Source organism: Acinonyx jubatus, chromosome E4 (assembly GCF_027475565.1).
Source record: "Acinonyx jubatus isolate Ajub_Pintada_27869175 chromosome E4, VMU_Ajub_asm_v1.0, whole genome shotgun sequence".
Lineage (NCBI taxonomy): Eukaryota > Metazoa > Chordata > Mammalia > Carnivora > Felidae > Acinonyx > Acinonyx jubatus.
Genome location: NC_069395.1, coordinates 17,689,287 through 17,761,375, shown reverse-complemented (window position 1 = coordinate 17,761,375; position 72,089 = coordinate 17,689,287).

Here is a 72,089-nt window from a genome sequence, read left to right as displayed (position 1 = left end):
AATCTAATAATGTGATAACTCTGAAAAACATATCCTCCTCTTTCTTGAGGGCTTACTGTTTGGGGTGTTTTATTTTGTTTTGTTTGTTTGTTTTAATGTTTATGTTATTTTTGAGAGAGAGAGAGAGAGAGAGAGAGCATGAGTGGGGTAGGAGCAGAGAGAGAGAGGGAGACAGAGATCAAAGCAGGCTGTAGGCTCTGAGCTGTCAGCACAGAGCCTGACGCTCAAACCCATGAACTGTGAGATCGTGACCTGAGCCCAAGTCAGACACTTAACTGACTGAGCCATCCCAGGTGCCCCTATTTTTGTTTTGTTTTGTTTTCTTTTGTTTTGATTGTTGTAGACTGTTTCTGTACCAAGAATCAGATTGAGATGTAACCTTAAAGTTTTCTTTGGTCTTTTCTGAGCCTATGCCTTTCCCCAGGTGTGTGTGGTGACTTCCTAATTTCCCTATACATACAGTTCTTTTTTAATGTCTGGCTTCCAAAAGGGTGGAGGGGTGGGAAGAAGAAAAAACGAAGGGGGAGAAATAGGACACTGGCTCCTTAAATCCCTCAGAAGGTACTTCAATCTGAAGAAAGAGGGGCTTGCAACAAAGGCAGGAAGTGTAATAGTAATGGCCATTTGTATTCTGTGTGAATCTCTGGAATCAAAATCATTAATCAGTAATCAGAGCACAGATCTCTGAAATCTGGAGACAGGATCTTTTTGCCTACCCTGGTTCTCATAAGTTTCTCCTGAAAAACATGAATGGCTGCCTCCTATAAGGCTGGGGGATGAGGGATGTGTAGCTGCTACTGTACTAATAGCTGAAATTGACAAAAATGTACTAATATACTGTCCAAGTTGTGGAGAGTTTAACTAAGCCACTCATGGTATTGCTGTTTACATACATTTCTTTGACCAAGTCCACTGCAGTGGCCTTAAACTGCAGTAACCCTTCATGCAAGTACATGCATTAGATATTAGAAGAGTCAAGATTAAATGTAAATTCCTCATATGACTTCCCCAACAGTCTGCAATCAACACTCTGCCCTGCTTCCCAATGCCTTCCCTTTATTCACCCCTTAGATGAGACCCTGCTTTTTTGGCTTGAACTGACCAATCTGATCTTAACCTAGGAACCTCAAAGCACTCTATTCATGGATCCTAACTATTAGGCATGAGCCCCAGGTTCTATCTTTCTGTGTCTGCTCTCTGTTTTGCATTTCCTTGATTAATAGTAATGTTAAGAACCTGTTTATACTCATATTGTCTAGTAGTATTTTCTTTTCTACTTATGTCATATCCTGTTCATGCCATTTGCACATATATTGATTGTATTTTCTTTTTTAATTAGTCAAAATTACTATATATTCCGGATAATAAACATTTGCCTTTGTTATGTCTTTCAAATATTGTGTCTCACCTGCATATCATTGTGGGCTTTTATTGTCATATAAAAAATTTTAAAGGTTAGGAAAATTTTCAGTATTTCCTATATGGTTTTTATCTTTTAAGTGTTATTAAAAGGACCTTCCATACTCCATATCTTAACACATTTTAAGCTATATTTTCCTTTAGTATTTGCATAATTTTTGTTTTCTGTCTTTTTAATGGATTGTTTATATGTTCTGGTTTTAACATCAGCTGGCATATGTATTTAACGTGTGAAGAAAATGTGAAGAGAAAACAGTTCTATCCATTGTTTGAATATTTCTCCTTTTCCCCACTGATTTTGGATGACACCACTAGTACATATCAAAATACATAAAACATAAGATTGTTTCTTAAATCGCTTTTAGTTCCTGTATTAATATAGTCAATTATAATTAATTAAATGACATTAACTATAGCCTTATTTTTACGTCATTAACATAATGATATATTCTATATTTAATTATATATTGTGTCTAAAACCTTTCTAAATGTTAACCATCGCATACACAGGATAAATTATCTTAGGTAAAGTATAATTCAGTTCACATTCAAATTTGACTCTATTATTTTATTTAGAATTTTTGAATTATTCTTGTATGTAAAAACTCTACAATTGACCTTTCTAGAACTTTACTTTTTTTTGTCAAATGGTAATCTTTCCTTCTTAATATTAGCTGTGCCTTCCCTCGTCTGTAATATACTAAATGATTTATTTAAAATTGGAATTATCTCTTCCTAGGAAACATTTCACTTATGTAGAGGTGATCTTCACTGTTTTGCTGTCACAAAACATCAGAAGAATAGAGTATATCAGCAATATTCCAATGAGTGTAAGATGAAGTTGAGATCTTTCACTGTTTCTTTAGCTTACCTGTATTACTATACTGAAGTCACAGTAAATATACTGAATGTTTTGAAAAATGTTTGCTTCATGATAAAAATAATTTTAATTTGTGATACCATGAGCAAATATGGGTATCTCTATGACATTAAAATAAATAACCACAGAGTCTATTTTAAATAAATAAATGACATTTTAAATAAATAACATTTCTGAAAATATGTGAACAGGATTCATATGGCTTAAAGATGTAAAAAAAATACCACAGCTTCTAATTTCAACTTCAATTTCTTCGCTTCTTATTTATTTCATAAATATTATGAAGTTAGCATGAATAATAGCTGTACTATTAGGAAAAGCGTGTATCATTTCTGACTCTATTTATGTTCCGAATTTTAAAAGTTTCTTATCATAAACTTGAGTAGATAAAAAAAACCTGGCAGAAATTGTCAAGCATTGCTGACAGGAGCAAAAAGGTCAGAATGAATCAAGGTGAATGCTCCTTCTCATAGTCTGTAGTTCTAAGTAGAGGATCCTGTCTGTCTTACTTTATGTTATTCCTGGTACAAAGCATATAAATTCCTGTAGTATGTTAAAGTTTTCATCACTTATAGCATCTTATAAATGAGTTTCACTGAAGTCATTTATTGAAATGTTAATTAAAAATTCACTTATGGACAACAACTTTGGTTAAAGATAATTCTCTAGCATTTGTTTACAAATCTATTAAAATAGATAGGTTTTTAATGAACGAATTAGCACATACATTTAACACGAAGAAAGCTAAGAAGTGTGACAGGTACAGTCTTCATCAGTTAAATTTTATAGGAAAACAGTAAGAAAATTGTATAATATTTAACTTATTCATGAATACTAGCATGGTTTATACATTTTAGGACTGAAATAATATATTTTCAGGACAACGTAAATTTTACTTTCAACCTAAAGCTGAAATACTGTAATTCTTTGAATTAATTATTCTTGATACTGGAAGACAATGATTTTTCTAATTTTTCATGTAAACAAGAAAAGTTTGGAGAAAATTGTTAAGCTGAAAGGAAATTTTATTCTTTAATGATTCTTGAAAATTCAGTGACTATTTTACCAAAAAATAGAGCTGCAACACCAAGAGCATTTATTAATGACTGAACTTACTGACATTGAGAGTGAGAAAGTAGCAGAGATATTAATGCCTGAACAATTCATTCAAAATATGAGAAAAATAACATCCATAAGGGTGAGTCGGTGACAAACACAGGTCTGGAATTTAGAATTTTCTTATCTCCTAACCAAGTTTTCTGTCCTCATAAGCAGTACCTAAAAGTAAAGACACCAATAAAAAAGCAGAACAGATAGGTACTTGTTCTCCAAACAATATAAAGCATATATGTAAGCCCTCATTTTTTAATAAAATAAATAAAATAAGAATAAAATGAAAATAATACTGCTACTGCTCAAAACATCCTTCAATTCAGGATTTTTGTGTAATTAGTAATAGATTAAAAAATAAAATAAAATCAGCTTATTTAGCTTCAATGCTTCCTCACATTATAATATTGAATGATCCGACAAATGAATAAGCTGGATACCACAATACCATTTATAACACCTGTGAATTTCCTTTTAAGATTACCTGTTTTGTTTTTCTTATTTTAGCTGTAAGTTATTTTTTCACTTCTTTGTCTAATTTCGAGCTCACTCAGTGATTATAGATTTTCAAATCTGATATAATTCATTTACTAAAATTTCCAGAAGGGTTTTGTGTGATGATATGAATGTGTATGTTGAGGTGAAGAAGATGTGCTTAACTCATAAAATATCAGCTTCTCACGGCATTGTAAAATCAGTAAACCTACTTTTGCCTGGTGATATGCATCTGTTTCTGTGGTTCACAGAGTGAGTTTCCTGCTGAAATAAAGATGTGAATGTTCACAAATTGAATATTAGTAGAAGGCAGATTTCTTCCCACTGTTTTTGGATAAGATACTGACAATAAACAGTAGGAGGTAAATCTATCTCAATTTCAATTATAAATAACATACAAGCATTCTTTTCCATCTATTGTTTGGAAAACAGGAAGCTACATGATTTACAGCAGAATAAAAACAATTATAAAATTGAGTCCCAATGCATTTTTATGGTTTTAGTATTTCTTGTTCTTAAAACTTGAGGTTGTGTTCCAATGGAAACTCAAAAAGATGTTTTCAAATAACATTCTTAAATTCATAGAAGAAAATAATGTATCATGTCTTCTAGATTTTTTTATTTAAAACTTGTTATTAGTTTAAGAGATCCAATTTAATCACATCAAGTTTATTTAAAATATTTAATTTGTGTACTTTATGCCACCTTCAATCTAATATGTTTGAAATAATTTGTTTTTAAAAGGTAGAAATGGAATTATTTTGAAAAGGCATACAGACCAAGCTTCATGATAACATAAAAATAAAAGCCAAACATAATCTCTGAACTCAAACATAAAACATAAATATATAAAGACATGATGTGTGTCCTAGGGTAAATTGTAGTTTAACTTTATGGCATGTTTGATTGTACACATCTCTATGGATTACTGTAGTTGATCAATAGTAAGTATATAATGGACAATGTACTTTAAATAATTTGTTATAAGAGAAAAATGGGAAATACATGGTTGGTAAACATGTTAAATTTACTTCTGAAAAGTATACCTGCTTCAAATTTCTTAGAAAAAGAAATTATAGATGCTATACTAATGGCAAATTAGGCAACAAATTGAGGCAAATTGGGGAAACACATAGGTTCTCCTTTCTGGAGTCCTAAATTGCAACTGGACCCTACTCTAAGTCTGAACACAATCACAAGCTGTGTGATGAGAGAAAATTCTGCATTTATAAGCAGAAGAACTTCATGCGGGGCTTTATATTACAATGATTTGGGCCCCTACGATCACTGCTGTATTTTAGAAAGATTATTCTTCTTACAGTGGAAGAATGGATTTCAGAAGACCAACAAGTGAGTGTATCTCTTAGAAAATAATTCTATATTTAAAAGGGAAATGATGAAACCTAGCCAATTTAGGGTGATGATGGCAAAGAAGGGGATGGAAAACAAGGAAATTAAAGAGATAGAATCAATGTTGATAATAGTAAACATTTGTGAACTATTTTAAGATGTGGAGATTGAAACAAAGAAAGTTTAAGTGACTTTCTCAAGGCTACTGGCAGAATTGTGATTTGAATCTAGCTGCAGAATCTATGTTCTTACCTTATTTCTCATGAATAATATTAACTGCACATGGTAACTAAACAGGGAGGTAAAGGACAAGTTCTGTACTTCTGGTTTAGATAAATGAGTATATATAGTGGTGATATTCAATACAATAAGGACCATATGTAGAAGAACAGAATGGTTTGTCATGAGTAAACAGATAACTACAGCACACTTACTACACGACGGTTCTGATTTTAGAGTCTCAGGTTCATGTTGCTTCACTCTAGGACTCAGGATGAAAAAGGAGTTTTCAACTGAGACAAATGATTCTTGAGTTCATGGAAAAAATAAATAAAAAGGAAACAGTCACATACTACTTATAGAATCTGCTCAGATTTGTTTTATGTATTTAATTTGTAAAAGAAAATAATATCATCTAGATTAATACAAATAAGTTGGGAAGAATTGTCCTCCCATATTGAGAGGTACTAAGATAAAATCCTATACAGATAAGCCTGATAAAGAGGAAAAGGGGATGTTTTGGACAGAAACACAATCTACAATACAGAGGTAAGAGAATTCCACCAGGTGAAAGAGCAAGGATGAAGTTGAAATGTCTTGAGACAGGAATGAGCTGAGTATTCCCAAAGGACCTGGTGTAAGCAGAAAACATGTTTAGTCAATACATATTGAGTTTGAGATGGCTTTGTGGGCAGCTCGAATTTGCATTAGACAGATATAAGTTTCTGATAATTCAAAATAATATTTAAGGATTGGGGAAAAGAGTTTCTGAAAGAAATACTTTGAGAGAAAGGTCATGGATGAAAGAAAACTAAATAAAGTTATTGTCTACAACATGAAAAAAAGACAATGGTTTCAAGGACGGTGAGGGATAATTGATGATCACATCTTTAATCGCGTACTAATTTCAGAAATGATTGTTTCTCCTAAAGTTGATCACACGTTTATTAATTTTTATTATAACTGGACATAATTTATCTTTTTATACTAATAAAAATAATCACTTACAGCATATTAAGTGTGCAATAATATTATGTCCTAAAAATGTACATGCCTTAATTTTAAAAAAATATTGCTAAAAAATGCTCACCATCATCTGAGCTTTCTAGTCCTAATCACTCATCACAGATCACCATAACAAATAAAATAATAATGAAAAAGTTTGAAATATTGTAGAATTACCAAAATGTGACATAGAGTCATAGAGGGAGCAGATACTGTTGGAAAAATGGCACCGGTAGACTTGCTTGATGCTGGGTTACCACAAATCTTCAATTTGTAAAAATCATGCAGTATCTGTGAAGCGCAATAATGCAAAGGCACGGCAAAACAAGGTATGATTGTGTATGTAAAATAAAGAGAGATCTTAAATAAAGGTAGGTACTTAAAACTTCCATCAGATTTAGCAGCAAATGAATCACCTGTGTTGTTGGTTTAAGCGTTTTAAGGGAGTAAAAAGGCTGAATGTGGCAGACATAGTGCATGAGAATGAAAGCAAATAATGGCGTGCAAGTGGTGTGTTAAGGAAGAGGTTAGATGTAAGTGATAACTGATAGAGTCTTGAGGGAGGTTTCTGGTATTGTTAATTAAAAAAGATATATAATGTATTTATATAATTGATCAAATTTAAAATATCCTTAAGTACCATCCCCTCATCCACCCACCACTCTCCAGAAAAAAAAGTAGCAGGGATATAATGAAACAGTTTCCTAGAGACTAATGAATATGGGGTGTAAAGCACAAATGGAGAGGTCAGCCAGAGAGAATCACTTGTAGTTTTCCATTAAAAAAAAAGTCTGGATGCAGGTAACGTACACAAAAAGGAAGAGAATTCATAGAGTCACCTTATAATGCATTCTATTTCCTCATTGAGGTATTAGAAATGTTCAACTGAAGGAGTAAATGCAGAAATAATGGAGTAAATCACATTTGAAGAGTGGGGAAGTTTCTGAATAGCCACGGTGGGAAATAATAGAGAAATATCTAATATGTACTGAGTCTTAAAAACAACCTCCATTATATTATTTAAACTCATGCAAATATTATTTTATGTTTTCATTCCCAGATCAAGACTTAGGTCGACAGATACACCTCTAGTGTTACTAAGTACATACATAGCGGTATACTGAGTAAAGGAGAGGAGTTTCTATTGCGTGCCATTCTGACTCTAAATCTCATGCTATTACTTTGTACCCTATATCAGGATATCAAACCATTCTGCTCTATGGTATTAGTAAAGCATAAAAAAGGATAGAGAGTTCATTTTGAGTTGAAGAGAATAAATTTGTGGTAGCACTGTTTGTGTACTTCGGGTAAATTCTCAGAAATATTCTGTATTCTTCCCTGAAATTGAGAGAAGACACAAATGATCCAAGGATGATGAGCGACAAGTCATCTGAAGTCACTGACCAGACAGTGATTAGATTATAAATCTTTAGGGCCCTGTTGGGTGGGATTAAAGTGAAAGTTGATTGGTAAAAAGTAAAGAGTTTCCGTTTTTCTAAATGAGGTTAAAACACAAGTGTAATAAGAATAAAGGAGTAAGAAAGAGATGAAAAGATTAGATTAAGCTTAGACTAAACTCAAGATGATGAGACGTATTGAGAATTGCTTGAAATCACTTGTTTAATGAAGTAGGAAATAGAAATATATGTCACTAATTATTTATAATTTTAGAACCTCTGAAGACAAAAGTATTTTAAGATATTTAGATAATATTCATATTTAAGAAAGAGGTAGAAAGGAAAATTAAGTGTTGCATGGATGTGTGAAATGTAGGCTAAGCTATTTTTATTCAAACTATTACGACAGACTCTCCTACACCTGCAGCTTTTCAAGTCATATTTGTGATTCACATTTTTAATAGTATCATAATGGCATCTAATTTGCAGAGATTAATTGGAGCTAATACGTAAAGAATATGAGATTATAAAGAAACTAAAGAACTTTACTTTCTAACAACACAAAACAGACTGAATGTCCCCAAATAAAATTGTTATTTCTCTCTGCCATAATTGGATTTTCTCCAGTTTCTGTTTTGTGAATTCCTACTCAACTTTCAAAAACAAATTCCTGTTTTTCCCCTATAAAGAAATCACCAAACATTCCCAAATACTTCATTTACTGCATCTCAAAGATGGCTTTAACCCTTGCTGTCTACTACCTTTGTAGACACCCTGCCATTTAAATTGTTATACTATATTTTTAGATATTTTTTCATGTGTGTTTCACTTTACTATATGTGTCTTACCAGGAATTGGTAAATTCTTTGACTTCAATGATGGTAGCTTATTTCTTTTTGCAGCTTATCACTATCTTAAGCATTGAATAAACATTTGTTTAAAGGTTCAGAATGTAAGACACCAAATCAAAAGAAGAGAAACAAGAGGGAGTATATGTGTAAATGCCATGTACCAGAGTGTAGTTGCAGACAAAAACCCTTGAAATCTCAGTCCTCCTCTATAAGGCCCTACATATGTCCCACTCAATGCTCTTTGTTATCTCAAATAACTAAACAACAAAAGTAAAATTTAGAAAAGAAAAACAGTTACTTAATGGAGTCACAAAAACTGACTCAGACCCAGCACTGCCAAGTGGATGTGCCAGGTCAACCAAACAAAGAGGGAGCTTCTATTTAGCACTATTTTATTAGCTTGTATCTTATGTAAAGGAAACTTTAATTTTAAAAAAAGGAATGATTATGGGACACCTGGGTGATTCAGTCAGATAAACCTCTGACTCTAGATTTTGGCCCAGGTCATGATCTCACTGTTGTAAGATCGAGCCCTGGGTTGGGCTCCACCTTGGGTGTGGAGCCTGCTTAAGATTCTCTCTCCCTCTCTCTCTATTTGTCCGCCACTCGCACATGCACTCCCTCCCTCCCCAAAAAAAGAGAGAAAAAAGAAAAGTAGAATAACAACCCATAGATAAACCAACACCTGATAGGAGACATGAAGTCATCGTTACATTATTTCCCTTTTCTCCACAAACCGTCTTTCCTGAGATACAGTCAATTGGCTTCTCACAACCAACCTGTGAGTTACATCAATCAGTCACACTTAGTTTGGGCTGGCTTGAAAGCATTATCTGTTATCTTTTAATGTTTAAAACAACTTCATTGCTGTTTCCATTCCCTAGTGTCTTACGGTCTCTGAGAGTTTACTCACTAATAAAATAGGATATAACCTTTACTGAGACAATGGTACCTAATTGATCTAAATGAACAGTTGAAGAGAAAATATTCTATTCTACATATGGTAACTCTTTCTGTCATAGAAGTAGTTACCAATAGGAAGTGCACATTTTCTCTGTTGTTCCAATCTGTAAGAGGGGTTTCTCAACCCCTATCCCATGTGTGGAAGAATGTAATGATAGAATGAGGCCAGTGGTCAATAGGTATGTTTTTTAGTTGTAAAGTTAGGGTTAAGCAAATCCACTTGCTAACCTGGATTTTCCAACATTATAATAATCAGCAAATAAGGTAATATTTTGGACTTTTGTTTATTCCTTGCCATATATTTTAGTGGCTCAGAAGCCACAAGATGAAGAGATTTATTTTCATTGTTTCTGGAATCCCAACACTAATTGACATGAATGAATGAATCCTATCAGTCTTTACTCACTGTTTAATTGGTTATCAGTTTTAGTGAGTAGGCTGAAAAAAACAAACATACATTTCTTTGAAATATTTTTCTATATTCTTTTGACCTTGAGAATTATATGGAGGAAGAAACTATTTTCTGGGTGATACTTTTTATGATATACCAATACATAATGGAACAGAATCTTCCCTTGTAAAACTGAATAAGGAATTTTTTGAAAACTCAATTCACATTTCACTTTTGTTAAGCTATGTGGTAGCCAACCTCCAGGATGCCAATTACCATGCCCCCTTGCTGAAATTCACACCACTTTGGGGTCTCCTTGTGTGGTTCCTTGGGGGCACACTCATTTGTGTACTCTCTCTGTGTCTCTTTTTATTAGTGCTCTGGAGGAAGTCATGTTGTCAGCAGACCCATGGAGAGACCCACCTGGTGAGAAACTGAAGGGTTTTGCCCAATTATGAGTAAACCTGGAAACAGATCCTTCCGTCCAAATATAAACTTCACAGACTACAGGGTCAGCCAATATTTTGACTTCAACGTCCTGAGAGACTCTGAGCCAGGGCCTCTGAGAGTCATACCTAGATTTCAGTCTCAAACAGTGTCTTAAGCAGCACAAAAGTAAGTGGTGCAGGAGGCCTGGGGCTGGTCAGCAAAGATATGGAGGAGAAGAGAAGGAAAGGAGGAGGAGGGGGGGGAAGGGGAGGAGGAGGAAGAGAAGAAGAAGAAGAAGAAGAAGAAGAAGAAGAAGAAGAAGGGGAAGAGGAAGGGGAAGGGGAAGGGCAAGCGCAAGGAGAAGGAGAAGGAGAAGGAGAAGGAGAAGAAGGATCCAGAGTCCCAATCTGGAAATGATCATGTCCATGATCAGAGACAGTTCCTGGAGAGAAAGCCAAACAGAAGAGGGAGAAGGAATAGAGATTTGGAGCTGATAATGACAGAGATGAACATCTCAATGAGGAGCAGCATGAGGAATGCACAGGTAATGTGGTGGAGACTCTTAATGCTCCAACTGACTTGTGCTTTCTCAGACCTATCCACTGAACTACCTTCCTTCAATAAAGATTTGCCATTTTTGCAGTTTAAAATACTACTACAACTACTAATAATAAATGTTTCTTGATAAGTTGTGGAACAATTGCTATGCAAAAATAGATAACTAATGCAAGCATTTAATATTTTATTATACAAATAGAAAACCTGATTCTCGGTGGAATAATAAAGGGAATTGTGTCATGAATTAAATGTCACATATGTGCATTGTTTTCAATTTCAGTTAGAAACTGTACTTTGGGAGAGTCCTGGTAACTGTTAACTGTTTTCTCTCACATATACATTTTAGAATCAACTCATCAACTTTGACAAAAAAAGCTAAGAGTTATTACATTAGAATTACATTTAATTTGTAGCTTTAAATTTTTTTTAATGTTTATTTATTTTTGAAGGAGAGAGAGACAGAACATGAGTGGGGGAAGAGCAGAGAGAAAGGGAGACACAGAATCCAAAGCAGTCTCCAGGTTCTGAGTTGTCAGCACAGAGTCAGACATAGGACTCAAACTCACCATCCACGAGATCATGACCTGAGCCAAAGTCGGACGCTTAATCGACTGAGCCACCCAGGTGCTCCAGTTAGTAGCTTAATTTAGTACGAATTATATACATTTACAATATTAGGTTTTCCTATCTATAAAAATAGTACTTCTCCTCACTTTACATGAATTCTGAGCAATTCATAAAGAAATATCCATATCAAACAGTTGCATGAGTTGTAGCTTCCCTCATAAAAGTCTTGCATCTTTTTGTAGGATTGTTTCTAAAGTACTTAATATTGATGTAGAGAAATGCCATTTATGTTTTAAAAAAATTTTTTTTAATGTTTATTTTTGAGAGAGACAGAGACAGAATGTGAGTGGGTTAGGGGCAGAGAGAGAGGGAGACAGAATCTGAAGAAGGCCCCAGGCTCCAAGCCGCCAGCACAGAGCCCGACACAGGGCTGGAACCCATGAGCTATGAGATCATGACCTGAGCCGAAGTCAGGTGCTCAACAGACTGAGACACCCAGGCGCCCAAAGAAATGCCATTTATGTTTTTACGTGTACTTAGCACGCAACAAATTACTTAACTATGTTTTTGATTATAATAAAATGTTGGCATCCTTTCAGGGAGTTTTCTACACTAACAACTATAAATCTTTGAAATACAGTAGATTATTTTATCTTCATTTCTGATTTTGTATATTTCCATATCTATCTACCTATCATTCATTCATCATAATCATCTACTTTTCTATGTGTTACTGCATTTGCTAATAATTGAGTCTTCTCTAGTATAAAGTTGAATAAAGATGACGAAAGTAAGCATTATTTCCTGTCTCTCATTTTAAAAGAAATACTTAAGTCAGTTTTTTAAAAGTATAGATTTGTTTTTATTTTGTAAATGACAGTATTTTTCCTAGTTTGATAGAGATTTTTTCCTTCAACATTCCTTTTTTAAATTGTCTTTTATTTTAATTCTAATTGTCTTCACTCTTTTTTTTTTTCTTTTTGAGAATGGCGGAGGGGCAGAGGGAGAGGGAGAGAGAGAATCTTAAGCAGGTTCCATGCCCAGTGAGGACGCTGACACATGGCTCAATCTCACAACCTTGAGATCATGACCTGAGCTGAAATCAAGAATCGGATGCCTAACTGACTGAGCCACCCAGGCATTCTTATTTTCATGCTAATATAGTTAATACACAGTGTTATGTTAGTTTCAGATGGACAATATACTGATTCAATAATTCTATATATTACGCAGTGCACATTATGATAAATGTACTTTTTAACCCCATCATCTATTTAGAGATTTTTAAAAATAATAATTTATGTATTCCACTACCAAATAAATATATCCATATATGCAATGATGCTTTTTACTATTATAAATAATGCTGCAATAAATATCCCAGGATGTTTAAATATCCATTTATGAATGTATTTCTGGGAATGACAACTGAATTAGTAAATATACTTTCAAAAATATGTTTTGTTTTTCTCATTTTTCAGATGGCAGACCCAAGATCTACAGAAGTTAAATATCTCACTCTAAGCCACTCATAGAGAGTGGCAGATGCATAGCATTAAAAGACATATATTTAATTTAAAATCCAAATTTTAACCAGTTTGGATTCCAACATAAACCTAATGCTGCTTCTTCTGTGAAGGCTTCTCAACTTTCTCCCCTGCACTCTCACAGCAATTGTATGTGATGATGATTATTGTATTTTCTGATACAGTTTTAAGTGATAATTTTTATAAGTGATCAATAGTATAGAAAAATTACCAACGTGGTAAATTAATTACCATTTCAATAGTTCATTAAATGCAGAGAAAAATTCCTTTTGTAAAAACTGACTTTACATACTTGAAGTGAATGGTAGCTTTTAATAATTTCTGAGCAATGGAATAACTATTTGACTTTGAATAAGTCGTAATTCCTATGATCATAACGTTGCTCATCTGCAAAGTGTGATGGTCCTCTCTGCCTTACGGTAGCAGGAGTCTGAGGAGTATTTAGTGCACACTTCGTATAAGGCCCAGTTCTCAGCCCCATCCATTTTGCTCTCAACAGTATTCTTATTAGATAAATACACTTATTTTCTATTTTAGTTTCTCTTTTCTATTTTCCTTCCTTCCTTCCTTCCTTCCTTCCTTCCTTCCTTCCTTCCTTCCTTCCTTCTTTCCTTCCTTCTTTTTCTTCTTCCTTCTTTTTCATTTATTTTTGTAAAGACTGTGAGAATCTGTGGCATGGGAAAATAAATGTATTGAAAGCTTCACAGATAGCAATTGGCAGTGGAAGAACTTCAACATAGGCAATCTGCTTCAGAGTCTGTCCCTTTAACCAAACAACAAACGCCTTGTACCCTGGCTTAAGTAGAAGAAAAATTTAATGTACCTGGCAATGTCTTTCCAACCAACATAAAAATAGAAAGTTTCTTTTCTGTATTTCTCAAGGAAAAATCTTATTCATATTTGTACCTGTGCATTTGCTGATCTTATCAAGATCAGAACTTAATAAAGTTTGAGTAAGTGAGCATTGATAAAGCAGTTTCTAATGTTTCTTTATAGTTTAAAATATTTAGACCAGGAGAATGGCAATATAATTGCCTTGCAAAAAATGTACATTAGGAAATGAGAAATAATCATGAGCTATGAAGGCATCAATGTGATAAAAAACGTATTTAGAAGAGCATGCTATGATTTTATTGTGCTTAATTTAAGCATGTAATTGAGCATGACCACCTGCATACCACAAAAAAAGTTATAATACTATAATTTGAAAAACATATCAAAATATATAAAAATATACATTGTCAGGATAAAATCTTGTAAGTTTACTGCTCTAATCTTCAAAATCTTTATGTATTATGGAGTGTTTTAAATTATATACGAACTAACAGATGATCATTATGTCAAGATTTTACTGCAGAGCTGAAATTAAGCTCCTTTCAAAGTTTTATTGCAAACAATGGAGCACCTTTACAAGCCCCTGGCATATTGGAAAAAAAAAAAAAAAACAACTTCAGAAGTAGATTAGAGTCTCTATTATATTTGCAATGATTATGGTGATAACTATGTTGCTATCCTTGTGATCATTACCATTATCTTTACTCTTGGAAAACATACGCAGAATGTATTGTGTTGTCTTGAATCTCAAAGAACAGCATTAGAGCCAAGTGAATATAGGGTCAAAAATATTTAGCAGTGCAGTAGAGATGTTCATCATTTCACAAAGCACAGTGCAGGTTTATTCGGAGATAGCGAATCTGTTGCCCTGTCCTACTGACAAAGATTCTAAAAACCACTTGCAGATGCCATCCATGGGGGCTCTTTCAGATCTCATTTATATCCTGCCTACCCCAAACTCTCTTTAAAGGAGAAAGGCAATAATGCATTAAATTGCGCTATGGGAAACAAATTTATATGAAATAAGAGTTATGAATGTTTTTCTTTCCTGCCTGAGTGAATGAAGATAAATGGTCTAGAAAGACTCTGTGTTTATTGCCATAGTTACTGTACTTTTGCTCATGAGGCTGTTTTGTTTTCATTTTTATCTTTTCTAATAAAGTTTTTTTTCATAAACAATTCAATGAATGTGCATTCAATTATTTGCAAGAGAGTTGAGTTAAAAATTTTTTTGACTGTAGGGGCGCCTGGGTGGCTCAGTCGATTGAGCATCCAACTTCGGCTCAAGTCATGATCTCGCAGTTTGTGAGTTCGAGCCCCGCGTCGGGCTCTGTGCTGACAGCTCAGAGCCTGGAGTCTGCTTCAGATTCTGTGTCCCCTTCTCCCTCTGCCCCACCCCTGCTTGTGCTCTGTCTCTCTCTGTCTTTCAAAAATGAATAAACATAAATTTTTTTTTAAATTTTTTGACTTTTATAGTGGAAATGATTTTTTACACATCATTTTTCAGACAGATAAGTTTTAAACTCCTTCCCACTATAGTAGTGAACTTTCTGCTAAAGATAGATTTCTTTTTTTATGTTTATTCATTTTTGAAACAGAGAGAGGAAGAGGAGAGGGACGGCGGGGGGGGGGGGGGGACAGAGGATCCCAAGCGGGCTCTGAGCTGATAGCAGCAAGCCAGATGTGGGGCTCGAACCCACGAACTGTGAGATCATGACCTGAGCTGAAGTATGACACTCAACCGACTGAGACACCCAGGCGCCCCTAAAGATAGATTTTTTGCAGATATGTCACTTCAATTTTCTAGGTTCAACTCTACACAATTGTGTGGGAGTAAAGGGGTAGTAAACAAAGATCACCACTTTAAAAATATTCACAAAATCCCACCAACCTGGATTCAACCTAAGCAGCAAATACAACAAAAACAAAAAGCTGGAAAATGCCTTCTTAAAATATATTACATTGTGAAATGCAATTAGAATTATAAATGTTCAAATAATTTAAAATTCCTTGTTTATTTCCATTACCTTAAATAAAAATCAATGTGACTGCTTTTATTCCCATGGACTAGTCGTCTGAATTTATGCAAACACAAGACTATTCAATGTAATTTTTATGTGGATTTACATAACGTACTTGAAAGAATAAATTGTCAGCAGGTTTTATTCACTTATTATAAATATTTTTATTTTTGACCAAATCATATTATGAAATGGCAAATTTCAAAAGAATTGTATATTTTAGTTTTGAAGCACTTCTGTATATGAATATTTCATGATACCAACTGTGAAATACCCAATTGCAATGATTACAATGATTATACCTTTCTACTTTATTTGAATGAAATTGTCATTTAAGCATGGATTTCTTTTTTAATGATATGCTAATTAAATGGACAAACATCCTTACCACAAGTGAGGAATGGAAATGGAAAACATAAATGGAAAAAAGTATAGACAAGAGTATATACACGATTTTTACCAATCAAAAAAGTTGAAAAAAATCACTAAGGTATTCCAATTTTACATCTCAAATACTCTATAAGTCATTAAAATCATATAAGAAAACTTGAACCATAAACTATGCATATAAAGGGTAGAAAATGTAAGAATTAGCATGCTCATTATAATAATGAAAAATGGAGAATAAAAAATTACAAATGGTGTATTCAAATAATGTTTAATTTATAAAATTTAACATACTATCATAAGGTAGGGCATTTTAAGATTATTTAGTGCCAAAAACATTTATTTCTCCAGTTTTTACTTATATCCAACATATCTCTAATTTGTCTACTCAGTGTATTTGAACCTCTCAATCCCTTTGATTCAAAATGGTATCATCTCTCAGATTCATTTTTGCTATTTCTACTTTGTATCTTTTAATCAACTCATTTTTCTCCAACCTAAGTTTCTATATCAAAACGTGAGTAATTTTTCAAATTCAAAACTGATCATGTCATTCCTTTCTGTAAAAATTCCATTTAAATATTTTGAAATTTCTTCATTTCTCTTAAGATTTTGTCCAGATTTCTGAACATAGTTTAAAGGCCTTGGACTACATGTCTGGGCTCAACCACCAGCCACTTTTTCCACAATAAGAGTGTACCAGGATTTTGCATTACCCTGCTTTCTCTTGAATCCTAGATAATGCTCAGGTTTTGCCTTAGATGTAGCCAATTCTTATTGCCACCACCTTCCTCAACCATAAATATGTGTCTTTGTGTCCTTAATGCCATAATTTCCCCTGGGAAACCTTCCACATCTCTTCATTGGCTGTTGATAGGCACATTTCTTTACGGTACATGCCACTTCTTTAAATTTTTTTTTATTGTTTATTTATTTTTGAGAGAAGTGAGAGTTTGTGCCAGCAGAGTGGGGGGAGACAGAGAGGGGGAGAATGAGGATCCAAAGTTGACTCTGCACTGTCAGTAGAGAGCTCAATGAGAGGCTTGAACTCAGGAACCGCAAGATCATGACCTAAGCTGAAGTCAGACACTTAACTGACTGAGCCACACAAACGCCCCACATGCCACTTCTTTTCAATCGATTCTAACATCTACTCCAGTATTATCTGGTTGGCTTTGAGTTGGGAAAAATCCAGGTGTTTTAATTTTCTTTAACTTTCTTTTTTTTTCTTTGTAATCATCTATACTTTAGACTATATCCATTATTTAATGGATTATGTATGTAAGTGAATTTAAAAAAAAGTATAACCTGTATAATAATGCAGATGGAAGTCATAAAGTTGATTAGCAAGTATACGTGATAGTGGCAGAGCAAATAATAATAGGAAATGATTTGGAGTCTGATAGGCTTGAGTTTTAAATGTACATCTACTGTTTAAATGCTCTTGATGATATTTTGTGTATGAGTTTCAGTTTATTCTTCTGTAGAGATAATGATGTCTACCTTTCTGAGTTATTGGGACATTAAATTATATAATATAGAAAGCAGAAACACAGCTTGGTGAATGTATTCATTCATTTAAAAAGTATTTATTGATTCTCAACTAATCGTTAGGCAGTATGTAACTACATTACAAAACTCTCAAGGAACTCACAGACAAGTGTAGATAAAAAATCATTTTGTCTCTGCTCCTTTCTGTACTTTCACATCCAGCTTAATCCTTAGAAGGAGAATTTGCTGATATAATTGTTTAGAGCCCAGACCATTATCCGGACTAAAAATTACCTACTTTTCATGTTGCCGAATCTGTAAACTGATTTCTCTCTCTCTCTCTCTCTCTCTCTCTCTCTGTCTCCTCTCTTTCTCACTGTTTTTTTCATCTTTTCACCTGCTTTCACCTTTCATTATTTCTTCTATTCCTTCCAATTCGATCTTAGTGCTTGTCTTAACATGCGCATCCAGATATCCTATACATTGCTTCAAGTTTGTATAATACACAGTAGAGGTAAAGGAATAAAATCAAAGTTTAGGTTCAGGCTTAAAAGGAAATACTGACTCTTCTTTAGCTCTATTAATTACATAAAAATTATCTATTCCAACTTTTTTCAGAATTTGTGCTATCTCTCTTTCAGTGGAATTAATCAAGTGGAACGTTTATCCTCATTGTCTGTTGGCCATGTAAGTTACCACACAAAAGGCAGGTCTTTGCAACCCCACAAAAGGCAGCTGTGGTGGTAAAGTGGGAATTGAGATATTTTTTCCTAGCCAAATGTCAATTAATATCACCTCACCTAGGGACGACTGGTGACTCAGTCAGTTAAGTGTCTGACTCTTGGTTTCAGCTCAGATCATGATATCATGGTCATAAGATCAAGCCCTGCTTCAGGCTGTACTCTGACAGCACAGAGCCTGCTTGGGATTCTCTCTCTCCCTCTCTCTCTCCGCCCCTCCCTGGCTCGTGCCCTCTCTCTCTCTCTCAAAGGAAATAAATAAACTTAAATATATATATGTGTGTGTGTATATATATATAAACGTGTGTGTGCGTGTGTGTGCGTGTGTGTGTGTGTGTCGTGTGTGTGTATCGCCTCATCTCACCTCACCTCTAATCTATGGCTCAAACTGAAGCTTACCTATGTCAGCTGTACATCATTTGGTTGCTGCTACCCTAATATCACAGTTATGAAAGCAAACTTGATAGGCTGAAATAAAATAATAGAAATTAGCCCAAGAATTATTCTAACTTGAGATGAATTCAATTCTCAATAAATCTGTCCACATAGATGATGTTTTGCAAAAGGTGTTTTAAGAAGTTCATAGCTATATATTCAGAGAACAGATTTTCACTAGTGGCCTTGAGCTCACCTGCATCAAACTTTTTATTATTTTATTTTTCATTTTTTCTTATTATGTTATTGTTATTATTATGCATCAAATTGTGTGATTTCAAATAAGAAGACTATTCTGGACAACAAAGTTTGCCATAAATTACATTGTTTATTATCATTTTTATAAAATCATTGGCCCAATAATTGTTACCAGGAAGGTACTGCCCTCCATCCTCTATATTGTTTAAAAAAATGTTTGAAAGGTGTGCGAATAAGGCATGTAGGCATCTGGAATTTTGTGAGGCTAAGTAAGTTGAATAGTAAGTTAAATGGACTTTAAATATGTTTTTTGAGGAAGAAAGCCAATCTTTAAGACTGACTGGATAATCACAAAGTGATGTAAAAACACAAATGCACTGCCATGTTATTTTAATTCTATTATTACTAAAAAATATAGCTTCTAGGTTTGGTTCTTTGTAATCTAGTAAATTATCAAAAATATATTTCCCTTGCACTACGAAGATAATGGTTAATATTGTGTTTATTTAGCACTAAAACTTTACATTACAGCTTTCAGAGGGAACTCACTGAAATTTAGCAATTAATGGAATCTTAATTACAGTGAGCATGGGGAGGCTGGAAGAACTGATGGGCTCCTGAGAATGGAAAAATTTCTCTGTATGACTTGCACACAGACTGATTTCCATATGCTGCTAACCTATTTGTCCATTTGTGTATGAAAATAGGAATTTCCTCTTCTTTCTGTCTGTATAAAAAGTAAATTCAAGTGGGAACAATATTAACCAACTTTTTCTCTTAAAATATCTCGCTCATTTGCTCACTCCCTCTCTCTCGCTGTCTCCACACACACACACACACACACACACACACACGCACACACACACACGCACACACTTTAAATTAATTCCATACAATTATGTAGCACATTACCCTTGTAGCAATCATTTACAGGATTTCCTTCAAGACTTTAGGACTACCTCACTATTATTCGTGACACCACAACTGTTCTAATAGTAATAAATAACATAATAATGTTCTTTAACAATAAAATACTTAGTGTTCTCTATGTTCCTTCAAATTAGTCCAGAGGAGGTAACTATTCATGGGTCCTGGGCTATGAGCAGAAAGGACATTCTGGAAGTTGCACAGTACTTGGTGATACAGGAGCTTTACAAAGCGTGGAGAGACCACACTGAACATCACGAGAATCTTACTGTCATGCCAGAAAGGCTACAAATATGTGACAAGCTAGACTTTTCCGAGAGTAAGACTTCTTCTAGACTGACTCAAATAAAGTTCAAAGGACTCAAAGTGAATGCCAAAGATATAAGCTCATAAATTAATTGCCTAACAGAAAAACTCAATATTTTCAGAAGGAAGACAGCAAAATTTACACACACAGCAATGCAACATCAAAATGATGAGTATACAATAAAAATTACTAAATGCATGAAAAATTAAGAAAATGTGACTCGTTATGAAAAAAAACAGAATATAAGGAAATAAAAGATCTAACAATATTCCTCCCAAAAAGGATGGATTTTATTTATTGTTTTACTTATAATATTTTTATTTAAAAAATCTCTTGCAAAACTGGAAAAAGAAGACCAAGTTCTTTGTTAGATAGAGACAATTTTTGGAAAGTATTTTTAATAGTCAAGCACTGAAATCTTTTCCTCTGAGATGGGCAACACAAAGATGTCCAGTACCAGTGCTTATAGTCAGCGTTGCCAAGGACACCTAAAACAATATGGCAAGGTGAGGGAAGAAATTACAGACATGAGAATTGAGAAAAGAGAAACAATATAAGATATCAAATTTATGGGATACAGCTGATTCTGTATTTAAGGTGAAATTCAGAGCATTAAATTTTATATTGGAAAGTAAATGAATGGTCTAAACTTTACTTTTAAACACTAAATGGGCGAATTATACACAAAGCAACAGAAAAGTAAGTAATCAGGATATAGCAAATTAATAAATAAGATAAAGCCAAAAATACATATGAGTTGAAAACGGGCAAGTGGTAAAGTAGGAAAGCAAAAATTTGTTCTTTGCAAATATTAATAGTTACGCAGATATCTAGCAAGATTGAACAAGAATGAAATAAATGATACAAATTTCCAATATTAGAAATGGAAGATGTATAATACTAAAATTTCAGAGGCATTAAAATGACAAAAAAGCAATTTATACACCAGTAAATGATAAATACAACTAAATGAAATGAACAAAATTCTTGAAAACATAGCAAATAGATTATCTTAATATAATATAGTTATAATAGACATAAATATTTATAGTTATAAAGTTATAATACATAGTTTATATATTGTAAGTATATTATATACAAATGTATATATATGTTAATAATATATATTAACTTTATAATATAACGTTAATAGTTATAAAGACATTTGGGAAATCGAATTTATCAATACCCTCTCAGAATGAAGCACCAGCTCCAGATAATAGAAAAGTAAAGAAATTTTTTCTATTCACTTTATGAGAATGGTAAAGTCCTAATATTTATATGTGATAAGAAAATAGTATCACTGCACAATATTTATTATGAAAATAAGTGCAAACATCCTTAGTAAAGTATTAAGGGAAAATGTAACAATATATGAAAAACATAACACCTTGGTTCATAATTTGAAATTCAATTAATGTAATATGCCATATTAACAGAATATTGGAAATAAACTGGATGTATCAATAGACATAGGACAACCATTTCACAAAATTAAAAAAGAAAGTGCATTACCTAAAAAATAAATTGTGAAATAGGAATAAAAACACACTCCCTCAGTGTGATAAGTGTCACTTACAAAACCTGCAGTTGACCTCATACTTAATGGTGTAAAGTTGAACAATTTCTCTCTAAAAGTGGAAATCAAGTGTGAATGTCTCCTTTTTCAGTTTCTGTTTAATATTTTCCTGGAGGTCTAACCTATTAAAATGGGCAAGGAGAAAGAGATAAAATGGATAAGTTTTGGAAATAAACTATTTTAAATATTTCTATTCCTAGACCTAGCCCTAGCATGGTTTACTATGCAGAAAACCCTAAGGAATATTTTAAAAGTTATAATTATTTAATGAATTGAGCAATGTAGCAGAATACAAATCCGATACACAAAAATCAATTCCATTTTATCTATGCAGTAACAAACAAGATATGTTTAAAACTCTATTTGCAATAGGTCAAAAAACCCTAAAATGCTTAGGAATGAATTTAATGCAGGATACGTAACACTTATGCACGAAGAACTAGAAAATATTTCCAAGAGACCAGAGAGGAACTAAATATTGTAAGATATCATTTCTCCTCAAATTAATCTACACATCCAACACAATCCAAAGTAGGGCTGGGGTTTTTTTTAATGTTTTTTTTTTTAATTTATTTTGAGAAGGAAACACAAAAGCATCAGTGCACAAGCCAGGGAGGGGCAGAGAGGGAGGGAGAGACAGAATCCCAAGCAGGCTCACAGCTGTCAACACAGAGCCCAACACAGGGCTAGATCTCCCAAACCCAACTGCAAGAACATGACCTGACCCGAAAGCAGGAGATGAAAGTTTAACCTACTGAGATACCCAGGCACCCCCACAGCAGGATTTTTAATAGAAATTGGTAAGCAGATTCTAAAATTTATACCAAAAGCTAGAGTACCAGCAATAACTAAAATATTTGAAAAAGAGCAAGTTACTTTAAACCTTACTTTGCTTAATGATTTTAAAAATTAATATAAAGTCACAGCAACCGACCTCCAGCTATGAACAATGGAGACCATCATAAAATAGACACACACTTATTTTTTTTTATTTTTTTAAACGTTTATTTATTTTTGAGACAGAGAGAGACAGAGCATGAATGGGGGAGGGTCAGAGAGAGAGAGGGAGACACAGAATCCGAAGCAGGCTCCAGGCTCTTAGCAGTCAGCACAGAGCCCGACGCAGGGCCCAAACTCACGGACCACGAGATCATGACCTGAGCTGAAGTCAGACGCTTAAACGACTGAGCCACCCAGGCGCCCCTAGACACACACTTATATGGCATTCTGTTTTGAGCCAAAGGAAATTAATAGGAAAAAGAAAAACTTTCCAACACCTGGTGCTGGAAAAATTGTTTCCATAAAGGGAAAAATAAATTTGAATCCCTACCTCATGTGATACATAAAAATGAAAATTGTGAACATTTTAATATCTCCTTTGTATCAGATATTTAGTTCCTTTAGATCTACTACTTAGTGCCTTTTAACCTGCTGTAATTTATTTGATGCCCTGAGTTTATGAAAATACATGCTATGTGTAACAATTTTAATGCATCTCTTGGCACAGTAAACTCCAAGAAAGTTCGAAACATGAAAAATAATTAATTTATGCAACTAATATAAATTAAAGATGTATTGGCTTCTAAGACTTATTTGACATACTGGGAATAGTCCCTGGCCTCATGAAGATTTAATTCTGACAAGAGTACATAAACACAAATACATAAACAACAAGATATTAAAATAAAAAATAAACATTTTATTTGAAAGAATGATAGAGAACATGAAGTCTAGTAAAGGCTTGTAAGAAAAGAGAGTGATGTGGATGGAGAGTGGCATTGCTATTTCTGTTAACTGTTCAGGGGAGATGTCTTTGTTAAGATTATTTTTGAACAGAGACTTGACTGAAAGAGGAGATTATGATGATATCTGTAAGAGAGAAGATTCACAGTCTAAATGAACAGTAAGTGTCATGCCCCAGAGGATGAGAACAATTTTTGTATTTTGGGAACTAGAAAGAGATCATCTATCCTTGTATGGGGAAGATTGGTAAGAGATAAGGCAGAGAGATTGTGAAAATAAGATCTTGTAGCCTTTTAAGTCATATTAGGGTTTTAGATTTGATTCTGAGAGAGATGGCATTTTTTTTGAGCAGAGAATTGACATGATTTGACATCTGTATTAAAAATAAATGTGACAGCTGTAAAGAGAATTTGTAAAAAAAAAATTTGACAGCACAAAGAGACTGTATGAGACAAACGAGAAAATAGGAAGATTAATTAGAAGGTTAGTGATGAGTCCAGGTAAGATATTTGGGTGGCCTAGACTAAAATGTCAGAAGCAAAAATGTTGTAATCTACATATTATGTCCAAATATATTTTTGGAAATGACATGGAATACATTTAAATAGCGAATTCATTTTTAATTGTAATACATTTTGTTGAGTGTTTACATTAGCAGATTACAAGGAAAAGCTGTGGAGCAAGAATCAGTATTTACAAAATTAATATAATTTACTTTTCCACTAAAAGTATCCAAATACAGAATATTATTTTGTTTGAACAGATATGCTTTCAAAAGTACCTACTCTTGGGGCGCCTGGGTGGCTCAGTTGGTTAAGTGTCCGACTTCAGCTCAGGTCATGATCTCATGGTCCGTGAGTTCAAGCCCCGCGTGGGGCTCTGTGCTGAAAGCTCAGAGCCTGGAGCCTGTTTCAGATTCTGTGTCTCCCTCTCTCTCTCTGCCCATCCCCTATTCATGCTCTGTCCCACTCTGTCTCAAAAACAAATAAATGTTAAAAATTTTTTTTAAAAAGTACCTATTCTTCTGATACAGTGTCTAAAATGAATGAATGAATAAGTCCCTCACTCTTCAGTGAAGAATATGATGAAATATCTGATGTAACTTTAGTAACTCCCTTTTAAAATAAGCTGAGTTATTTTACCTAAAGTAACAAAATATTGTTCCCTAAATTTAGCCACAAAATTGTGAAGGACTTTTAGGAGAATGGTTTCCATTTCTTAGGAAACCAACTGAATTGTTTACTCATCTCTTGCTGATATTGACATAGTGACGGTCATGTCTTTCTTAGCAAATACAATTTATTTAGTTTGAAACATTTAGTTTGAAACATTCAGTGTATATCCCCCCCCCCCCACAGCTTCATTGACAAGGTCACTCTGATCCAAACTAACCCTTCTGTTTATTAAACTGGAAGTAATCTTTATAAAACTTCTTTATGGATATAAAGTTTACAAAGATCCTAAGACCATAATGATTAAAACCTTTCTATCTGAATCTAAATATAAATGGTCTATTTGCCAAAGCTATATGTGAATATATGTGAATAAATGCATATATATTTGTTAAATATAAGTAGATTATGTATTTTATTTTGTATTTGTGCTGTCATTTTATTAATAGAGTACTACGTCATTTATGCTAATAAAAGGCATTTATCCATCCTCCATTTTTTTCATGCCAGGATACATTTAAATAGCATATGTATTAATGTACATATATTATATTCTAATTTTACATTTGGATCCTTAGAGTAAAATAAGTTTCACAATAATGCTTAAACACACCAAGATATTGATTGTATTTATTGTGGTTTAATTTGGATATTTTGTGTACATTTGGAGATTTCATCAAAATATGAAATCTTCAGTGACAACCTGAGGAGAGTACACATTACACAAGATCAAAATCTGTTTCTACTTATCCATCAAGTACCTACCGAGTGTCTCCCCACTTAGGTCTTAGGTCACAACATTTACCATCAAAGTGTCCTTGGTCACATGGAATTTACATCACCTTTGAATTATTCATCCAGATGGCTTTAATATTTATGATACTTTTTATTTTAGCTATAGAGTTGCCTAAATATTGTACTTTTTTTCTGGGATATATACATATACATATGTATATGTATATATATGCTATGTATATGTATATATATGCTAACTACATTCACATGGGGAATATGCATTCAGTTTTAATAAATATAATTTAATTTGTCTGCTAGATCAATATGGTAAGTAACGTCATTGATCCCTTCTTAAAAATATACATATTCTGTGGTTTGGACCATTACTCTCTTGTCTCAGACCACATTTCTTTGTTCCCCTTCACAGAGAAACACATTTCCTCAGAAGAGTTATTTACACTCAGTTCTCCAATTCATCTCCCGGCTTTTCTTCAAGCCATTCCAATTAGGCCTTCTCTCCTAAAACTCAAACAAAACTTCTCATCAATCTGGCTCCAATGAGGAAGTAAAAAATCACAATATTTTGAACAGGGAAAGTTTAACTTTGAAAACATTATTATTTTTTTAAGTTATTTTTAAGTTTATTTATTAATTTTGAGAAAGAAAGAGTGTGAGTCGGGGAGGGGCAGAGAGCAAGAGAGAGAGAGAGAGAAAATCCCAAGCATGCAGCCTGTCATTGTGGGGCTTGATCTCAAAAACCATGAGATCATGACCTGACCCTAAATCAAGAGTCAGATACTCAACCGACTGAGCCACTCAGGTGCCCTAACATTGAAAAATTATTAACTGTAGCTGTGGGTTGAAGTAACAGGGTCTCCTAGGGCTGAGATAGGGGGCCAAAGATACCCTCCGCCAGCCCAACCTCAGTACTGAGAAGTTACCTTCTTGGAGAGAGCAGGACCTTGGCTCACTGGAGGTCAGAGGATTTGCTGTGAGTCTGTACTGGCAGAATGTGCCGGAATTCTGCCTTTAGGAGTTTGCTGGAAGTAGGCTCTCTAGGGTGTTTTGTTCTTTCCTTTGGAACAGATTGCTCATTTTGCTTGACTCTCTGTATTTGTTTCTTGAAGCAAATGAAACAGCAGCCTCTCCCCGTCTTAAAGGAGTGGTTTTGTGCCCTAGCTCTTGGTTGTCTCTTGAACTTTTGTGGCTGTCTAAGATTACTGATTTAATCTGGACAGGTCCCTATTGTTGAGGGCGAGCCAAGACTCACCAATGTTCAGAGGGAGTGACCTCAGGCAACAACTGGTTTCAGGCTGTGGGAGCCTGCCTGACTTTCTTTCTGGTTGTTATAGTTTTCTGGACCTAGAAACACAAGCTCCTCTGGCCACCAGGGCCAGGCAATCAAGAGGTGCCTCCTGTGTGGACTGCGCTCACCAACCTGTGTTAGCAAGGTTGAGGGCGACCTCTAGGGTGGGGCGCGGTCCCAGCTTTAATGAAACGGAAGAGCGCTGAGCTGGGAATCTTGTGGCATCTGGATGCACCTGCCTGCTGTAGAACGGTAGAGTGAGATTTCTTGCCCTGTCCCTCTCGCCAGCACCTCTGTCCCCAAAGAAAGGCCCAACTATTCCCATCCCTCCAGTAGATTCTTTAAGATTAGCCCATGAGGGGCGCCTGGGTGGCTCAGTCAGTTAAGTGACTGACTTTGGCCCAGGTCATGATCTCGCGGTTCATGGGCACTTCGGCCTCTGTGCTGACAGCTCAGAGCTGGAGCCTGCTTCAGATTCTGTGCCTCCCTTTCTCTCTGCCCCTCATCTGCTTGTTTTCTCTCTCTCTCTCTCTCTCTCTCAAAAATAAATACATCATGAAATTTTTTTAAAAAGATTAGCATATGACACTCATTTGTATATAATCCAGTCACCTTTCCAATTGCTGCTGCCTCTGTCCTGGGTCCTGTGACAACTGCATCCAGGCACCAGCTCCTCAAAAGGAGTGTCTCAGATTTCTGCAGCCCATTGGTTGTAAAGCCCATTGGTTTCCAAAGCCAGAGATTTGGAGGACCTTTTCTTTCCAGGGCAGGTCCCAAGGGTTTAGATGCCCCAAATCCCTCACACCTCAGGGAGAGACTCTGGACCCTTGAGATCCATGTCTCAAGGATCTCCTACCTTGGTGAAATCATGTCTCTGCCTCTCCTACCATCTAGAGAGGTAGATGGAGAGAGCTGTGGAGCTCTCTTTTATATCCTTTGCTGTGGAGAGAGCTGTTCAGTTAGTTTTTAATTCTTTTTTTCAGTGGAATTTTTTCTATATGTAGCTATGAATTTGGTTTCTTTGTGGGAGGAGGTGAGTTCAGGGCCTTCCTACACTGCCATCTTAAACCTCTTCTATTAATTTTTATTTTAAAATGTTCACCATGACCAAGATATAATCCAGATTTTTCTAAGCATCACTCATTATAAATATTATTACAATAAACACCTCTGTACATATATCACTGTGGGTAATTAAGCATACTTCTGACAGACAACTTCCCAGAACAGGAATTGCTGATCCAAAGTAAATGAGCATGTTAAAATATGTTCATTACTTCCAAACTGCTCTCAGATATGCTATAAATTCATACTTCCATTAATTTTATACCAGTCCCAATTTGCCCACGCCCACACGACAATTGGACACTATCAATTCAATTATCCTTATCTATGTGATAGGCAATAAAAAGCATCTCATTGCTTCTTCAACCTGAATTTCCTGATTACTATGTTTCCAAATATTCTCTATCATATTTATGTAGTATATATTCACTTTTTTCCTGTGAACTCTACTTTCAATATCACTTAATCACCACAAATTCAAATGGAATGTGTAAGGAAGCAAAGTTTATTTAATATAAAGTTATCTTCTCTTTGTCTAGCTATTTTAATTAGGAGAGGACAAATCACAAATTTACCAGAACAGTACAATAATGTCTCTTTCATGATAGTAATACAATGCGACTAGAATCACACTCATAAATATCTCCCATGACAAAACAAATGCCTTATGTACAACACTCATTCATTTTGCATTGACAAATCCTTTTTTTTTTTACTAGCTACATATGGTCAATTTCTCTTTTTTTATGTTGTATCTTTTTCAATTGCACCTAGGAGTCATTTTAATATAGATAATTGAATTGCAGTTAATTCTCCATCTGGTGTTCCAGATTGGTTACTTACTACTGCTGATTTGAGGCTGATATTTTTCATTTATATTACTTGATCATTTTATTCACTGTCACATGTCTAACAGTATGTGACATTTATAAAGCATATCATATGAAAATAATTTAAAATTCCCAAAGTACAGTTCCATTTGAAGCACTGGGAAGTCTTACACAAGACCTTGTATGATTCAGGTTTCAGCTAAATTGCTATAACTTATAAATCATTTGTGAAATACAATTGTAAAAGAACTGTATAAATAGGAAGATGTTTGGACACTAGCAAGTGACCTATTATTTTTAGTATATTACTTTAATATATAGAATACCTTGTCAATACAGCAAACTTTAATAAATTGGATTATCATTTGATGATTTAGAAATCTTGACATTATTTTATCAGAAACTAGAAATTTGAAAATATTGCATCATCAGAAATATACTTAGCATTGTGGATGCAACTCTTCTATGCATAAATCATTTTTAGTGTCCGAATCACAGTTTTAAAGCACTTTGACTTGGTTAGATTCTGTTAGGAAAGGAAGGGATCCTGTGGTTGGTAAAAAAATTGCTTTGAATAAAGAGAAGTTTAACTTATTACTGGGACATTTAATAAGAGGGAAATTAGATACTCTTCAAATTGCATTTTGATAACCATATCCCCATTTTAATGTTTCTATGAGTGCTAAATCAGATAATTCATTAAAAATAAATTAAATTCAACATGTGTTTGTTATCTTATTACCTGCGTTATCATTCCCATTTCAGGGTTTATGAATCAGGTCTCATATAAGTTTGAATTGCTTGCCAGATTCAACATATTTAAAAAAAATTTTTTTTAATCTTTGTTTATTTTTGAGAGAGAGAGACAGAGCGTGAGCAGGGGAGGAACAGAGAGAGAAGGAGACACAGGCTTCAGGCTCTGAGCTGTCAGCAGGCCCAATGTGGGTCATGAGGCTCAAACCCACGAACTGTGAGATCAAGACCTGAGCCAAAGTCGGAGGCTTAACCGACTGAGCCACCCAGGCGCCCCATAGATTCAATATATTTCAAAATCACCAAGAACCTATGTTCTTCCTTCCAAAGACAGCTCTGTAAATTGTGTCAGATAATGGACAGTAAGCACCATCTGATCCAGTTTTCTGATTTCCCAGCAAAGAAAACTGAGTCACAGAGGGCTTAATGGACGAGCTCATCGACAGGCATTAGGTTTTGACCAGGTCACAAATACTGATGATAACCTTGTGTTACGTTTTGAGATGTATTGATACTTTAAATACAAAAAGGGTTGGGGCGCCTGGGTGGCGCAGTCGGTTAAGCGTCCGACTTCAGCCAGGTCACGATCTCGCGGTCCGTGAGTTCGAGCCCCGCGTCAGGCTCTGGGCTGATGGCTCAGAGCCTGGAGCCTGTTTCCGATTCTGTGTCTCCCTCTCTCTCTGCCCCTCCCCCCTTCATGCTCTGTCTCTCTCTGTCCCAAAAATAAATAAACGTTGAAAAAAAAATACAAAAAGGGCTATTTGATAGTAGCTGAGTACATAGTGTTTGAGCAAAACACATTAGATTTTGAAATACTGAGGAAGATGATTAATTTTTTTAATGTATGGGAAATATTACATATCACCTTTGCCCAATTTGAAAATGTATTCATATTTGTTTCCTTCACTATCTGCATTAACTCATAAAAAAGAGCCAGTTCCTCCTGATTGTTTAAATTTTAATAAAAAGCCTTTGAACATCTTTATACTATCTCATATGTTATAACAAGCATCTCTGAACCAGTTTCCTCTACACCAGGAATTCTTTTCAGCCCTTAGGAATATTGTATATATTGATTGCAACCATATATGTTATATAAATTACACATGATAGTATAAACACATTATCTCTATTCAGTAATTATTTGTATTATACATAGGATAATATAAGCACATTATTTCTATTCACTATTTATTATTATTGCCACAGATTTCCCAGGTACAAGTTAGCTGTGCTGTGTACCTGAGTGACATATAGTTTCCTGGTACACAGCTTCGTGTGGAAAATCACAAGATCTAGTGAGACAATCAAGATACTGCATCAGATTTTGAAAAAATTTCACTTGTTTTATTATTTATTTGTTTACTTTTTAAATTTTTTAAATGTTTACTCATTTCTGAAAGAGAGAGAGGCAGAGCATGAGCGAGGGAAGGGCAGAGAAAGGAGACACAGAATCTGAAGCAGGTTCCAGGCTCTGAGCTGTGAGCACAGAGCCCGGCGCAGGACTTGAACCCACAAACTGCGAGATCATGACCTGAGCCAAAGTCAGATGCTCAACCGACTGAGCTACCCAGGTGCTCCTCCTGTTTTAATTATATAAACCAGATATGTAAATTGTGTGTGTTTACAGAATTCTAAAAACCTAATGTCTTAATTATCCACTAGAAGCTCCTTTTAGTATAGCTTGAAATTTATGTCCACTATACACTGGCAGAAACATAAAATCCTTCTCTTGGAATCAAAGTAATAATTAGAAAGAAATCCTGAAGCCTTAGAGAGTTCCTGATACCTAATTATTAAATGCAGTTTTGAATGTCTACATGATGCTAGGGAACTAAGATTTTTTTTAAAAATCTTGCTTTCCCTTCAAAATTGTTGTATTCAGCAAAATTATTGTTTTACTATAATGTTTTTTGTATAAATGCCATAGAAAATCAAGTGCATATTTATCTAATTTCTAATATTTTGGTCTTGAAGTTATTTGATAAAGTCCAGCAATAATGTCTGCGTCATCATAGTGTAAAATATGAAATATCTAAACTTACATGTATTTCCTTATCTTATTATTTTAATTTTCATTTGCTAAAATAAATGATATGAATAATTTACACTTCCATTTTTCATCTGAAAGCATTTTGGTAGCCAAGAAACACACTAATAAAGCAGCACAAACGTTCAAATACACACACACACACATGCACACAAATGTTCAAGTACTATAAAAAATTTGCTAAGTCAAATATCATAAACTGAAGCAAATTATCAGGGGCTTTACTTTTCCAAAGAATATTTTCTGATAGTCTCTACCTAGGACTGGAAACAAGACTTACGGTAAAAACTGACATATGTCATCACTATATATCTTTAAAGGAGGCTTTATCCATTGATTTTGGAAATAATAACATATTTCTGACATTTGAGGTACTAATACTTTTCCTTTTTAGGCCAATTTTTTCTTCATGAATCCTTCAAGTTTCCCATTTTCTTTCTTTTTTTTTTAATGTTTACTTTTGAGAGAGAGAGAGCACACAAGGAGGGATGAGCAGAGAGAGAGGGAGACAGAGGATCCAAAGCAGGCTCTGGGCTGAAGCAGAGAGCTTGATGTGGGGCTTGAACTTGCAGACCTCGAAATCATGACCTGAACTGAAGTTGGATGCTCAACCACCTAAGCCACTCAGGCGCCCCCCTCCCCATTTTCTACCTTGCTTCCCCAAATTCTCTCTCAAGGCTTGAGACTTACAGGTATGAATCCACCAGATGAGGTCATAAAAGCACATACATAACTACAGTCACAAACGATAAAGCCATAGAAAATACTTACAAATTAGAGAAATAACATGTGAGTTAATTGCTCAAAAATAAAGAGAGATGTTTTTGGAAAAGTGACATCAAGAGCTACATTACGTCATACACTGTGGCCATACCTGCCCTTCACTCTCACCTGCTCCTACTCCTTTTACTTTGCTAATTAACATGCATCCCTTTTTCTTAAATACATACATAATTCAGTTTTACATTGTAGAAGATCTTTCTCTTTAGTCAAAATTCGAAAGAATATATTTAAAATATACGAGATTATCAGCCAAATTAATGTTTTGCTAAAGCTCAGACTGACATACCTTAGAACAATTGCAGATTTGTACTGTGGCAATTTAACTATGATGGATGGACCCACAGTTTCTAAAATTGTATCCTCATGTTAGCCAGTGGCCACAGGGAGGATATGCATAACATTTGAAATGTGGCACTGAAGCATCAGAAATATTCTTTTTACCCCAGGGAGTTCGGTGCAGAGCCATGTACTATAGAAGGTCACATTCTTTTCTTCGATTTTTCTGGCTTCTCTTGCAGGCATGAGCAGCAGGCAGACCTCCGGCTCCACCAGCTCCTGCTGGAGTTTCTATTATCTTCTTCCATTTCTGGGACAGATACATGTTTAGTTTTATGGCAAATGCCACCAGGTTCTCCTGTACGTCACACATATTTGAAGTTGGAGGCTTGGAGGGAGCGAGTGACCAAAATGGGTTTCAGGTCATTCTCATGAGATCCATTTTTGTTTGCCCTCCAACAGTCTTTCCACATCCACTATTTGCCGCACTGACTCAGGCCCGGAACCGAATGCAAAAGTAATAGCTGCAAGTACACTGATGAATCATCTCCTACAATTACATGAAATCCAACCCTTAAATACACATACACACACGCACACACGTTTCTATCTATCTATCATCATCAATGAAGTGTTTCAATCTCTGATTGAACTTGAAGTGATATTGTGGTCTCATAATAACAGAATAAAAATTCCAAACTTTGTCCAGATGCCTTCTAAAAGATACCAGAGACTAAAGGAGACATTTCCACCATTATTGACGGAGCTACCATTTTGATATTAGGACCTATTAGGATTAAGATATATACTCTTGAATTGGGATGATATCATGCGTGGTAGATGCTATCGATGCCCCATCCAATTCCATCAGGTGACTGCTGTACTTTCCAGCATGGATCACCCATTTTCACGGTACCTTGCATCTAACATGCACAATATTTTTTTCTGAAGAATGATTAGGACTATTGGGGCTATGCTACATGTATGCCCAAAGACATGAAATTATCTAAAGGTTTGCAATCCACTCTATCTACTCAAACCCAGCTGTGAATGGGTATAAAACCCAGCTGTTTTCCCTCAAGACATGCCAAATTTTGAGATCTAATTTATGCTCCTGACCTGCATTCACTTCTTCTCATGATATTAGGTTGTAGATGGACTGTGCCTGAATTTTTATTCTTGTTTATATTCTTCCCTGTCCATCTTCCCATGCTACTTTAATAACCTTTTTACAGAAAAGTTTTTCTTTTTTTTTCTTTTTCTTTTCTTTTTCTTTTAGAGAGAGAGCACATGCAAGCAGGGGAGAGGGACAGAGTGAGAGAGAGAGAGAGAGAGAAAGAATCCCCAATAGACTCCACGTTCTCCATGGAGCCAGATGCAGGGCTTGATTCTATGACCCTCAATCCCACGACCTTGGGATCGTGACCTGAGCCAAAATCAAGAATCCAACGCTCAACCAACTGAGCCTGTAGGCACCTGGAAAAGTTTCTTAATAAATTAGTTGTACGTGAATTCTCATTCTCGGATCAAATTTTAGTGAATCCAACTTAAGATAGCATGCAATGAACAAATAAAGAGTGGATGTTCATTCTCAAAGAACACATGAAAACAGGCCATTGTAGTAAATGAGACTTCAATTGCAATTAATGGATTTTCTTAGTTTAATAAGAATTCTGGAAAGCAACACATACTTACCTATATTTCTTTTAGGAAACATTTGAGAAGTGTCTCCCTTAAAAACAAAATGGAATATAACCCAGAAAAAACATTTTCAAAAAATCAGTGACATTTAAAAAATAAAGTTTTTCATTATAGTACATTAGTTAATGAAACCATATCACTATACTATAATATATTGTCAATGACAATTAATGGCTTTGACTCAAAAGCTATTTAGTGAATGCCATATGCAAAATACATGTCCAGTTGTCTAGGATATAATTGCAGCTTGTGCTCCTTTTTAAATCTTATTCTCATAAGAGGCAAAATGTATTTTACACTTGCAAATGTAGAATTAATCTCTTAATGAAATATTAAATCCATAGGATTTATTTTCTTTTGTCAGTCATGTGTGCTATAATTTGATAACATAGTGACATAATGTACCCAGACAGCTTTGAATTTCTGTGAACCTACATATATTTATTTTCATGTTTTTAAAGTTGCTTATTTGCAAGTAACAATTTGATTAAAATTTTCCTCCTCATTTTTAATGGATCGATGTACTTAATTATTAATGTTTTTACATGTAGTATACCTGTAAAAGCTTTTTTTTATTATGTGATTCCTAGCTCATTTGAAATGTAAACATGATTCAGTCTTTCAAGGGACAAGAGATGAGATGACAGCTGATCAATAATTAGACTTTGTCCTTAAGTCGTTCAACTGTCAAGGATAAAACATGTCAATCAGTGAGAACAAATGCACCATCAGTTATAATTACCTCAGCAAAAAAAGTCACGAGTGTCCCATCACTTCCCAAATATTAAGGCTAAGTAAGAATTAGTACCGTTGAGTGTACAGTTTCATTGTCCTATATTTTACTTTAATTAGCCAAAAGAAATATTGAGTTAATTCTACCTCTCGGACCTATCCATTGATTTTTATGGAAGCATTTTCTTGTCCTTGACTTAGTAGTCAAGAGATTTTTAGCCTTTAATTATATCCGTAGATTAAAAAGCATATACCAATCTATTCCATGGAATGATGTGATTAAGAATGGTTATGAGGTTGGAATTGGAAAACGCTGCCACTCTTTGTAGGACCTTGGGTAAATTACTCAGTTTTCTAAACCTCAGTTTTTACATTTCTACCATGAGCATTAATAATTCAAGATGCAAGGTTTGTTTAGAAATATAAAGGCAATGTATATGCCAAAGCATCTAACACAGGTGCCATTCAGAGGTGGAAAAACAAATGTTTGAGTAAATGAACATTTCCTATTGATGTATAGCTAACATATAGTATTAAATTAGTGTCAGATGGACAATATAAAGATTCAACAATTCTATACATTACTCAGTGCTCATCACAGTAACTGCACCCCCAATCCCTTCATGCATTTCACCCATTCCCTGACCCACCTGCCCTCTGGCAACCACTAGTTTGTTTTCTGTATTTAAGAGGTCAGGCGGTGCTGGGTGGCTCAGTCGGTTGGTTGAGTGTCCAACTTGGGCTTGGGTTATCATTTCGCAGATCATGAGTTCGAGCCTTGTATCAGGCTCTACACTGGTGGTGTGGAGCCTTCTTGGAATTCTCTCTCTCCCTCTTTCTCTTTGCCCCTTCCTCACTTGTATTCTCTCTCTCTCTCAAAATAAATAAATACACTTAAAAAAAGAGGTTTTTGTCTGTTTCTTTTTTTCTTGGCTTGTTCATTTGTTTTATTTATTTTTTAAAGTGCATTTATTTGGGGAGCCTGGGTAGCTCAGTCAGTTGGTCGTCCATCTTCAGCTTGGGTCATGATCTCACAGTCGTGAGTTCGAGCCCCACGTCAGGCTCTGTGCTGACAGCTCAGAGCCTGGAGCCTGCTTCGGATTCTGTGTCTCCCTCTCTCTCTGCCCCTCCCCTTCTCACACTCTGTCTCTCTCTCACTCTTAAAAATAAATAAAAAAACATTAAAAATTTTTAAATAAATAAATAAATAAATAAAATAAAGTGCATTTATTTATTTTGAGAGAGAGAAAGAACACGTGAGCCAGGGTGGGACAGAGAGCAAGGAAGAGAGATTCCCAAGCAGGGTCCACACTCTCAGAGTGGAGCCCAATGCAGGTCTTGAACTCAGGAAACATAAGATCATAACCCAAGTCAAAACCAAGAGTCGGATGCTTAACCGACTGAGCCATGCAAGTGCCCCAGTTTGTTCATTTGTTTTAAACATATGGTGTTTTATAATTAGTTTAATCCATTCTTTCTGTAAGTATTAACCTGTATGTTCATGATTCAATGGACCAAAAACAAAACTAAGTAAAAACTAGTCATTTTATACTACAAAGTTTACATAAACAGACACACACACATGCATGCACATACACATAGGAAGTATGGGAATTTCAGTAAATAATGGAATAGTAAATCATTTTTTCTTCTGGACGGTAAACCAAATCTTTTATGAATACCATAACTATTGTGACCTTAAGTCTATGTTTACTTAATAAACTTTAAGTCTTTTAGTTTTTGTATTTTGCGTTTCTTTACTTGTTTGGTTTTTTGGCATTCCTGATACCATATACATTTAAACAATTTTCTTAATTAAAATATTTCTTTTTTATAAACATTTCAAGGCAGACACATCAATCTACACGCAAACACAAACTTGAAGTAACTCATTGGGCAATTGAAGTAACTAACTGTGAGATATGTAATTCATCCTGTCAAATGCCAGGCACTCAGTTCCCCATGGGCCTGTAGCCTAAGGTTATGAGAATGCGAGGTTTTGAGTATCATCAGGAGCCAGAGGATTACAGAAATAGCCAAGCATTTTCTGCCTTTGCTTCCAGAGAGCCCACATCTACGGTTCCTGTCACAAGGCAAATTTTAGTGACCACTGGAGCCTTTCTAATGGAAATCCAGTGACCTTGAGCATAGGCAGTTTGGCAACATTAGTATTTGTTCAGAAAGATCTTTGAGTAATTTTGAAGTGACTCAAAACCCTGTAACTTGAAGCCAATTTTCATTCATGTGTCAAAAGACAGCAATTAAAAGTTAATGAAAGGAAACAATGTATCAGTCACTGTGGAAAATTGGGAAAGCATGTATTTTTTTGATACAGATGAAATGAAGAGTTAAACCCATGGAGGAAAAAAAAAGAAGATGAGGAAGGAGACTGATATTTGTGCCAAGTAGAAATTACATAACATCACCTGGATAGAGGTGTCTGCTTTTTTCCTGCTGTTCCTTAGAAATCAACTTACTAGAATTTTCGTTGTCTGCAGTGACACAGCCAGGACTGTGGTAGGAGCACACCCAAACTAATCTTAGAGGTAAATAGAGTTACTATTCTAGACATTATATATATATATATATACATATATATATATATACACATATATATATATATATATGTATATATATATATATATATATTTATTTTTTTTTTTTTTTTTTTGAGAGAGAGAGACAGAGCCTGAGCTGGGAAAGGGCAGATAGAGGAAGACACAGAACCTGAAACAGGCTCCAGGCTCTGAGCCATCAACGCAGAGCCTGATGTGGGGCTTGAAGCTATGAAGCACAAGATCATGACCTGAGCCAAAGCCGGACATTTAACCAACTGAGACACCCAGCTGCCTCCTTTGCTAGGACATCTTGATTTCTATCCCACCCCTTGACTCCTGTGTTTCCTGTGACTTCCATGGATTCTATGTTAATGAAATAAAAACAGATGGCAATTTGCACTATAAGAACTTTAAAAACCAAACAGAACGAAAGGGTATTCCATAACCCCAAGTTTGCAGGCATCATGCAAAATTTCAAAACATGTTTATTTTATATTTTTAGAAGTTTACTTATTTATTTTGAGAGAAGAGAGAGCACAGGCAAGGGAGGGGTTGAGAGAGATAGGGAGAGAGAGAATCCCGCGCAGGATCTAAGCAGTTAGCAAAAAGCCCCACGCGGAGCGAACTCACGAACTGTGAGACCATGACCTGAGCCGAGATCAAGAGTTGAGTGCTTAATGAACTAAGCCACCCAGGTGCCCTTCCAGACATGTTTAGAGTAAATTTTGACAGCATTTACATGTTTCTTTTCTGCCTCTTTTTTATATCAAAATTGTTTATAAATATTTATATAGTTATTTAAAAACATGAAATAGTTTATGTCTCTCCCACCACTATGAAAGCTCACACCTCTCTCTCTCTCTCTTTTTTAATTCAAGTTAGTTAACATACAGTGTAGTATTGGTTTCAGGAGTAGATTCATCTACACATATCAATAACACCCAGTGCTTGTCCCAGCAAGTGATCTCCTTAATGCCTAACACCTGCTTAGCCCATCCCCCAACCACCTCCCCTCCAGCAACCCTCAGTTTGTTCTCTGTATTTAAGAGTCTCAAATGTCCATTGACCGATGAATAGATAAAGAAGATGTGGTATATATACACAATGGAATATTACCCAGTGATCAAAAAGAATGAAATCTTGCCATTTGCAACAACATGGAGGGAGCTAGAATGCATTATGCTAAGCAAAATTGGTCAGTCAGAGAAAGACAAATATCATATGATTTCACTCATATGTGGAATTTAAGGAGCCCACATCTCTTAATAAGCAATGGTGAGGTTTTCTAGGAGATAATTGAGGAGCTTAGAACTAGATATTTTTGTTTTTGTTTTTGCTTTCTGTTGACAAACATTTGTACTAAATATTTTATTTTCATGTAGATTCTTAGAGTCATAGTATGTAGTTCTACCCCAGTAGCGCTAGATAATTCCCTAATGGACGTCTACCCCAAAATCATGGCACCCACGGATATATACAGCTTAGATAGCATATGCACCTGTCCAATTCCCAGGCGTGGTTAGAAACCTATACTTAAGTGCATTCTGCTTAACATTTCAAACAGGGGAAATAATAATTATAGTGTCTATATATATCCTAAAACTAAATAAAAATACATGAAATGTCTTGGATGGACAATAATCATAACCAAAACTTTTCAAAGAAAGAGAACAAGGAATTATCCAAATAAAGGAGAAAAAAGGATTAGAGAACAAAGAACAGACTAACTGGTTACATATGTCTTTACTTAAATTATTCTAATGGATTTCCCTACTTTACCATTGAGGATTTAACTATTTAAATCCTAAGAAATTGGAGGAATATGAAAGTATTTGGCCAACTCTTATTTTCCCTGTACAAAACATAATTCTGCAAAGCCAGAAGAAAGAGCAACATTACAGGGCCACGTTCAATAATATTTTACTTTCATGGTAAGAAGGCTGAGGCAGAACTTTATTGGACTGGTAGGTATATTTTCACCAAGCGATCTTACAGACCGTTCCCCTGCATGCTGACACAGATGAGGCACTATTTCCAGAAAAATGAAGCCATAAGATAACACAAGTGCCATTACTTTCTTTTTTTTCCCGTGGACACATCTTAATAAAGCTACTGTCAGCTATACTACACACATCTTAGCTAAACATATTTCAAAATTGGTGATCTAGCAAAGCTTTGCGCAATCTTCTGTATTGCCAGTATTGCGGATTCATTCTTGCAGTATATTACTTATCACTTCAATCTAAGTGCTGGATACATTTTCTAGCATGCATTGACATTATCCTCTTACATAAATTCTTATGGGATAAACTGATAATTTAGAGCCTGTGACTGCGCAAAGCCAAAGCTTCCTGCCCGGGTGAAAGAAGCAGAATATGCAGTTATATGGGTGGTAAAACAACTCAATACATCTTTACAGAAAACGTATTTTTGGGGAAAATGATATTTTTAATTAAAAATAAAATTTTGAAGTTTCCATCAAGTTTCTAAATGCTTCATCTAAACAATACATATTGCCTTAGATTTTTTTGTGTGCTTATAGTACAAATTTTAAAATAACTGTGAGGAAGGATTTATAGAGGTTATCTGAATTAAGTAAACAAACAAATATAAAATTATATTACATGTATTTTACAGGCTTATTTTTCTAGCCAGAGTAATTTTTATAACTTGGTAATTCCAAATTATTTTGCCACAATAATCAAATTTAGAAATTAATTCAGGTCACAAAGGCTCTGTAGAGGAATTTGCATAAGGATTGTTGCTAATAATGATTTAAAGTTTATTTTATACAGGGGCGCCTGAGCGGTTCAGTCGGTTAAGCATCTGACTTCGGCTCAGGTCATGATCTCACGGTTCGTGAGCAGTTCATGAGTTCGAGCCCCGTGTCGGGCTCTGGGCTGACAGCTCAGAGCCTGGAGCCCGCTTCAGATTCTGTGCCTCCCTCTGTCTGTCCCGCCACTGCTTGCACTCTTGTCTCTCTCATTGTCTTATGAATAAAGAAACATTAAAATACATATATATATATATATATACACAAATTCTTTTGACTATGGTAAAATATATGTAACATAAAATTTACAATATTAGCCATTCATAAGTACATTTATACTCATTGATTTTGTAGCCAGTCTCCAGAATGTTTTTCATCTTGCAAAACTGAAACGTTATGCCCATTAAACAATTCTCCATCTCTCTCTGTCAATAGTCTGTGGCAACAATCTTTCTACGTTCTGTTCTTATGAATGTGACTGTTCTAAGTTTCTCAAAAAAGTGGAATCATGCAATATTTGTCTCTTTGTGACTGGCTTATTTCACTTGGCATAATGTCTTCAAGATTCATTCATGTTGTAGCATCTGTCAGAATTTTATTCCTTATTAAGGCTGAAATATATAAAATATATATGTATACATATATATACACATATATACACACATATATATTATACATATGCGTACATATATATACACACGTACAATTTTGTGTATTCATTCATCCAATTTAGACACATATTTTTTCCAGTTTTTGGCTATTGTGAATACTGGTTCTATGAATAATGTGTGTACAAACATATCATTCAGACCCTGATTTTTATTTTTGTGGGTATATACAAAATTGTTGGATCATAACATTTAAAACTGCTCTGTGAAGCACAATGCAAAAAGAATTAGAAGACAAAGCAGAGACTGGGAGAAAATATTTGCAAAAGACTCATCTGTTAAAGGATTGTTACCCAATGTATACAAAAAAAAAAATAAAATAAAATTCAATGATAAGAAAATAACCTGAGCGAAAAGTGGGCCAATGACCTTCATAGACACCTTGCTGAAGAAGATATACAGATGGCCAGTAAGTATATGAGAAGAAACTGCACATGATGTTATCAGAGAAATGAAAGTTTAAAAAAAATGAGATACCACTGCATACTTTGTAAAATGGCTAAAATCTGGAACAGCCCAAACACCAAATGCTGACTAAGGTGTGAAAATTGAGCAAAAGATATGATTTTTCTAAGCCACTGCTGACTTTCTGCTCACCCATTCTGGGTATATTGCTTATATAGGTTGATATATAGGTTATATACTATGGCAACACCTAATTGCCAGTCTGACTTTGTGGACTACTATGTTGAATAAAACCACCTTTCTTTTTATTTCAGATTCCTATCAGGATCAAATTCAGTCTTACAGTCTTACAATCTTATTGTCAATACATGACCAACAAATGACATCCTACAGTTAGTTTCTCAACAGTGCTGAAACAGTCAATCTGTTACATTTTTTTATAGCCTTGCTGAAGTGAGTGGCTTCCTAAGGACCTGAGTCAATTGATTGGTTTCTTGTTATAAAAAGCAAATCTAGGGGTGCTCAGGGTGGGTGGCTCAGTCGCTTGAGTGTCCAACTTTGGCTTAGGTCATGATCCCGCAGCTGGTGGGTTCCAGCCCTGTGTCGGGCTCTATACTGACAGCTCGGAGCCTGGAGCCTGCTTCAGATTCTGTGTCTCCCTCTCTCTCTGCCCCTTCCCCGCTCACACTCTGTCTTTCTTTGTCTCTCAAAAATAAATAAACATTGAAAAGATAAATAAATAAATACATATATACATACGTACAAGCAAATCCATCCTAACAGGCACAGCTCTCTGAGTTCATTCTCAAAAGAAGCACAATTATATTCACTGTTATACCCCCCCCTCTCTCTCTCTCTATCCCTTTCTCTCTCTCACTGGATAGATACATAGATAGATATTTAGTTAGACATACATGGACATATCTAATACGCTATATTGTATACAATGTGCACATGTGTAAACATATATGATCACCTTTTTGTTTTTTTCCAAACTTGGAGGGGCCATCACGACCGTGTGTTAGGTTTGGCTGCAGGTGCAAGGATATTAAATCCAGAACCACAGCAGTTTTAGAAAGAGTGTAGGTGAGAGTCACACACCCACACACAAACACGTTGCCTGTAAAAACACAGTTCAGTTTTGCTTCCTCATGGCCTCGTGATGGCGGGCCCCGCAGTGTTCTGATAAGTAATTTCCTCCGCAAATAAACTTAAAGGATTCTGGGTCAGTCAGAATGAGGCAGACCGTACCAACAAATTATCTCAATATCTACATGGCTAAAAACAACAAATATTAATTTTTTCTCATCCTGCATGTGCATCCTGTGTCAGCTGGAGGCCGTGGTCCGTGCAGCCCTCGACTGGGGATGAAAACGAAGACAAGCCAGCACCTCAGCTATTGCTGATGCAGGGAAAGGAAGCTCTGTCAATCACCACCCGCCCTTCCAGGCTTCTTATCGTTTATTGTCTAAGACAAGTGACACGACTGCACCCAATTTAAAGAGAGAGCTGAAATGCAATCTCCTATGTAGCCAGAAGAAAAATAGTGAGAAATATTGGTGAGAACAGTGATAATGTCTACCATGGACTCAGTGTGCTGTGGAGTCTAATTTCTTACTCATGCGGGATGCGCAAGTTATTTTAAGAACATGTAATTCATTATATTAATGTTAATATTACAAATGTTACTTTAAAAAAAAAAAAAGATTGAACTTTCCCAGGCGTCAAAAGGATAGACACATTTTCCACTCTCCCTTTTCTTGGAGCATTTCCTTGAGAAAATCCAATCATCAGAAATCCTTTTTCTGTTTCTTTGACATGTAAGTAATACTATTTAAAAGCTAATCAAATCTCTCAGTAGTTTTACAATTCAGGAGTCATCTTTTTGAAATAGATCAACACTAAGGAAGACAGCGTCCCTACATTGTAACTATCTGTCATAAAGATGAGAGAAGGTTTTTGGGGTTTTTTTTTCCTTTGGGTAAAAACAATTAACTGGGGCGCCTGGGTGGCGCAGTCGGTTAAGCGTCCGACTTCAGCCAGGTCACGATCTTGCGGTCCGTGAGTTCGAGCCCCGCGTCGGGCTCTGGGCTGATGGCTCAGAGCCTGGAGCCTGTTTCTGATTCTGTGTCTCCCTCTCTCTCTGCCCCTCCCCCGTTCATGCTCTGTCTCTCGCTGTCCCAAAAATAAACGTTGAAAAAAAAAAAGTTTAAAAAAAAAATCTCTAAAAAAAACACAATTAACTAACACAGATGGCCATCCCAATTACCAGGTGAAATTCAGATAACTATGCATGGTAAATGGTGTTGTCTCGTCCTCTCATATGAGGACAAGTTATCATTTATCTTGAGAACATGCATGTAATGGATCATATCTGCCTAGCTGTATAAAAGAATGAGATTTCATTCTGTCTTTGCAATCACATCAGCAAATATCCTGTGATGCACATAACAGTCTGGCTTAAGGCTTATTTAGTAATAAAATTGGTTTCTCTTTTTCCGCATTGGTGAAGAGGTCTTTCTGGATTGGCAGAAAATTTCATTTTTAATTTTTCCCCATTAGAATGACAGTTGAATAAATAGACATACGTATACATATATATACACACGTGTTTGTCATATATATAATTGTATATTATATATATATGAGATTTGTTGGGAAGCAGGGACTAATGACTTTCAAATGGAAGTTACAGTGCACATGACCTGCCAGCAGGTGAGGAGATTGCTTCCTCTTAACATCAATAGTCTTGTCTACACTGCCTACATACTAACACAGTAACAATATAGCATCCTAAAATATAGAGTCCAAGTAAAATTACAGAATTCTAATGTGCACATACTAGAAAACTATTATGTATAAGCATAGGGAATAATAACAGTGATATTTGTAATTACAATAATAGTGCACAAGTTGCAATAGATTTATATGAAAGAAAATCACATATACACCCAGACAAAGAAAGCAGGCATGATTAAAGACCATATGTGTGATTACATATATGACACATGTAAGTATATATTTTACCTACACAAGAATAGAGAATATATCTGATGGTTTTATGTAACTTGGCATAAGTTTTTATTATTTTCTGATTTTTTTTAATTTTTTAAATGTTTATTCATTTTTGAGAGAGACAGACAGTGCAAGCAGGGGAGTGGCAGAGAGAGAGGGAGACACAGAATCCAAAGCAGGCTCCAGGCTCTGAACTGGCAGCACAGAGCCCGATGTGGGGCTCGAATTCACAAACCATGAGATCATGACCCTGGCTGAAGTCGGACACTTAGCCAACTAAGCCACCCAGGTGCCCCTATTTTCTGATCTTTATTATAACTGCCATTATTATTGTCAAATATTATCTTTGCTTATAACTAACTTTATCAAGATAGATGATAGATAGATAGATAGATAGATAGATAGATAGATTTAAAAAGTAGAGTAACATGTTCCCAAATTATAAAGAAAATATATTTCAGAATGAGAATTAAGATATTGATTTCTTTGACTTCAGAGAGCACTATTTTTCCTCTAAAACATGTTGCCTATTACAGAAGCATGTGTCTATAAATGTGACAGGCAGAATAATGCCCCCTCACAAAAATGCCCATCTTAATTCCTAGGATCTGTAAATACATTCTCTTTTATGTCAAAAGTTACTTTGCAGTTGTGATTAAGGTTTTTGAGATGGCAAGATTATCCTGAATTATCTAAGTGGGACCAATGAAATCACAAGAGCTCCTATCATGGTGGAAGAAGACAGGAGAATCAGAATCCAGGAAGGTGATAAAACAATGGAATTAGGGGTCAGAGTCAGAGGGAGAGATTCAAAGATGCTATATTGTTGGCATTGATCATGGAGGATGGAGACACGAGCCAATGAATAAAGGTGTCCTCTAGAAACTAAAAAAGGCAAGGAAACAGATTCTTCTTTAGAACCCACAGAAGGAATGCAACCATACCAACATCTTGATTTTAGCACAGTGAAAGCCTTTTTTGGACTTCGGACCTCCAGAACTCTATGATAAATTTGCATTGCTTTAAGCTACTGAGTTTGTGGTCATTTGTTACAGATGCAATATAAAGCTAATGAATTGAGTGAGCTGAATATCATCCATACACTTTTCACGGGCTCACTCCTCTCTCTTCACCAATGTCCTCTTTGCCCTGCAAAACTATTCCCAATAACCATCTCTCTCTCTCTCTCTCTCTCTCTCTCTCTCTCTCTTTAGCTTTCATTTGGATCAGCAGGTTGGAGAGCACTCACAAGAGATTCTGAGCATGAGGAGACAGTAGTTCAAAGTGGTGTTTCAGTAAGCTCTTTCCTGTGTGTCACCACATACAAGCTGTCTTCCCCCATTGAAGGGCACAAGTGGTCTGCTTTTCATATCTTTTTGGGCTTTGCTCACCATGTATCCCCTCTCTTTCCCTCTTCAGGTCAAGGGGTACAAAGATAACCATGTGCTGCATTATTCCCTAGGTGGTTTCACTACAATCTGCTTGATCCTTGTAAGAAGACCTTTATTATACAGAGTGGGCCATATATCTGAAATAACTCATTCATTAGCAAAATGGTACTACCTTCAATTGTATCTGAAGTTCACTACTCTCCTGCTGCCACTGTCTCCAGCCCTCGGCATTTGCACTTGGAATAATTGCCTAAAGTCCAATGTACTTGTTTTCTATGCCTGGAACTTGCTGCCCCAGATATACAATATTGTGCCCCAGTTAATACTGATAACTTTAAATACATGACTTTATCTTACTCCAGATTGGATCTTCCACACAGTGCTGAAATGGAAAAAAGGATTGTATGATCAGTTCTCTTTTTTTTATTTTAATTTTATGTTAGAGAGAGAGCTCAAGAGGGTTTGGAGAGGGCAAAGGAGAGAGAAAGAGATAGAATCTCAAGCAGTTTCCATGCTCAGTACAGAGTACAGACTCTGACCCTGATGCAGGGCTTGATCTCCCAACTCTGGGATTGTGACCTGAGCTGAAATCAAGAGTTGGATGTTTAACCCACTGAGCCACCCAGGAGCCCAATTCTTCTTCTATACAAAGTAAAACTGTCACCGCTTGAAGGCAGAAGTTTATTTTCTGCTTCATGCCAAATGAAGTTCTTGGACTGGTTTATTAGTTTCTTTTTTCTAAACTCTGCCAAGTAATGAGACTCAAATAACTATGTAAATTCATTAATCTCATAAAGCAATTAGTGTAAAATCCAATGACTGTTAAATTATTTCAAAATGAATTAGTTACAACATAACTTTTAATTTTCATGATAACCCTCATTTATTTACACAGTATGATAATTTTGATTAAATAAATGCAAAGATGTAATGTATTATAGAGAGCAGCCAAAAGCTTGTTCGTCCCTTGTAAAAGTGCCTTCTATGACCTATGCTTAAGTGAATTAATATATATAAGACATTTAGTACACTGTCTGCCCAAGAGTAAGTGATCATGAATTGCACATCTCTCCCTCTTTTACCCACTGTAGCCAGCACAGCTTAAGAATGTATTTTGTTGGGGTCTCATTTCATTTAACTCTTGAATAGAAAAACAAACAAAAACAACTCCAGAATCTCTTCAAATATTTCACTTTCTATATTTTTAAACTTTTTTCTTTTTATAATATTCTAGGGTTGAAAATGATTTTGTGAGGTAAAGGGAAGATAGCCATATTTGAATGAGATGTGGGGGTAAGACACAATGAGTACTTGATTTCTCTAATACTGCAAAACAATTGTTCAGGTTGTGAATCAGGCAAATGCTTATTAAGTACCTCTGCTTTGATATAAATTATGAGCAATATAGCACCTTAGATTTTAGGGGGTTTATGACTACAATATAAAATTATTATAGAGAATGAACAGCATATATTCAAAGAGCAGAAATGGGTACAAACACTGGATCCATCACTTAACCAATAACCATTTTATGTCTTGATTTCCTCCTTTACAATATGAATTATGGTGACAATAATAATGTGATGATGATCACATTCCTGTATTTTATCTAGTGGCTGTGATTCATAGCTGGCATGATTATTAAAATTTAATAAAGCAATATATTTGAATGAAGTCTGTATATTATAGAGTAATTCATATGTTATAAATACTGTTTTTGTGTTTTAAAGAACTAATTGTTGAGTTAGCCTAATAAACACTAATCTGAAAACTATTTTAGATGAGTTTTTAGTTGTGAGTGGGGCTATTTTGCCTTTCTTGGTATATTTATCTGGACAAGGTGGATAGTGAAGAGATCAGAGTAAAAAATGCAGTCATATAATGTTTTCCTGTTTTCTATGAAAAATAAATGCATTATTTTAAAGTTATGTATAGTTCTGTTTCCCAACATGATGAAACGATATGTATCAGCCATACCTTCCTGCTGTAAGCAGCTAAAAAAATTGTGGAATCCAGCAGCCATGTTCAAACACTTAACAGCATTCAGCACAGGAGTATGATTCCGGAAAGAAAGAAAATATTTAAGGTAAGCTCCACATTCACCCCAGGTTTCTGCCTGGGTCACTTTTAAACCACAGAGCAGATAAATACAGCCCAATCAGAGAGCAACAGTATTACTCAGTAGAGGAAAGATACGCATTCAGAGCTGATGAGGTAGCTGAAATTTGTAGGACAGGGTACTTGAAAAAGTAAGCTGCACAAAGAAAGAACTCAAGAAATCTGTACAGGGATTTCCTTGAGTCTTGGCTGAATACTAAGCTGCACATGCAGCGGCCCGAGTCTACCCGAAAACAGCTACTGGCAGTCTGTGAGCTGAGTGGAGGTTCAGGAGGATGAACACAGGTGTGAGAAGTTAGAATTTTGACCAACCAGAGTGGAATGACTTCACAGAACACACCACACATTCAAGTGAGACCCAACTTAGGAGTAAACCTACTCTCATCCTTGAACAATGGTCCTCAAACAGAGGCAGTTATGTCCCCAAGAAGACATTTGGAAATTTCTGGACATATTTTTGGATTGTTACAACTTAGAGAGTACTATGGGCATGTAGTAGTTAGAGGCCTGGGGTGCTGCTGAGCATTCTACCATAAACAGGACAGTCTCTAAAACAAAGAATCTTCCAGACTGAAATGTCATTAGTGGTGAAGCTGAGAAACATTGCTGTAATGGAAGGGTTACTCTGGACACCCACAACAAAGCAATAAATTATACTCCTAGTAATGCATCATCAGTAATTTCCTCTATAAAATAAGAGTTTTAGACATGTGAAGAAGGAAAAAGTGGCCCACTCATTTATAAAGTGTCAGTGGAAACTTCTTAGGCTCTCGAACCATGAGAAATGAATATGTGCTGCTTGTCACCCAGTCTTCCGTACTATTTATAGCAGCCCAGTCTGACTACAATAGGGACCGTAATTTATTTTCACATTGAGAATGTTCATTCTCTCCATACCTATGTATATATGGGAGTCCAATGATGCTCCAAGCTAGATTAAGCTCCTCCTTAAGTCTTCTTCATGTTATTTTGTCTGTAGTTGAAAGTCATTTTCAAGCTGAGGAGATGAACCACTTTGATACTAGCGTTGGGCTAGGACTCACAAAACCCAATTTGTAAATACTAATTTTTTAAACCTGGCCCTACTCAGGAGCATACTGTCGGAAGGGGAATGGAAAGGGTTTCACTCTGCTGAGTAGACATTCTGTTATACTCCTCCCTGCCCATCCATTAATACCATCTCACAATAGAGAAAATTGTGCTGAATATTTTAACTTAAACTTCTGATTCCCTGCCTGTTGGACTTAGCATAGAGTTGAAGACTTCCTGAAGCTTTGTGCTCTCCATTACCATTTATACAATCTGGCATGGCTCCACCTCTCTCTTCCATTCTCCCTCTGCTACTGTCCTCATACAGCTTTTAAGAGGTAGTCAGTATTGTTAAAAGGCAGTCAGTATTGTTAATATTCTACCTTTTATTTGTTTCGGTATGTTAATACAAATTTCCTATTGATTCTCCTAAAATATCTCAAACACTTCAGAAAAAGGGTGTTGTGTAGTCTTTTCAAATTACTTAATTCCTATATGAAGAAGAATACTTATTCCCTCTTATGGCCTTACTTACAGCTTCACACTTAGGGGCTTATTTAGGTAAATTAATCCACTGCTCTGTTGATCCAAAACAAAACTTCCAAAACAAAACAGAACCCAAGGTTACAATTTTATAGTAATCAGCAATGAAAATGTATAGATTGCCTTGAAAAAAAAAGACTTTATATTACCTTGATAAAATAGACTTCAAAATTTGTTACTGCCTCTCACATATAAAGATAACAATGAAAATTGAATTTTTAATCCAGCATGATTATTTAACAATGAATAATCATCATAACAAAACATCATAGACACACACATATATACACATATAAATATGCGTAAATGTATTTTTATGAAGCTATTCTAAAATAGGCATTTTGTTTTCAGAACAAATGTCTGAACTTATCACTTATTGTGGGTGTATTATCCAGTCACTGTAACTCAGTAATGGAAGACTATGTAAGAGCATGGCTACAGGGTGCCTTCATTCATATTTTCTGTCAAATTCCTGTATGTGCTTGAGAATAAGTAATATTTTATGTAATTTCTTTCTATTTTAGGAGCAGATTAATTAGAAATACTGAGAATCATACTATCTCATGGCAAAGGAATTAACTCAAGAGTTTTAGGAGGTTGATAAGAGAAAACAGATATATGTGTTTCCTGACGTTTAAGAAGCTATAAAAATTTTTATTTGACAGAGGAATTTTGTTCTATTAACAGACAGCAAAAGATGGGTACATATGTAATCTTCTTTTTCTCTGCTAAAGTAAACATTTAAAAAAAGGAAAAAGGAACTGACATTCCACAGAGAAGCTGCTTTTGAAGGCTCTGAAAGAGAAGAACATGCCTTAAACAAAATTGTTTTCCTCACTCAGTTCACTTGGTGGCCAGCACTAACTGGCTAGGCACAAAGTTTACAAGGATTATTAAACTCTGTTCTCTTAGCAGTATATTGCCTAATGGAAAATAGAAAAACTGAAATGGATAATTCCCATTACTGCTACAAGGAGAGTCTCAAAGAGTAAAGAAACAAAATATAAAACAATTCTCATTTGGAAACTTGGAAAACTAGGCTATTTTAATGACATCAGCATACAATATGAAGACAAAAAATATTGGTCTTAAAATCTTCTATAATAGAAAAGTTATGTAGGCCATAAAAAAATCACTTCTCTAATAAGATTACAGCAGAGCTATTTTCCTTTCCTTCATTTCCTCCATTTTTGTTCTTTTCTGATGTCCTTTTTTAATAACTAAAATTGAGCTAATAACTCAAAATTACCCAGAAGGTTATCATTTGAATTGTCTGAATTCTGGAATTATCCAACTCTTAAAACATTCCAGAATCTACCATAATTAAACTTGACCTTATATATGGTAGATATTATATTAATAGAATGTTAAAAATCATGAAAGCTGTTTTCTAATTGGATCGTCAAAAAATAATATAGAGGGTAAAGTGGAAGTGCTAGAACACAGTGGCTTTGGCAACAAAAAGGGTACGTGAAAAATTAGGCAAATAACTGATCATTTATTCAGCTCATACCTTTAATATGAGTATAATAAGAGTGTTAGAATTCCAACTTTTTGGTTCTCTGCATAATTCATTCCAATGTTTCTAAAGCACTGACCTTCACAAGGTTAACATTGCAGCTCATAGCAAATAAGTGCACCACTTACCTCTTATTAATACAGTTAATATAATGTAAGAAGCTATTAGATAACTACACACCAAGTATTCTATGGGATGATAGAAGAGAAGAATTTGACCTACATTGGAAATTCACAAAAATCTTTCTGAAAGCAATAATGCCTAGATAGAACATTCAAAGAAAAGTAAGAGGTAGGCAGGAAAATAAAATCTATTTGAGGCAATAGAAATGGTTTATAAAATGAACTTCACAATTTTTATAATGTTTTGTTCAGTCATCTTCATCTAATGTTGCAAGACAAATCCCTCCCAAATTTGGTGGTTAAAATACAGTTATGTGATTAAACTTGCAAAGGGTTCAGCTGGGTTAGCTTATCTCTGCTCTAGGTGGTGACAGGGGAATTCCTGTATATGTTTGCATGTGGTCTGAAATGCTGGTACAGCAGGGGCTTCTACACATGTTACCACTAATTCTCCAGGATGCTAGCCTAGGATTTGGCACGTGGTAATAAAAGCATCTCTAGAAGGAAGAGCAAACAAGTTCTGGTACACAAGAACTTTACTAACTTCTGCTGGTGTCATTCACCCCGAAAGAAAGAACAGGAAAAAGTGAGAGCCAGGGATTTAATCAACACAGATTAAAAGCAAGATGTCTGAACCAGAATTTAGAGTCATGATAATAAGAATACTATATGGGGTGGAAAAAAGCATAGAATACCTTTCTGCGGAAATAAGAAGTAAAATCTAGTCAAGATGAAATTAAAAATGCAATAACTGAGATGCAATCTTGAATGGATGCCACGACGGCAAGAATGGACAAAGTAGAGCAGCGAATAAGCAACATAGAAGACAAACTTACGGAGAATAATGAAGACGAAAAAAGAAGGAAATGAAGGCAAAGCAATAATATAAGAATTAGAGGACTCACTGACTCATTAAAAAGGAATAACATCAGAGTCATAGGGGTCCCAGAAGATGAGGAGAGAGAAAAAGGGGTAGAAGGTTCATGTGAACAAATCATAGAGGAAAATTTTCCTAACCTGGGGAAAGACACAAACATCAAAACCAGGAAGCACAGAAAACTCCCATTAGATTCAACAAAAACTGACCACCACCAAGGCATATCATAGTCAAATTCACAAAATACATAGACAAGAAAAGAATTATGAAAGCAGCAAGGGAAAAATAAGTCCTTAACCAGTAAAAGAAGACAGATCAGGTTTGCAGCAGACCTATCAACAGAAATTTGGCAGGCTTGAAAGGAGTGGCAGGACATATTCAATGAGCTGAATCAGAAAAATATGCAGCCTAGAATTCTTTACCCTGCAAGGCTGTCATTCAAAATAGAAGGAGATAAAGAGTTTCCCAGATAAGCAAAAACTAAAGGAGTTCATGACCACTAAATCAACCCTGCAAGAAATTTTAAAGGGGACTCTCTTAGGAAAGAAAAGATGAAACAAAACAAAAAAGACCCAAAACAACAAAGACTAGAAAGGACCAAAGAACACCACCAGAAACTTCAACTCTACAGGCAACACAATGGCAATAAGTTCATATTTGTCAGTACTCACTCTAAATGTCAATGGACTAAACATTCCAATCAAACAACATAGGGTAACATAATGGATAAAAAAAACCAAGATCCATCTATATTCTGTTTACAAGAGACCCATTTCAGACCTAAAGACACCTTCAGATTGAAAGTAAGGGGATGGAGAACCATCTATTATGCTAATGGTTGCCAAAAGAAAGCCCAAGTAGCCATAGTTATATCAGACAATCTAGATTTTAAACTAAAGACTGTAACGAGATGAAGAAGGGCATTATATCCTAATAAAGGTGTCTATTCACCAAGAAGATCTAACAATTGTAAACACTTATGCCCCCAACTTGAAAGCCCCAAATATATCAATCAAGTAATCACAAACATAACGAAACTCATGACAAAAATCAAATAGTAATAGGGGCCTTCAACATCTCCACTTACAACAATGGACAAATCACGTAAGCCGAAAATCAACAAGGAAACAATGGCTTTAAATGACACACTGGACTGGATGGGCTTAACAGATATATTCAGAACATTACATCCTAAAGCAGTGGAATACACATTCTTCTCCAGTGGATAAGGAACATTCCCTAGAATAGATCACAACTGGGACACAAATCAGCCCGCAACAAGTACAAAAAGATTGAAATCATATTGTGCATATTTCCAGACCACAACACTATGAAACTCAAAATGAATCACAAGAAAAAATTTGGAAAGATTACAAATACTTGGAGACTAAAAAACATCCTACTAAAACACGAATGAGTTAACCAAGAAGTTAAAGAGGACATTAAAGAGTGCACGGAAGTCAATGAAAATGATAATACTGTAGCCCAAAACCTCTGGGATGCAGCAAAGGTGGTCATAAGAGGGAAGTATATAGCAATCCAGGCCTTCCTAAAGAAGAAAGAAAGGTCTCAGATACACAACCTCACCTTAAACCTTAAAGACCTGGAAAAAGAACAGCAAATAAACCCCAAACCAGGAGAAGACAGGAAATAATATAGGTTAAAGTGGAAATCAATGCTATTGAAATAAAAAAAAAAAAACATGAGAACAGATCAATGAAACCAGGACCTGGTTCTTTGAAAGAATTAACAAAATTGATAAACCCCTAGCCAGTTTGACGAAAAAAGAAAAAGGAAAGGACCCAAATAAATAAAATCAAAAATGAAAGAAGAGAGATCAAAACCAACACTGTAGAAATACCAACAATAATAAGAGAACATTATGAGCAATTATGTGCCAATATATTTCGCAGTCTGGAAGAAATGAACAAATTCCTAGAAACATATACACTATCAAAGCTGAAACAGGAAGAAATAGAAAATTTGAAGAGACTCATAACCAGTAAAGAAATTGAATTAGTAATCAAAAATCTCCCGAAAAACTCAAGAGACCAGGTCCAGATGGCTTTCCAGGTGAATTCTACCAAACATTCAAAGAAGAGTTACCACCTATTATTTTGAAGTTTTTCCAAAAAAATAGAAATGAAAGGAAAACTTCCAAACTCGTTCTATGAGGTCAGCATTACCTTGATTCCAAAACCTAAGGAGAACTACAGGCCAATTTCCTGATGAACATGAATGCAAAAATCCTCAACAAGATATTAGCCAACGGATACAACAATACATTAAAAGAATTATTCACCACAACCAAGTGGGATTTATACCTGGGTTGCAAGCCTGGTTAAATATCCAGCAATCAATCAATGTGATACATCACATTAATAAGATAAAGGACAAGAACCACATGATCTCAATAGATGCAGAGAAAGCATTCAACAAATGCAGTATTGTTTATTGATAAAAACCCTTAAGAAAGTATGGATAGAAGGTTCCTACCTCAAGATCATAAAAGCCATATATGAGAGAACCATCGCTAATATCATGCTCAATGGGGAAAATCTGAGAACTTTCCCCCTAAGGTCAGGAACACGACAGGGATGTTCACTGTAACCACTGTTATTCAACATAGTATTGGAAGACCTAGCCTCAGCAATAAGGCAACACAAAGGAATAAAAGGCATCCAAATCATCAAGGAAGGAGTCAAACTTTCACTCTTCACAGATGACATGATACTTTATATGGTAAAGATCCCACCAAAGGAACTGCTAGAACGGATCCAGAAATTCAGCAAAGTCACAGGATATAAAATAAATGCACAGAAATCAGTTGCATTCCTATACACCAATAATGAATCAAGTGAAAGAGAAATCAAGGAATCGATCCTGTTTACAATTGCACCAAAACCCATAAAATACCTAGGAATAAACCTAACCAAAGAGGTGAAATTTACACACTGAAAAATACAGAAAGCTTATGAAAAAAATCAAAGAAGACAAAAACTGGAACAATATTCCATGTTTATGGATTGGAAGAACAAATATTGTTAAAATATCAATACTACCCAAAGCAATTTACACATTTAATGCAATCCCTATCAAAATAACACCAGCATTCTTCACAGAGCTATAACAAACAATCCTAATTTTTGTATGGAATGAGAAAAAATCCCAAATAGCCAAAGCAACCCTGAAAAGCAAAACCAAAGCTGGAGACATCACAATCCCAGACTTTAAGATGTATTACAAAGCTGTAATCATCATGATTATGGTACTGGCACAAAAACAGACACTTAGATCAATGGAAAAGACTAGAGAACCCAGAAATGGACCCACAAGCATATGGCCAACTAATCTTTGACAAAGCAGGAAAGAATATCCAATGGAATAAAGACTATGTCTTCAGTAAATGGTGTTGGAAAAACTGGACAGCAATGTGCAGAAGAATGAACCTGGACCACTGTCTTACACCATACACAAAAATAAACTCAAAATGGATAAAAAATCTAAATGTAAGACAGGAAGCCATCAGAATCTTAGAGGAGAAAGTAGGCAAAAACCTCTTTGACCTCAGCTATAGCAACTTCTTACTCAACACATTTCTAGAAGCAAGGGAAACAAAAGGAAAAATGAACTATTGGGACCTCATCAAGATAAAAACCTTTTTCACAGTGAATGAAATAATTAGCAAAACTAAAAGGCAACCAACAGAATGGGGAAAAATATTTGCAAATGACATGTCAGATAAAGGGTTAGTATGCAAAATATATAAAGAAGTTATGAAACTCAACACCCAAAACACAAATAATCCAGTGAAGAAATGGGCAAAAGACATGAATAGTCACTTTTCCAAAGAAGACATCAAGATGGCTAACAGACACATGAAGAAATGCTCAACATCACTCATCATCAGGGAAATACAAATCAGAACCACAACGAGATACCACCTCACAGCAGTCAGAATGGCTAAAACTAACAACTTACTCAACAGCAGATGTTGGCGCGGATGTGGAGGAAGGGAAACTCTTTTGCACTGCTGCTGGGAATGGAAACTGGTGAAGCCATTCTGGAAAACAGTATGGAGTTTCCTCAAAACACTAAAAATATAATTACCCTACGATCCAGCAATTGCACTACCAGGTGTGTTGTTTCCAAGGGACACATGCACCCTAATGTTTTTACCACAAACACATGTGCTGTTTTGAAGGGACACATGCACCCCAATGTTTATAGCAGTGCTATTGACAGTAGCCAAAGTATGGAAATAGCCCAAATGTTCACTGACAGATGAATGGATAAGGAAGATGTGTTATAAATATAGAATGGAGTATTACCCAGCAATCAAAAAGAATGAAATTTTGCCATTTGCAAAAACATGGATGGAAGTAGAGGGAATTATGCTAGTGATAAAGCCAGTCAGAGAAAGACAAATATCATATGACTTCACTCATATGTGGAATTTAAGAAAAAAAACAGATGAACATAAGGGAAGGGATGCAAAAACAATATAAAAATGGGCAGGGGGACAAAACATAAGAGACTATTAAATGTACAGAACAAACTGAGGGTTGCCGGAGGGGTTGTGGGTGAAGGGACAGGCTAAATGGATAACGGGCATTAAGGAAGACACTTGTTGGGTGTTACATGTAGGGGATGAATCACTGGAACCTACTCCTGAAATCATTATTGCACACTATATGCTAACTAACTTGGATATAAATTAAAAATAAAAAATAATAATAGATCATACTACCATTGGTTTTAAAATATTTTGACACCAGAATGAGTGAATTTCCACCTAACGTCTTTGAATTCCCTTTCTTTTCAGCACAGCTGGAACCCATCATCTCTCTTACTGACCAGCTGTCTGCATAGTCATCACACATACCGATTTGGGCTAGCAAGTAATGACCGAGGAGGAAGAACAATAGACATATCTCAAGGGCACTTTTGCATAATTTATCCTTGTCTATACATTGAGGGATTTTTTTAAGTCAAGTATTATTCAGAAACTTCTTATATCAAACATTATACTTATCCAATAACTCTTTAACCTCAATTTGCTTGAATCAAAAAATTAAAACAGTAACTTTAAAATCAAATGCCTTGGGGCACCTGGGTGGCTCAGTCAGTTAAGCGGCCAACTTTGGCTCAGGTCATGATCTTGCGGTCCGTGAGTTCGAGCCCCGCGTTGGGCTCTGTGCTGACAGCTCAGAGCCTGGAGCCTGTTTCAGATTCTGTGTCTCCCTCTCTCTAACCCTCCCCTGTTCATGCTCTGTCTCTCTCTGTCTCAAAAATAAATAAACGTTAAAAAAAATTTAAAAAAATAAAATAAAATGCCTTTCCAATGAGTAGTAAAAAGCCACTCTCCAAATTACTACTAATAAGAACAAACGATTCATTTCTTTTAGAGAATGGGCTAATGCATGGTTTAAAATGCAAGTGTCTATTCCGAACTATATATTTCCCTCCACATATAAAAACCATAAAAAATAATGTAAATTAAAATTTCTTTTATCATTAGATCTAAATGCTTTTCAAGGTTTTATGTTATACTTCAACTTACTCATTTCTAATTTTGGATTATTTTATGTTTTTGTATTTAGGAGAAGCAGTAAAATTTTGCTTGTATACAACTTAAAATGCTCTTTATGTCTTTTAACTAGCAACTTCATATTTTATATTTTATATTTTAAAAATATTTTAAAATTAAATTATGCATTTTTAACTTATAGACTACTTTGGTGCAGCAACTATTCTTATGACTTTGATGTAAACAGAGGAAGGCTATATATATATGTGTGTGTGTGTGTGTGTGTGTGTGTGTGTGTGTGTGTTTGTATACAAATTATACACATTGAAAATTATACAACAACCTTACAAATATAAGTGAAAAAATATTTTTAACAATATCAGGAAATATAAAGAAGCAAACCACAGGAAAAATCATATGACATTTGCCATTATATAATGTTAAAACACAAATAAAACTAAATACTCTTTTTTAAGAGGTAAATATGTAGTAATACTTTAAGGAGATTTTTAAAATAGAAAAATAACTTGATAGTGATTAGCTTTTGGAAGATGCAAAGTGATGTAAATATGAAAGGGCACATTCTTTTGCTTCTAAGGAGCCGGTACTATTCTATTTCCTGGATACAGATGGATTAATTTAGACTATCTTTTTGAAATTTCCATAGCTTGTTTGCATTATGTTGTATGATATAATTAATTTACTGTATAATAATTTTAAAATCAGCAGAAAACTGATTGAAAAGCACAATCAGTCGGGGTACCTGGGTGGCTCAGTCGGTTAAGTGTCCGATTTCGGCTCAGGTCCTGATCTTGCAATTAGTGAGCTTGAGCCCCGCATCAGCCTCTGTGTGACAGCTCACAGCCTGGAGTCTGCTTTAGATTCTGTGTCTCCCTCTCTTTCTGCCTCTCCCTCACTTGTGCTCTGTCTCTCTCTGCGTTGCAAAAATGAATAAAAGTTTAAAAATTAATTTTAAAAGCATGATCAATCTACATCAGGCTTATTTTTTAAATATTTATTAATTATTTTGAGAAGGCGGGGGGAGAACACAAGAGGGGGAGGGGAAGAGAAAGAGGGAGAGAGAGCATCCCAAGCAGGCTCCACATTGTCAACACAGAGCTCGAGGTGAGACTGAATTTCAGGAACTTTGAGATCATGACCTGAACTGAAATCAAGAGTTGGATGCCCAACTGAACTGAGCCACCCAGACGCTCCTCACACTAGGCTTATTTTTAAAAGAAAAAATGTAAAACCATTGTAATTTTTTTAAATTAGGAAAATAAAAATTTATCTGTAAGTTAATGCTAAGCACCTACAATAACTTCATATTCAAAATAGATAATGAAAAATAAAAAACTATGTACCATGAAATGTTCACATATTAAACCCTCTTAAGCAATATTTAAAAAAGAAAGAAAATTGCATTTCAGAAGAAAAAGTATATACAAATAGGAAAAGTAAAAGTAGTGCAAAATTATATAACAAAAGAACTATGAAGAAGATGCAGAAATCTGAATTTTATATACCTAAAATATGGTTTCAAATATGTGTATGTATAAAATAGGTGAACTATGAAATTCTAATGGTATAGGTACAAATATAATTTAGCTGTTAACATAGCTAACACAAAAATGTATAGGCCTAGCTATAAAAAAAAAAACTAGAAAGGACATAAAATATATGAATGAAGGAATAAAACAATAAAATCACATCTATACATGCGTGTGAAACCTATACATTCTAACTGATAAGAATATTAATGTTCTTCCTATGTCCATTCCTCAGTCAAGTAATTATTACCCTTTCATATTTGCTTATATAAACATAATGCGTGCAATAAACATTTTAGCATTAAAAGTAATGTTATCCTTTCTTCAGACAGCAGTATATTCCCTGCTCATTATTTTCACATATTTTTCTTTTCTTTCCACCTGCATCCATTCACAGAACACAAGTCAATTGCATCCTACTGAGTGCCAGAACTATACTGGCTGCTACAGACACCGAGGCGAATAAAATTACTCATGCTCTCAAGTACTACACAATATAACTCACATTCTCATAAAAGAGCATTATAATATATGATAAGATCCCTAAGAAAGATATATAAGCAGTATGCCAGAGAGCAAGATGGAACACAGTAATGGTCAGAATAGTAACACGCCAGAAGTTTCATCTTTTCAATTATAAAACCCAAGATTGGCTAAGATAAAGATGTTAAAGATTCTGGTTTCCTATCTATCTCTACTCCTAGGAACAAGCCTAAAACAATTACATTAAATTCATTTAACTAATTCATATAGTGCTGTCTACCTACGTCATTATTACAAAGTATCCAAAGTATCAACATAATTCAGCCTCTCTGCTTTTAATTATACTTCATCTCACATAACATAAATCCCCAGTTTATAGGCACTTTTAGTTCCACAATCTCGCTGCCTATCACTTGAAAGACTTGTACAAGAGATAAGTAAAGAACCTCTCATAATCATTAATTAACTGTGCAAAGAGGAGGATGTCTACTGTTCATCTGGTTCTGTGTTACATGCACTCACTTTGAAACTGTTACTGACAGAAGAAGTCTTGAATAGAGTTTATTTCAGATTTAGTTACACAATTACCCCTATGTGATTTTACAGCTTGGTTAAAGTATCCATCACATTATTACTGAAAAGGAAGTAGTCGTAATGTCTGTACCGAAGAGAAAGGAACACACGTTAACAAAGAGACTTCTATGAAGTAGAATTGGAGCCACACATTTATGAATGTTGTCTAAAGTAATCTTTGAGAGGGTACTATGTACCATATGGAATAGCCCATGGTTTCTCCTTCGGCGTGTCATTACTCTGTTGGGATTCTTTGACATTTCACACTCGCTGTCTCATAATGCTAGTGGAAAAGTGGGGGGTAAGGAAGCATTGCCTATGACCACATACTGGGACTGACAGAAAGTGACTGTAATAACATGTTGATTTTTCCCCCACAGGTCTGAAGACACAGCTCAGAGATTAGTTTGAAATCTTAACACTGACCTTCTGGTTCTGCCAACAATTATAAATTCCCCAAAGAAAATTATTCTTGTGACAGTATTTGTATTAGTTTCTAGAACTGCAGTAACAAATTACTGCAAGCTTGGTGGCTTAAATTAACAGAATTTTTTTTTTCTCTCACAGTTTTTGAGGGCAGAATTCTAAAATCAAGAGGTGGGCAGGGCTGCACTTCCTCCAAAGGCTCTAGGGAAGAATCTTTTTGTGACTCTTTCACATCTGGTAGCTCCAGGTGTTTCTTGGTTTGTGATAGCTTTAATCTCTGTTTCCATCTTCACGTGGTCTTCCTCTCTGTGTCTTTTCTTATAAAAATACTTGTCATTGGACTTAGGGTTGACCCCAAAGTAGAATGATCTCATCTCAAATTCCTTCATCTGCGAAGTCTCTTTTTCCAATAAAGGCACATTCACAGGTTCCAGGTAGGCATATTTTTTGGGAAGCCACCATTCAACCCATTACATTAGCTAAGGGTGTATATAAAATAATACTAGGGTAAGCAAAGAGTTTTATGCTTAGTATGTATCTTTGCTTTTAACAATTTATTATGTTTATTTTATGTATGATATTTACTGTAAGTCTCGTTCAATTATAGACCAAATCAATAGTGAACCAGTATATATTTCTAATACTATAACCTCTTGGCTGTTGCTTCACAATTCTTAGGCTAGATTCTAGCATATGTGCTTTCAGTTAAGCCCCCCCCCCCAAAGTATTCTGCCCTGGCTTTTCTAAATCATCCCAGAAAAGTCCTCTTCTGAGTTTCTGACAGTTTTTTTTTTTTTTTCCATCAGCATGTTACTGGGTGAGTAGTAATGAACTATACAAGAGATGTATTTTCTTAAATTTGTTTTATGAAGATACTTCACCTGATCAGAGATCAGCACCATTTATTTTACTGTGTCTTTCCATCGTGGCCTTTAATCCACTTCCTCTCATGCTATTGTTGGAGCATTAAGAAAACATTTTGGGAGTTGTTTCTATTTACAATGTTAAAAGAGATTTAGGAGAAAATTGAGTTTAAATAGGAAGTGTTTGTGAGATGTGTGTCAATGTCTTTTCTTGCTAGAGGAAAAAAGATGGAAAAAATGCACCTGCTATGATATTATTCCTTTCTGCTTAATAATGTTTTTGAGGTAGGCTTTCTGTATAACTTATGACAGATCATTGTTTCAGTAAGTATTCTTAGTTTCAAAAACAGAACAAGCATTGGTTATTTTGAGAGAAATATAATTTTCATGTCTTTTTATGTTAATCATCATACAATCATCAATTGACTATGTTTAGTGAAATTTATAGGCAATCATTCTTCCAGGCGATTATATTAAAAAGAAAAAAAAAAGACAGCACATTCGACATAGTCTTGAGAAAGATAATGAAGGTGTTGCTGTCCCTATCAGTTAAAAGCAAACTGCTCTAGGGGAGCCTGGGTGGCTCAGTAGGTTAAGCGGCCGACTTCGGCTCAGGTCATGATCTCGCCGTCCGCGAGTTCGAGCCCCGCGTCAGGCTCTGTGCTGACTGCTCAGAGCCTGGAGCCTGCTTCAGATTCTGTGTCTCCCTCTCTCTCTGACCCTCCCCCGTTCATGCTCTGTCTCTCTCTGTCTCAAAAATAAATAAATGTTAAAAAAAAAAATTTAGAAGCAAACTGCTCTGATCATTCTTGCAGAGGTAAAGTAGCCCATTTATTGTCTTTATATCACATCTCATGATGTATATTAATCTGTTCCAGCAAAGTCACTACATATAGAATAACACAAATATTTGTATGTTTCTATGAAATATTTTGGTTAAGATATTCTAGTTAAAATTGCTTAACAGCATTTTGGAGGGACACATATATTATGACCTTAGTGTTATTATATCCAATTTCCCACTACCACATTTCCTATGGATCAAAGTGACTGAGAGGGGGTACCTGGGTGGCTTAGTCAGTAAAACATGCAACTCTTGATTTCGGCTCAGATCATGATCTTGCAGTTCATGAGGTCGGGCTCTGTGCTAAAGGTGTAGAGCCAGCTTGGGATTCTCTCTCTCTTAGTCTCTCTCTCTCTCTCTCTCTCTCTCTTTCTCTCTCTCTCAAAATAAATGAATAAATAAACTTAAAAAAACTTACAAACATGGGGGGCTTGTGTGACTCAATCGGTTAAGTGTCTGACTTCAGCTCAGGTCATGATCCCACAGTTCATGGGTTCGAGCCCCACGTCAGGTTCTGTGCTTAGCTCAGAGCCTAGAGCCTGCTTCGCATTCTGTGTTTTCCTCTCTCTCTGCCCTTCCCCCCAGTCACACTCTGTCTCTTCCTGTCTCTCAAAAATAAATGTTAAAAAAATAAAAACTTATAAACAAAGTGACTGAGAGTCATTCTGCCTCTTCTACTATCTATAGTTCATGGGCAGTAATTACCTGTCCTAGTTTTACCATTTTGGCTCTGCCAATCAGAAATGTCCACTTCTTCAATGGCATCACAGACCCGTTTCAATGGTGGCATCTCCCACCACCATCTCTGGCTTCCCAATTCTCATACCACCTTTCTTCCATACTTTTTCTTCATATTATAGCAACTTTGGTCTATTGACTTCACATGAACAAATTTTATTAAACCAATTTTAAGTTAATCAACTTAAGTAAATCAAGTATATTCAATCTAGGATCCTGGGAAACTGCACCTAGATTATACATTCAACATGTCCTGGTTTTGTATTTGGACCTTGGGCTACAGTAATTACAATCCATTTCCACATATGTCATACAGGTATTTGAGATTAAAAGTTAACCAGATAGTGCAATTATTTCGTGTATAAACTGTGTCATTTCAAAATAGACCTCAACAATCTCCACAGATATCTTCAAGTTATTATCTAGGGGCAAAGAGAGAAGATGAAATGAGGCTTGAGGAAAATGGGCACCTCTTGCAAGACAAGTCTCAGATGTGATCATTACAAAATATTTGAGCAAGTGGAGTCTAGTTTTCTCACATGAGTGAGGAGTAATGTTTCTACTGTCAATGGAATGCCAAAGGACTTGGTAGGTGTACAAAAATCTCAACTCAGATCTGAGGTGCCTACTAATTCCCACTGAATGCCTTAATCTTAATATAACTCTCTGATTTTCTAATTCTGTCTTGAGGTTTTAACTTAAAATTCTGAGGTTTAAAAAAAATTATTATTATTTCTCTATCATTGTTTTCTTTAACGTATCTAGTGACAATAGAAGCAAATATTGCACCTCACGTCATAGCCCTAGAAGTCTTCATTATTACCATTTAAATTAAGTTTAGTGTTTACATGTTTTTCCTACCCCTTGTCTTCAAACACCTCTAAATTCCAACTTAACCACAAATGAATCTGTCAGGGCTCGATCATAGAAATAGAAAGACTATGATTATTATATTATAAAGACATGTATTTGAGGAATTTATGGATTATACAATTGGATTTTATGCCATTATGGAAACAATTGTAAAAATGAAATCTCAAAAAAGAAATTGAGAGTCATCAAAAAAGTTACAAAGCAGACCTTCTAAAACAATGGTACAGGTGAACAACTTGGAGCTTGGCACATCTGTAGCAAGACTTGTTCAGCTACCAGAGGGGGACTGCTATTGAAAGTCAGTGAATTAATCTGTAAAAGTCTTTTTCCCTTCTTATCTGTCAGTGTGCCTGGGTTGCTATTAGTCAGCAGGTGTAGTATTCAGAAAGAGGAAATGGATATAAGGCAGGTAAGTTGTGGAAGACATATACAGAACTATCTCACCATGTCTATCCATGGTGACTTTCATATATTAATAACTTCTACTCAGTTTTCATCCTCCAGATATCATGTTTCTCTGTCATCTAACTCCACTCAGATGCACGCAGGGAAGAGTAGACTGAAAGATATATTTCCAGCTTAACCAAGCTGACACATAGTACCAAACAATCACAGTAGATGACAATTATAATTATGTTGTTACTACATAAACCAATTTTAATATTCTTTTTTTTTCAATATAAGAAATCCTAATGAAGAAATTTCCATCCTGGTTGACCACATATCCCAACAACTCATCAAGAGGAACTGTTTTCTGGAACATTCCCTAAAACTTCTCTGGGTATTTTAATGACAGGTAATTTAATGAAGGGAATTCATCACACAGGTATGAAAGAGACACAAAGTCAAATAGAGAGTGTTGAAGCATTCAAACATCAGCAAGAGGCAAGGAATCAGTGACCAGTCTTTGGAAATGGAGAAAGTAATAATAATGAGGCCACAAGTTGAGTCCATCTTCTGGATATAAAATTCTTTCAGGGGCCATGGAGATCTGGGATCATGGAAGATGGGATTGTCTTATGGAGAGTAGGAACTATGGAGGAGAGGCAGTCACTACTGGAATAGGCCAGAGATGTGAGAAATAAAAATGGGAATATCAGGTTTCTCCCCTTTTCTTGTTCTCCAGGTTATTAGCAGCAATTACTTTTTTTCAATGTTTATTTATTTTTGAGAGAGAGAGAAAGAGTACAAGTGGGGGAGGGGCAAAGAGAGAGAGGGAGACACAGAATCTGAAGCTAGGTCCAGGCTCTGAGCTGTTAGCACAGAGCCCAACAAGGGGCTCGAACTCACAAAACTTGAGATCATGACCTGAGCTGGAGTCTGACGCTTAACAGATTAAGCCACCCAGGCACCCCTGTCTGCAGCAATTCCTATTGGCTAAGAATATATTGGCTAAACCTAGGAGGCTTTGGGAGGGGATCCTGGAAACTGGTTTGGAAAGGAAGAGCAAATGATAGATGAGAATAACTGCTAGGCAATGACTGACATATATCTAGACACTTAATAATATATTAGATATCATGAGAAGAATTCTATGAATGGATATGCTAAATTCATTTGTGTAAATATACTTGGATTCCCTTAAATTGCTTACTAATGCACTCTAAATTTTAAGAGGTTTGTTGAATTCTATGTTCCTTAGAAATGTGGAAGAATCATCTCTAACTTAAAGAAAATGAATATGAAGTCATCTGAAAAAATATTTTTTATAATCTAATAGCCGTATATATCCACACATTATATTTTTAAAAATAATTATATTCATATTTTAATTTTCTCACATTTACTGTGTTTAAATGTCCCCATAGTAATGTCACGAAATGGATATACCATGGTTAATAAAACTTGGGTGGCAATAAGGGATTTATTTTCTAACACATACTGAAAGCCCTGGTATTTAATACACATGACTGAATTTCCAGTTAAGACTAGCTCACACAAAGTACTGCACCATGTGCAAGACTGTAGAGTCTCGCTCTGTGAGGGAATATGGCTTAGATAGGAAGCAATGTGCAAATAATCAAGCATTTTTCCCTTTCTAAGATAAACAGCTGGATATCATTTAACAGAAGTTATTAAAGTAGCTAAACATTTTTGTAAAAGCTGATGAAGTTTGGTTTTAAAATACAAACGTCAAACAGCTATATGAACAGAAGCTGCAGCCATTCTAGCATGGGCAATAGGAGACACACACGGGCGTATCAGCTGTCACATTCCAATCAGGACCTAACAAATGCAATACTAATAATATTGTAATAAGAACAACAACTAACATTTAGTGACAGTTATTTATCTTTTCTTTCCAATTTCTAAAAGGGGGCTTCCGATTAATACTCTATGTCCATAACTTTGCAAGTTTGCATTTGCAAAAATTATTTTTAATTTGCATCTACGTTTATTTTTATGTACTCTGGCTAGAGTACAAAAGTCCAATTGTTACCATACATGGGCGTGCATACACCTTAGAGATACTGATATTCAGTCAGGCTGAATTTCACAATAAAGCAAGTCCAATGAATTCTTTTGGTTTCCCAGAGCAAATAAAAGTGATGCTTACATTATAGTCTATCTACTAAGTGTGAAACAGCATTATGCCTAAAAAAAATTTGCAAACCTTAACTGAAAATATTTTACTGCTAAAAAATGCTAATCACCATCTCAGCTTTCAGTGAGTCATGATCTTTTTGCTGGTAGAGGATTTTACCTCTCTGTTTGGCTGCTGACTGATCAGGGTGGTGCTTGCTGAAGGTTCAGGTGACTGGGGCAATTTCTTAAAATAAGACAAAAATAAAGTGTGTAACATTGATTGTCCCTTTTTTTCATGAACAATTTCTCTGTAGCATGAGATGCTGTTTGATGGTCCTTCACCCACAGTAGAACATCTTTCCAAACTGAAGCCATTCCTCCCAAATCCTGTTGCTGCTTTTTCAACTGAATTGATGTACTATTCTTAACCTTTTATTGTCATTTCAACAATCTTTTGAAAATTGAAAATTAAATTTTTTTAATGTTTATTTATTTTTGAAGGAGAGAGAGAGTGTGAGTGGGGGAGGGGCAGAGAGAGAGGGAGACACAGAATCTGAAGCAGGCTCCAGGCTCTGAGCTGTCAGCACAGAGACCGACGCGGGCTCGAACTCAGACACCGTGAGATCGTGACCTGAGCCGAAGTCGGACGCTCAACCAATTGAGCCACCCAGGCACCCCCATTTCAACAATCTTCAGTCTGTTTCTTCACTATGAGTTGTTTCCATCTCAAGAAACCACTTTCTTTCCTCATCCACAAAAATCAACACCTCATCCATAAAAGTTTTATCGAGATTGCAGCATTCAGTGAGATCTTCAGGTTCCACTGCTAATTCTAGTTCTCTTGTTATTTCCACCACATCTGTCTGCACTTACTTCCTCCAGTAAAGTCTTGAACACCTCAAAGTCATCGAGGAGGGTTGGAATCAACTTCTTCTAAATTCCTGTTCGTGTTGATCTTTTGACCTCTTCCCATGAATTGCAAATGTTCTTAGTAGCAGCTAGAATGGTGAATCCTTTTCAGTAGGTTTTCAATTTATTTTGCCCAGAGACATCACAGGAATCACATATCTGTAGAAGCTTTACTCTTATGAATGTATTTCTTATAAGACTTGAAAGTCTAAATTGCTCCTTGATCCATGGGCTGCAAAATGGATGTTGTGTTAGCAGGCATGAAGACAGCATTAATCTCATTGTATATCTTCATTGTACCTTGGGTAACCAGGTGCATTGTCAATGAGCAGTCATATTTCGAAAGGAATCTTTTTTCTAAGCAGTATGTCCCAACAGTGGGCTTAAAATATTCAGTAAACCATGTTGTAAACAGATGTGCTGTCATCCAAGCTTTGTTGGTCTATTTATAATGCACAGGCAGAGTGGGTTTAGCATAATTCTTAAGGGCGCCAGGATTTTTAAAATGGTACATGAGCATTGGCTTCAATTTAAAGTCACCAGCTGCATTAGGCCCTAATAAGACTGTCAGCTTGTCCTTTGAAGCTTTTGAAGCCAGGCATTAACTTTTCCTCTCGACCTATGAAAAGTCCTAGATGGCATCTTCTTCTGCTACAAGACTATTCCATCCACATTGGAAATCTGATGTTTGCTGTAGGCACCTTCATTCATGATCCTAGCTAGATCTTCTAGATCACTTGCTGCAGCTTCTACATCAGCATGTGACGCTTCACCTTGCACTTTTATGTTGTGGAGATGATTTCTTTCCTTAAACCTCATGAACCAACCTCTGCTAGCTTCAAGCTTTTCTTCTGCAGCTCCTAACTTCCCTCAGCCTTCATAGAATTGAAGAGAGTTAGAGCCTTGCTATGGATTAGACCTTGGCTTAACGGAATGCTGTGGCTGGTTCAATCTTCTCTGTAGACCACTAAAAGTTTCTCCATATCAACAATAAGGTTGTTTCTCCTTCTTATCATTTGTGTGTTCCATGGAGCATTCATTTTAATTTTCTTCATGAACTCTTCCTTTTCGTTTACAATTTGGCTGTTTGGTGCAAGAGGTCTAGCTCTGGGCTTATCTCAGCTTTTGACATTACTTCCTTACTAAGCTTTGTCATTTCTAGCTTTTGATTTAAAGTGACACACATGTGACTCTTCCTTTCACTTGAACACTTTGAGGTCATGGTAAGATTATTACTTAGGATTATTACTAGGACAGCCCAAGGAAAGGAAGAACGATAATGGAACAGCTAGCTGGTCTATGGAGCAGTCAGAACATAGACTACATTTATAGATAAATTTACTGTCTTATGTGGGGGTGGTTCATGGCCCTAACACAATTATAATATTAACATCAAAGATCACTGATCACAAATCACCAAGACAAATATAAGAATAATGAAAAAGTGTGAAATATTGCAAGCACTATCAAAATGTGACACAGAGGCAGGAAGTGGAGCAAATGGAAAAATGGCACAAATAAATTTGCTCGACACAGGGTTACCACAAACCTTCAATCTGTAAAAAACACAGTATCTGCAAAACGCAACAAAGTAAAGCACAATGATAGCAGATACGCTTGTAATACTCTACTTTTCCTAATCATGTCTGATCAAGAGATCACTTCTGGTGTTAAAGGTGATCTTATTACCTGAGATTTCCTATTGTAAATGAAGACAAGAAAGAAGGATGGAGAAATCTCAGAGTAAGCAAACAGCATTTCAGCAGAACGGTTTCTTAAAAACCACAACCCTATCTGTATATATATTTACAATTACTTTGCAATATTACCCCCCAAAATATGCACTTTGATGTCTGACAGATTTATACAGGAGTGTAACCACAGCAAAATTTAAAATGTATGTACATTTTTATTACCCCCAAAAGTTCTATTTGCCCCTTCCTATCCCTACTCCTTCTTACTCCAGGATGCCCTCTGCTGTGCCTGTCCTACAATGTCACATGAAAGGAACCACTCTCTACAAGGCCCTTTGTATCTGGCTTTGGTTACTTAGCATAATTCTAGAGATTCATTTGTGCTGTGTCATGATATCAATATTTTGTTTCTTTTGTATTTTTAAAGACTATTCCATTGCATAAATTTTCCACTTCATGTGCTCCATCTGATGACTATTAGGAGTGTTCTCGATTTTGACTATTTTGAAGAAAGGTGCTATGAGCATTTGTGTAGAAAGCATATTTCAGACATACACTTTCATTCCTCATGTATAAGTACTTAGCAGTGAAATTGCTAAGATGTATGGTAACAGTATATTTAATTTTATGAAAAACTGAAAATCTGCTTTTCAAAGAAGCTAAGCAATTATGCATTCTCACTGGAATACACGAGATCCCCAGTTCAATATACTCTGTAGCAAATCTCCTCTTGGACTTTTTCATTTTAGCAATTCGAATGGGTGAGGTTTAGTATTTCATAGTATTGTTTTAATTTGCATTTTCATAGTAAATAATGTTGAGTATCTTTTCATATGATTACTTTTCTCTCTATATCTCTTTTGTGAAATGACTGCTTAACACTTTTGCTCACTTTTAAAAATTAAACTCTCTCTTATTGTGTTGTAACATTGTTTTACATATTTTATACACAAAACCTTTAATGGAATTTGTTTTGCACATATTTTCTGCCAGAATGGTATGTGTCTTTTCATTTTATTAACAGTACTTTTTGAAGCACTAGTTTTTAATTTTTATGAAGTACATTTATTGCTTTTTTTTGTTAGCATATTTTATCTCCTCTAAAAAAGTGCTTCATAACTCCACTTCTCAAAGTTTTTATCAATATTTTATTTTACAATTTAAAATCATTTGCTTTTTGGGGCGACTGAGTGGCTCAGTCGGTTAAACGTCTTACTTTGGCTCAGATAATGATCTCACATTCTGTGAGTTCGAGCCCCCCATCAGGCTCTGTACTGTCAGCCTTAGCTTGGAGCCTGCTTCGAATTCTGTGTCCCCTCTCTCTCTGCTCTTCCCCCACTCGTGCTCTGTCTCTCTGTGTCTCTCAAAAATGAACAAACGTTAAAAAATTATTTTTAATTATTTGCATTTGAATTGGATCCCTGGTAACTGTCAAGTTATTTTTTTGGTATCATTCAAGAGAAAGTGTGGGGCTCATTTGTTAGCACACAGATGTCCAGCTGTGCCAGACCATTTGTTGCAAAGACTATGCTTACCCTTTGCACTTTGTTTCATTCAATGTACTCTATAGAAGTGGATTTATTTCTGGAATCTATAATCTGTATCATTGATCTTCAGGTCCATTTTATAGAAATATCATACTCTAAACAAAATGTGACTCCAAATGCAAATGATGTTATTGTATTATTATTTAAATTTTTATTAATCAAATACCAAAATCTGACATTTTATGGCAGAATGGATAACTTTACCTTGAGTGCAGTTTGATTACAACCCTTGTACTGTAAAATTACAATTTAATTTATACTCACTTTTGTAATATCAGTAATATTAGTAATATCAGTAATATTAGTAATAGTAATATCAGTAGCTTATTTGTAGTATAATCAGTAATATCTTAGTAATATCAGTAGCTTATTTGTACATAAGTGAGTATCTTTCAGGAAACGATTTTAACCATGCATTTTCTAGAAGAAACTTTACACTCAGTACACCTAGTCTAGGAAAGGAGAAAATCTTCCTTCTTTAAAATACATAGCGATCTTTAGCAAGTATTTCTCTTAAGTTGTGCCTTTTTGAAAATTTCCAAATTGCAAACTGTCAAGATTTTTTTCTAAATATATTCATTAAGAATTACCATATTTTCAAATCTCGTTTATTGAAAACTTAAGGTATTTGGGTCACCAAATTTTTCTCTTACCTGATTTTTATTTTTTCTAAATTTTATATTCATCATATCTAGATCGAACACGATGGATTACAATTTCATTGTATATGATTTCAGAGTGATTCTTCTTGATGAATTTTTGAAATGACAGAGTTGGCATATTGGAGCAGTTGCACGGAGGTATAATTCACGTGCAAAAACATCCGTTCTAAATTTATAAAGTTGTGCAATCATCAAAACAATTCAGATTTGAAGCATTTTTATCATCCAAAACTTGACATTCTATTGTTTACTATGTGTCTCCACTCTCATCCCCATTCTGGGGCAACCACTGGCCTCTTTTCTGTCTTTATAAATTTCTCTGTTTTACAAATTTCATAAGAAGGTAGTCATACAATACATATTTTTTGCATATGACTTTTTTTTCACTTGATGTAATTTTTAGCCCTTTCCATTGCTGAATAATATTCCATTGAAGGGAGATATATTTTTTCATCTGGATTTCAATATGCAAAAACCTGAAATAAGACATTTTCTTTAAAAAGCTGTTCTTAAATAGAATGGTCTAAAAAATAATATGGTTTTGAGTGTTTGTATATGAAAAAATCCCAGAAAGCATTATATTTATCATGAAATCTAATTTAAAAAA